Here is a 72089-nt window from a genome sequence, read left to right on the forward strand (position 1 = left end):
TTAATAAGAATGCATAAGCTCCCTCAGGCTGACCCTTTAATATTTGGGCAGGGGTATATCAGCATAGAAAACCAGGGAGTTGTACTGGGTCATCCTCTTCTGCTAACCAGGTTTCCTGTACAGCTATTATCTCAGATATAGAAAGGAGTCTCACCAAATCACTGTCAACAGACTCTTTCCAGCCAGCTACATTCCAAGTTACAATTTGCATAGGTTTCTCTGAGGCAACATGTTCAGGATGGAATGGTTGAGTAGAAGATGAAGATTCAGACAGTCAGTTTGTTTCTGGAATTAGAACAATGTTGTCAGTGCTTCCTATATATACACAGTTATTAGAAAAGTAAACTTTCCTCTAAATTGTAACTGTTGTTTGTCTTTAACATAAGAATCAGTGTTCAACAAACTCTGATCTGGTACTGGAGACTTTGTATCTGAAGGCTCAGCAACTACTGATAGCAGCAATAAACTCAGTCAATCCCTCTCATTTTCTAATTGCTGGGCTTGAGGGCAGATAGGATCAGGTTGGGGCTGATAACAGAAAGCTGCCCCAATTCAGGGCTTCTGTGGATAGAACTGACTTGCAATAATGAATGGCAAGGTGTGGATGGAGCATCCCCTTTGGGGAGTGGGGTCCGGGTTAGGGCCCATGCTGGCGACAGCTGATGGAAATGTTTCTGTAGGTTTTTCGGGCTAATCCTTGGAGGCCAGTTGTAATAGATCATCAGCTACAGACTTATCCTCCAAATAGTTGTGTGAGATTTGCACTATATAGACCAGCCGGATGTTCTCTTCTTTTGTTTAGTATTGCTTTGGACTAGAACATTTTTTTTAATTATTGGGGATTTTGTGCTCTCAGAAGCTGGGCTTAGTAGCATTTTCACAGAAGAGAAACTGGAAGGAAGGAAGAGTTAAGAGGCTCAGTTGCAGCAGTGGCTGACCACAGCATAGATTTAACTGTTTCAAGCTTGCTAAAGATCAATTGTCACTCTCTGGGGAGAGAGTGCCAAATAACTGAATTAAATGTTGGGCAGTGCTGGGCTTCAGGGTTTAGTGACCATGGTCTAGAGAACAGAATTCCTGATGTTTTGCTGGCAATTGTGGCTGGCATCTTCAGAGACAAAGTAGTAGAAATACTACCACAAAGTGCTAGAAAAATAGAAGAAGATGAAATTATGGTCTCATTTGATGTCTCAGAAATCTTTACATCCATGGATCTAGAACTAGTGAAAGAATCCATGGCAGCAGTACTACACAACACACCCAATCTAGTCAAATACACTAAGATTGAAATACCCAGAATCATGGATCTCATCAACCTCTGCCTCACTACCTACTTACAGACAGGCAGAAGACTAGCAGAGCACATCCATGAACACCAACTAGCAGACAGAAGATATGCTGAAAACTCCTTAATCTCACAACACATGGATAGACTCAACCATAGTTTCAACTGGGAAACTGTGAGCATCCTAGATCAAGTTAAATCCAAAACTGCTAGTGAATTCCTGGAAGCTTGGCATTCAGACAAATCAGCCATCAACAGATGTATAGAAATAAACTGTATTTACACACCATTCAAAATAGAAAAAAGCTAAGAGGGAAACAAAAAGACCAGAACACATCCTCTCCAGCAGCCAACACCCGGATAAACAGGATTAACACCAGGCAAACAATCAAGCAGAAAACAATACTCTAATCAAGGAACTACCAAGGAGAGAACAACACCCCCACCAACACTGGCAGGGTAAGCTACTGTATATAAACAGGGAGCAAACTCCACACTCATCAGCACTGATGGTGTTATCCAGCCAGGTAATGAAACGTCTGCAAGCTCAGAGAGCACCAAGGACTCCACAAAGTAGTCTGTTATGCGGACCACAGGCAACTGAGCAGGACTGACTGGGCTCTTGTCTTTATATGCCCAACAGATACTGGCCATGAAAGCCTACACCAGTAAACTGAGTTAAATCTTCCTTATCTTCCAAAACATCATTTGAAACCTGTATCTTTCCTTTAATTAAATCCAAGGCATTTATTTCCCTGCATCTATCCTGTTATGACCTTGATCTTAAAGGAGTTCTCAATTTTACAAATAGTGGATGGTTGTTTGTGCCATCCTCCCTCACTGGCCTCTCAGAATTTAGCAAGGGCTGGATACAGCTGTTGTGAAAAACACATATTGGCAGAATGTAAAACCTCCTTAAAAAGTTCTGCAGTCTGAAGAGTATTGAGGGAAAAATAAATTGCCTGAAAGTTAGCATTATCCTTTTAGAGCTATGCTGGCTAGGAAGCCAGGAAATTTCTGTAAGCTCATTAGAATATAAAGGTAGTCTTCAACTTACAACCATTTGTTTAGTGACCATTTGAAGTTACAGATGGTGCTGAAAAAAGTGACTTACAACTGGTCCTCACACTTATGACTGTTGCAGAGTCCCCACAGTCACATCATCAAAATTTGGGTGCTTGGCAACCAGCATGCATTTATGACAGTTTCAGTGTCATGGGGTCTCATGATTGCCATCTGCAACCTTTCCAGCTGGCTTCTGACAAGAAAATCAATGGGCAACTGTGTGATTCACTTAATGAATACATGGTTTGCTGAACAGCCATGTGATTCACTTAAGCACCATGGCAAAAATGGTAATAAAATTGGGTGCAGTCACATGATACCTTGCTTAAGGACTGCACCACTTAACAAAAAATTTTCTGGTTCCTATTGTGTTCTAAGTTGAGGACTACCTATGCTTTACAATGAAGAAGTTGTGAAAGGGAGTGTAATATTGCCTGCCTATTGTGCCACCTGCCCTCATTTAAAGGAATATCAGCAACTTGAAGGAGGATCCCGTCTCTCTGCAAAATTAGCTTTTCCTCAGTGGCTTCTTTAACTGGGAACTTCTGTATAGTCAGTGGGTTAGCGGTACATTTTGAAACATATGAGTTATTTGGTTTCATAACTGATTTCGAAATATAGTTTTCCGTTAAAGTCTTTAATTCATCTATTTTTTGATTGGCATCTAGGAGCTGATTAGATGTTGGAATGACTGAGCTGTCAGAAGGCAATTTTTAGCAACCAAATCCAGGTCTCCATTTAAATTACTCTAGTATAAACTGCATCCTCCCCTCCATCTCCTAGTAGAGCCTCATCTTCAGAGGAAGGGCAATCATCCACTTCCCAGTCTATTGGGGGGTAAAATTATTAGTGGAGGTTGCAAGGGGAGAGGGAGAAGGAGATAGAGACTTACTTTAAGCTGGAATGAGTCCTTTATCTTTGGTTGCCTAAAAGTCATCACACGGTTTATTAGTTTATTGTGGTATGTGAACCTAGGCAGTTGGTTTACCATGTTGTATGAAACAGCCACCATAATCTATTCCACAAAACATAAATAAAGCAAACTGCAGTTGTATAAGCCCTGCCTATAAGTAAATAGCAAATCTACAGTATGTGTGTTTATTTACTTATTATTAGATTTATTGGCTGTTGGTTTGTGTGTATGATCCTGAGGATCAGCAGCAGAATTTCAGAAGAGTTTTGCCATTGAGAGAGACCAAATAATCATGCCAGCTGCCCAATTCCATTATGACTCTGGATGGCATGCAATACAACAGTTTAAAATAATACAATCCAAACAATCCAAATGTTACTGATTGTGGAGTCTCTCCTGTACTAACCATGGTATGAATCCACAGGAAGAGCCTTGTGTGGTGCAGAGTGGTAGGCGGCAGTATTGCAGCTGAAAACTCTTCCTGCGACTTGAGTTCGGTCCTGGCGGAAGCTGGATTCTCGGGTAGCCGGCTCAGGTCGACTCAGCCTTCCATCCTCCTGAGGTCGGTAAAATGAGCACCCAGCTTGCTGGGGAAGGTGACAACTGGGGAAGGCAATGGCAAACCACCCCGCTATAGTCTGCCAAGAAAACGTCGCGAAAGCAGCATCCCCCCAAAGGGTCAGACATGACTCGGTGCTGGTACAGGGGACCTTTCACTATCACACGAATCTACAAAGCAGCCTAAGAAAAAATGCCAGGAAAGTTAATACATGCTGAGCCAGAATATGATTTCCCTGCTTGTGACTTAAGGTATTGTTGAACTTAGTCATTGTGGTTTATTCAATAAATCCTTATTAAACTAATCATGTTCAATAAAGCCTATGTTCAATAAAAATAACCACAGAGAGAATAATAAGTGTTAATCACCAACAACCAATGTTTGCCAGCAAGGCAACTTAGTTCTATGTCTGAATGAGGATTTCCCAGTTGTGGGTTACTGGTCTGGTCCCTGCTGTTGGGGAGAAAGGCTGGACAAGTTCCACTGAGATATGGTGTAGTGTTTACATATAGCAGAGTGGAGCAAAGACATTGATGTCAGTAGCACTAGGGATACTGTACTTAGTATTTGTGCTGGTCTTTGACAGTAATAAAGACCTGATTTGTACTTAAGTGTCATGGAAGTCCCCTTCCCTGATTTAAAATATGTACTGTATAGGGTTTTGGACTTGACAATCTATTCTACTTTCAGTTCAAGGGAATTAGTCCCATAGAAACAAGAGTTACAGGAAATGTTGTATAATTTATATTTTGCACATATATTTTTATTAGAAGCCACATTAAATTCCTGTGATAGAAGAAAGGAACTCTGTAGCTTTTAGGTCCCTGAGCTACTTTCTTGGGGATCCTGGAGCCTTCTCAGCTTGTGCTGCTGAAGTCTGATACAAATTTCTGTGACTTTGAGACACACAGTGAACGAAAATAGTAGAGCATTACCCTAAAATGGGGTTCACTGTAAACACACATGCACAAAAGACTGCCTTCCAAAAGCCTGAGTTTGCCCACTCTTTTTGCACCGATCCCCTGCTCTCTGAGGCCTTTGAACCCACCAAGAAAAGTTAAATGGGGCCTCTGGCCACCAAATGGTTAACAGTCCTGATCTATTTCATGGCCTCTTATTCAATTAAAATCATCCTCAAAAATTTCAGTCAGTGCTAATGTTGTGATTGAAAATTTACCAGGGACAAAAAAGCACTTAAAATGGTATTTTCGGCAGGAACAAAGTAATGGACTTCATTTTGTCTTCAAGCTGCTCCTAATAACTTCGAGATGTGCAAATACTAATGGTATCTTTCAAGTAGTGGAAGGACCAACCCACATATTTTATTGGTTACAGAGATGTTGGGTTCCAATGATAAAATGCATCCTGGAAAATAATGGAATAGACTTCTGAATAAGTATGACTATTTAGAATTAGTGTGTAAAGTAGGCCTAATTTTCTATTTAATTTGTTTTCACAATTTTGGAATTCTGGAAATGTCGCTTTACTGTATATCAGGTTTGGATAACTTGACCTTTAATACAGTAGCACAGATACAATACATTTTTAAAGACAGTATTTGTGTATGGGCATCAAAAAATAAGATAAAATCACATCTAGTAATAAAGTATTATTCCATATGATGTATAAAGCATTATGCACTCATGGAAGGTAAGAATGCTAATAGGTGGATCCTTCCATCTAGGATCATGTACATTTTCTACAGCAGTTAGACTATATCTCCTTTATGCTAGTCTGAACACTGCTGAATGTATAGATGGATGGAGCTCTTAAACCATCAGTGGGCTTCTAGTTCAAAAGTTGTGATACGTGCTTTAGTGGTTTTTATGATGTTTACATTTATTATGACCCCACAGAACATGGAATTGGCAAAATCCTGTCATGACTGAACTTATTATTTTGTTAGCTTTTTAAATCCTGTAGGTTCAAGAGGCATCCAAAGCAACATAACGGAAGCAGACTTTGTCACAATGTATGGGCCAACAGATGTCAGCCTTGTGAGGTAATCCAGACAGGAAGCATGCCCAAATGAACTAATTCTACTTTACTGTATAAGGTTACATTAACAGAATCTTGCAAGTCTGAAAGTACATTTTTCCCTGTCACATTTACAGCCCAAGAAACTAGGGAGGGTTTCTTCTGAGACATTTGCCATTTCCACATTTGTGGGCTCAGCTGCCTCTTATCTAACTGTTGTCTAGTCTGCAGCTCTTCCCCATCTCCCGAGGTCATTCCCACATACCATTACAACAGCTTAGGATTCTTGGTGGTCTATTTTGGAGTTCTATTTTATATGTTACAACTTGTTCAATATGGTCCAAATGAAAGGCCTCGAACTCAAGCCTGTTAAAGGCAGAAACAACTAACAACGCTCAGCAGTATGATCCATGCCCAATTAACACACACATGTGCACACACTTTTGTCCTAATGTCATCTCTGATTTTGTAGCTCATTGAAAAGCAAGCAAAATATATGAGAAGAGTTCAAAGTTCATGTAAAAAGATTCAAGTACCTGTCTTTTCATGCAAACAGGTTTCATAATGGGCCTATGCTTGTCCAAAGAAACAGCAAGGCAAAGTGTCATGTTCACCATTGCAATGTTTGATTTACATCGTAACGTTTAGCATGCCATGGTGCTGATGCGCGTTCCGGTTGGGAAGGAGCTGCTGGGAGACCTTGTACCAGGCTGTCTATCTGTTTTCCTGAGGATGGAATGTGTTTGGGTTATCGTTTGTGTTCAAGGTCTTTTTACCCGTTGATTAGCAGAACTCGTTAGAGGCACCTGGGATGAGGAACTTGAAAGGTTGCACAGGGGGAGGGCTTACATTCGCACCGAGGGTTTTTAGTTTGTATTTGGCGCGCTTCTGCTCATTCTCAGCTTTCTTTGTACTTGCACACTATTCTTAAATAAACCAGGTTTGATTCAAGCTATTGCTTGTGAGCCTGAGTGTGTTTTAGGATAGGCAAACATTACGTAAAGAGGCTCTTTTGACAGGCTATGCATTTCAACCAATAATTCTGAGCATGATGTATGACATTCTTGTAGGTCAGTATTCAGTTACAGAATATTCCGAAAAATTTACCTCTCTAAATTGTCTACAGATAAGAGCAACCCAATGTAGCACTGAGTTCTCCTCAAAGGTAGCTCACTAATTTGGGGTTTCATGCAGGCTACAAAAGGCCTCAAGACAGACTTGAACTGTATACCTCTCAGCCACTCAGGCTATGCTTGCGCACACAAACCCATGAAGTAAAGCAAGTTCAGTGCACAGGTCCCGAACTAACCCAGCTGACTACGGTCGCCCGACGCAATCAACTCACGTGGCCTTCTGCGCTTGCAGACACGCTAAACTCCTAACTCAGTCGTGCGAAGGGACCTAGTATTGACTTTCCTTTTTATAAAACCGGGAGCCAGAAGCATGTAAGATTCGCCCTTTGGAATCAAGAGCAATACATCAAAAGCAGAGGTAGCGGAAAACATTCATACAGCGCAACGCACCACCCAGGCCAGAGCGAAGCCGCGATCATTTTTACTGGCCAAAGACTACGAAAGACGAGCCCAGCGGCAGCCCTAAGATAGCAGCAACGCCAGGGAAGCGCAGCGGAGAACACCGTTCAGCTCGCTCCCTCTCCCTCTATTGGTCAAACTTGCTCCGCAACTGGAGGCAAGCAAGCTCCACCTCCATGAATGGGCCTACGGGACCCTTGTCCAATCAGCAAGCTCAGCAGTCGGCGCGTACGAGAGTGGCGTACACGGCGACCTATGGCCCTGTTGCAGTCCTGTGCAGGGCGGCCTCCCGACAGGCTTTTTTTTTCCAGTATCGCTGTTGGGTAGAGCGGCAGTTGCAGCAGCGTTGCCGGTGGGCGATAAGTAAGCGGCTTCATTCGCGGCGGTGTCTGAGCGGGTGTGGTTCGCCGGCGGGGATAGACGAGGACAGAGAAGGGAGGGGTGGATGGCGAGGCGGCTGGCGAGAGTTAGTGGAATCCGCTGCTGCTCTCCGTCGTCGCGCAGGGACAGGAGGAACCCTCCGTCCGAGGTTGGTTGCTGAGGGGGCGGTGGAAAGAGGAGGCGCCCGCCCTCGGCGGCTGTGGAGCCCAAGTAATGAGCCGTCGGTTGAGGGGAGAACGCTTCCGGCCTAAGCGCCGGAGGTCCAGACTCACGAGCTGGGGACTGGGGAAGAAGGGGAGCATTGATTGTGAGCAGGTTTCCCGAGGGGTGGTGGGCCTGGTGGCCCGCTCCCCCTCCCTCCCAGAGGGATGAAGAGGGAGGAGGCAGCGCTTCGGGGTGAAAGGATGAGGAGGCGGCGGATCTTCCGGGGGGGGCGAGCAACATTCTATTTTTTCCCTTTTACTTCGTATGTTGGGGTTTCCCCCCATTTCCTGCACGCAGGAACCCTTGCGTCTTGATAAGAAGCTTTTAAGCAGGTGTGTTTTACTTTGTATGTTGGGGTTTTCCCCTATTTTAATCAGGTGGGGCTGTTGATTCGCTTTAACCAGTGAATGCTCTTTAAATTAATGTATTTTTAGCCCGGTTTGGAATTGCTTTTCAAGGGGGGGGTTAATTTTACTTCGTTCTACATAGATTCTCCCATAGACAGAGCTCTTTGGGTTAATAAGGAGGATTATAAATCATTAAAAAAAATAAACTGGCACTGAACTATGTGTGTGTGTATACACACAAACACACACGCAACCCTTCCCCCCTATAATCAGACCGTTAGATTCTTCCTGATAGAAAGGGGTTATTTAGTAAGAGGCAGAAGGACAGAAATGAAGAAATTGTGGTTTTGGTTAGCCCTCGAATTACTGAGAAGTTGCCTTGAAAAAGTGTGTAAGAAAAAAGGTATATAATTGCTAGAATTGTATAAATCTGAGGCCTTCTTGACAACATCTTGTTTTTTTCTCTCAACAGCAGTTAGTATAGATTCCCCCCATTTTTCAGAAACTTTTGCTTCAAATTTGCAGATAAGTCATTTTCTTATAATGTAATGAACATTGTTCCATCAACCTCACCTCTCTTTTTCCATACCTCTTAGGTATGTCCAGTAGCTAATGCTCTCAGAGGTACAAAGCAACTCTTAACTTGTCCTAGGGTGTTTTCTGTCTTGCCATAGCTTTTCAGTGCTGATTATCAATTGTGAAAATTAAAAGTTCTTTGATTCTAGAAAGAGGATGTGTCTCTTAAGGCGGAAATAAAGATGCCACCAGCTTTGTATTCTTGCATCTGCAGAAAGGAAGTGCTTTGAATAAAGCATAAGAGTGAGCTTCTACTGAAAATCTAGAGGCTTTTTTTGTAGCTAGCCCAAGTCTTTTGAAATTATTTAATGTGCTCTGAGTCATCAGTTTGATATTTTAAAAATATGAGTTTCATGTTTACACAAAAGAAAGCATTTAAGATCATTGATGATTGCTTGTTATCAATAAGACATTGCAAATATAGTAAATGTATGTTATGCAAGAAAGAAGTAAACATGTTGGAATGAATATGAAAAAAGCTAAAGAGATTGTAAAAAGAAAATAATTGAGTAAATTAGTCCAAAACTATGGTTTCTACTATTTATAATGATGAGGGAGAAGAAAGCAGTTTTCTCTTACTCTGTAGTACTATAGGAAACTTAAAGTGAAAATAAAGTAAAATACTGTGAAAAGTAGTTGCATAGAGTACTGGTAAAAAGACACTTTACAAAGAGCATGCTGGGACATATTATTTATAACTCTAGGTCCAAATGTGGCCTGTATTCATTAGCTTTTTTTCCTTATCTCTGTCAATATTTTCCACAACTGTTTTCCAATTTTAATTGTAGTTTGTACCATATCTCAATAATAATTGGACATCAGTGGATATTTCTGTATTTGTGAATTTTTTAAAGAAACATTTTCATATTCTCTCTAAATTTTCAAAATAAGGTCTGTTCGGTATAGATTTTGTGCAAAGTTAATACTTTAATCACAGTACAGCATGCTTCTAAGTATCTTCACTGGGGGGGCAGGGGGGAATTGTCCTCAGCATATTTATATAACCCAAATAGAAATACAGCTTATTTGGAAATAGCCAGTGGAAATAAAATACACTAGCTTCTCTAGTAGACTGGCAATAAATTGTTATAACTCATCAAGAACTGTTCTGCGCTGGTTAGCCTTGAACTCTCAGGAATGTTCATATACAAAGGATATATAAATGGGTTCAGTAAGTGGATTTGAAGCAGGCAAAAATGTTCAAGAGAAAAAGACAATTTCTTCTTGCATGATTTTGTTGAGTTTTAAATTACTCTTATAGCCCTGAGTTTTTACCTTTTTTTTGCACATCTTTTCAATACAATTAATCAACTTGGACAGTTGCCATGCAAGATGAATAGGTGTATATATTAAATAGAATTTTAATACCCTTTTCTTTGAATCAAAGTGCTAGCAGATATTGTATGCCACCCACAAAACAATACTGTACACATTGTACATGAAACAGTATTGCACACCATTAATGAAGTTCCTGCAAAAAGTTTCATCAGTTCTTTTTCCCCAAGTAATGCTTATATGTCATTGTAAGCAAGCCTGGAAATGCCTTAGGGATTTGTTTCTGTCCAGGCCACATGCTTCTGTTTAACAAAGTCTTAAAACTATTGTATTCTGAGCTTGCTTGAGAGATTGTTTCTAGGTCTTAGGCCTGTTTATGGCCCAAAATGTGTTGATCATGGGGCTGAAGTGAGGAGCAACGTCTGCTAGATATGTAACTTTTCTAAAGCTTTTGTCTTGTGGCTTCTGCAATTTGCAGATCATTTATCTACATTTTGTCTCCCAAGTAAAATCTACTCTGAAATGAGATCAGAGGTACTGAATTAACTTTCTTCCAGGTAAATATAGATAGGATTACAACTTCAAAATTTAAAAAATGCCTTAATTTTGCAAAAGGAGAGTTATGATTCACTTACCTATTAAATTACCATTTAATTTGCTTTTTTGTAATTTTCTCCTGAGGAAAAAATAGAACCCACAAATATCTATTGGAAAGCTGTCAAGAAATTTAATGATTGCTTGAGAAATTATTCTTGTGAGACTGTACATTGCAGTAAGTACTGACAGGACACTATTTGTTTTTGGGTTTTTTTTAATTTTTAAAAAGTTACATAGTAAATGGCTGAACCCATGATTTGGTTGGGATTTGGAGCTGCCTAAAATGAGTCATAGAAAATTGCTGATCAGTGACTGAATCTTCTTTTGCATATTTATGTCTTAAGTCATTGGGAAAGATGGAGGAAATATATGAAGAGAATCTTGGGTAGGCAGAGATTGAGGAAGATAATGCACTTTATGAGCTTCTGGGAGGAAGGGTGACTAGCCTTTATTTAATAAACCTTCCTTTATTTTCTCCCCTGTATTTGCATACTGTCTCATACTAGCACAGCCTTTCTCAACCTTTTGACCGTGGAGGAACCCTTGAAATATTTTCCAGGCCTCGGGGAACCCCTGCATATTCAGCTCAAAGATAGGCCAGAAGTTACAAAATTATTCTATTTGTTTCATGGGTAGGCCTGTATATATGCATTAATAGTGTTTTAAAACTAAAAATAAAGAATGAAACTTACCTCTTTAATGTGAAGGAGCCAGAATTTGAAATACATTTTTAAATAAATCATGATCTCCCAGGGAACCCCTAGTGAACTCTGGCGGAACCCTAGGGTTTCACGGAACCCTGGTTGAGAAACCCTGTACTGGGATATCTTTAAAAACTGGCACTAGCAGTTTGTTTGTGTATTTTGCTCTTATTCAAGTTAGCTGTGCCAAATTGGCACATGCCCTCTTAATGAGCATTTTCATATTTTTCATTGGAGGGGAAGAATTCCCAAGAGGAAAGCTTCAGCAAATGGTGATCAGATTTGTCGGCTATCGTTAGAAATTTTGTTTGTTTGTTTAGTAACTGGTCTCCCTCTTTTAGACCAAAACAACATACTTAAACGAAAGATCCATCCCTAAATTTAGGACAGCACTAATCCTAGCACATTTTAACACACTTCTAACAGCTATCCTTGAAAGAGAGTCCAGAAAAATCCCTTAAGGAGAAGAGGACATTGAAAATTTGATCTATATATTGATGCATTGCCCATTTTATAAAAATGCATGACATTTTATATCCTTCCATCAATTCTGGTCATTTGGATTTATTGGACAGGTTTTTTTGTAAAACATTGTAACCAATCATATTGACTATTTGATTATTTGTTCTTTATTTGTATCTTCTATTTTGTATGTTTTAATTATCTTTAAATGTAATTCTGGTTACTAACCATAATAAAGGACAGATTGACCATTTCCTTCATCAAGCTCTTGGTGAAGAGTCACTTTTTCTCCTGGTGAGAAGATAGTAGCGCACATGGAAAGTATTACCAATGCCTATGTAAACAATCAAGGTCGAGGGGCCTTCAGAGAGAAGCCACACAAATAACAACATAGGTAGAGAAACACCTATATACTGTATCAGCAGAGGAAATAAACAGATTGCTGAGCACCACAGCTAACAACCTGAGACATCAGCACTTGTCTCAGAGAGAATGGCTCTTATATCTAGAGTTTGTGATGAGATTTCAACAAGGTGGAGATCCTTACTCTAGCTCCTCATGACAGGAGACAAGTATGGCATTTTGTCTTCCAATTACAGTACAACAGAGCATAGGAAATCTATGCCTTGGAGGTATTGTGACCAGAAGGGATTCTTTTGTTCGAATTAATTTTCACTAAGCTAATATGTTGAAATATTTGCATGTACAAAGTAGTTCAGACTATGTATAGTGGTTAAAATGGAGCACCTTGTTTTTCATTACAGTTTAGGATACAATGATTCGGCTTTTTAATTTGGTTGAATATCCCATTTATGATTGGGGAATATTCTATCTGTTCATGTTGGATGAGTTCTTATTACAAAACCTCTACATCATTTTATTTCCTTTTTTTCTTAAATGATTTTAGCTTTTCTGAGATAGTTGAAATTATGTTTCTGAATGATTTATTAGTAGCAAATAATGATCAAATTGTGCTATAGAAACAGTAGTCAGCACAGCCTTTTATTTAGTTGTTTTAAAAAGTATTCCATCCTGAACTGAACTCTGGGAAATGGCTAAACTTGTTCCACTCTTCTGGAAAATCACTTAGCAAGGTACAGTTTAAAGCATACAGCCTACTTTAAAGTGAAGTTCTGGCAAAGATAAACTGATCTTATATATAGACTGTAGTATACTGTACATAAACAAACTATTTGTCATTTTATTTATCCATTTAAACTATAACCACCCAGAGTCCCTCCTTGTGGAGGAGATGGGCGATGATAAATTGGATAAATAAATATAAGGCCTCCCACCTTGCAAAACTAACTTGGATGGTGTACAAGGGTTAAAAATAACAGCATTGAAGTCCTACCTGCAGGTGCCGTGGTGGTTATTATTATTACTATTATTATTTTTGGTCTGGCCATATCAGTAGTAATCTAGTTAATATTTCACTTCAGATTTTCTGATACTGTGGTAAAGTCAAGGGCAACCAATATCTTGTTCTTCAGTTAAGGTTCAATACATAACAAGAGAGGCCCATGTTCATGCTTCTGTAATCTTGTTTGTGATATAAAGACCTAGATTCTGGTGTGGACAATAGGCTCAGAGGGTTCTTCAAAAACTGAGGCTGAAAAATAGAAAGGAATACTGTACACCCATTCTTTGTTTAGCAACCAAGTTCTGTTCCAGTGACAAGATTGTTAAGCAAAATGGTTGCTAAGTGAACACATGACAGAGAGATGCTGCGAAGATCATTGGTTGCTGCCATCTCATTCAGATAAATTTCTCTCATACAGCTGTACCAACTTTACTCACATCTGTTTTTGTCAGGCACATTTGGTTGTAAATGTATACATTGGTCAGGAAATGATTTTTTTTCAATTACCATTTATTACCATCGTATTTGCAAACAGTTGCTAACCAAGGTAGTTGCTAAACTAGTAGTGGTTGTATATCCCCATCCACTCTGAAGTACGGAAGCAGAAATAGAGTATTTTATTTTCAGGGCATAAGTCTAGAGCCATACACTGTGTGCACAATTATCAGGCAACTATTAGTGTGCAGAATTATTATGCAACTAAATGAAAAATGAAAATTCCCCCATCTCGTTTATTTTCATCTGTTAAAGTGAGAATAATAAACAACTCAAAATTTACAAATAAACATTTCTGACATTTCAAACAAAAAATCAGTGACCAATATAGCCACCCTTCTTTGCAGTAACAGTCATAAGCCTTCCATTCGTGGAGTCTGTCAGTTTCTTGATCTGTTGATGATCAACTTTTTGTGCAGCAGCAACCACAGCCTCCCAGACACTGTTCAGAGGAGTGTACTGTTTTCCTTCACTGTAAATCTCCCATTTGAGAAGGGCCCACAAGTTCTCAATAGGGTTTAGGTCAGGTGAGGAAGGGGGCCATGTCATTATTCTTTCATCTTTGAGGCCTTTACTGGCTAGCCACACAGTGGAGTACTTCGATGCATGTGATGGAGCATTGTCCTGCGTAAACATCATGGTCGTCTTGAAAGATGCAGACTTTTTCCTGTACCATTGCTTGAAGAACGTGTCTTCTAAAAACTGGCAGTAGGTTTGGGAGTTGATTTTGAGTCCATCTTCAACCCAAAAAGGTCCAACTAACTCATCTTTAAGAATGCCAGCCCATACCAGTACCCCACCTCCACCTTGCTGGCGTCTGAGTCAAAGTGGAGCTCTGTGCCCGTTACTGATCCAGCCACGGGCCTATCCGTCTGGTTCGTCAAGAGTCACATCAGTCCATAAAACCTTTGAAAAATCTGTCTTCAGTTATTTCTTGGCCCAATCTTGCTGTTTCAACTTACGTGTCTTGTTCAGTGGTGGTTGAGTTTCAGCCTTCCTTGCCTTGGCCATGTCTCTGAGCACAGAACACCTTGTACTTCTGGGTGCTCCAGGTAGGTTGCAGTTCTGGAATATGACAGCACTGGAGGATAATGGGTTCCTGGTAGCTTCACGTTTGATTCTTCTCAAATCTTTGGCAGTAAATTTGCGTCTTTTTTCCTCAACACGTTTCTTGCGACCCTGTTGACTATTTGCAACAAAACATTTGATGGTTCTGTGGTCACGCCCCAATATCTTAGCAATTTCAAGAGTGCTGCATCCTTCTGAAAGACTCTTTACAATTTTTGACTTTTCAGAGTCAGTTAAATCTCTTTTTTGGCCCATTTTGCCTGAGGAAAAGAAGCTGCCTAATAATTATGCATACCTTGATATAGGGTGTTGATCTCCTTAGGCCACACCCTCCCTCATTACACAAATACACATCACCTGATACGCTTATATCCAATAAGCATTCCGGTTTATACAGCTTGGAGGTGGAAAATATACATAAAAATGATAAGGTCAAAATACTCACTTGCCTAATAATTGTGCACACAGCATATGCTATTCCTGAGTCATTATCACTTCCAAACTGCAGATGGAGACATGGGTTTGCTCTGTTTGCGATGGGAACTTCAGTGGATTCGTTGCCTATAGCGGTAAAACATGTCTTATCCCTCTTCTCCAGCGTTTATACCTTGGAGTCAAGGGCTTAATTTTAGCTAATTACAACTTCGTTGTATTGAAATGATTGAATTATATTGCTGACCTGTATTGTCTGAATGTTGGACAATTATAGAATATTTGGAACAATTTGCTCGAAGATTTGCTAGCCAAAATGTCAAATTATTTTTGTATGATTTTTTTTTCCTATAATGTTTGATGTGTCAGATCCCCCCGATCAAAGGTTTTACAAAACCCCTTATTGGAGCATCTGCCATCATTTCCTTGTCGAAGGAATAGACTTCGTGTCGCCAGGTTGGGGGGGGGGTGAAGTTGGAGTGTAAAGTGGTTTATTATGGCTATGGCGGACATCAAGGACACGGGGTTGAGATATACCAGGAACACCACCTGGGGGGGGGGTGACATAGTTTCATGGGAAAGGGGACTAACTAAGGGAATGTAGTTTTTAAAGTTAGGTTTGAGCGGGAACTCTTTATTCGCAGCTTGCCTTCTGTACCGTTCATTACGCTTCATTAAAACAGAGGAATCCCAGCCTCCTGACTGTGATTGTGGGAATGCTCAAATGATCAGGTGCTGACATGATGTATCTATAATGCCATCTGTTGCAAGCACAGAATGTCGGCATTAACACTTAGCAAAATATATTGAGTTCACATAATACGTTGCACTTTTGCAAAGCTCAAAGTTCTGGGTTCTTCAATATTACTGAACCAAAATAGCTTAGGTAAAAATCCAAATTTCATTTACAGTCATTATCTCTTCTGTATATTTTCTATCTCTTTTGCTTTTTATAGAACTTTGGTTCTGAAAAGAAATCTGAACTAGTAAAGCTGTTATTTCAACAAATCAGAGATGAAATGGTACATGAGCTCTAACAGAGCAGTATTGTGCATATGACAATGGTGTTTAGATAGCTTTAGACAATAGCATCTTTTATTGGGATAACATATTGGCTATAGTACTGGAACTGTTGGTCTGTGTTTCATAGAAAGATTTTTGTTTTTTAAAATCACTGTATTGATCAATTATTTCTATCAAAAAGGCAAGGCATGTCTCCCAAAGCTGCTCACTAACAATGATTGATTATTCCTGATAAGAATATACCAATCTTCAATGAAGGGCATATGAATACATATTTCATATAAGAAATCATTTAGTTTTGTTTTAAAATAATGCCTTCCATAGTTAGTTTTTTAGGAAAACAGCCTATTTAAAGGCAAGTAAATGAGACAGTTGCATCAAATATCAAATTGAGTTTATCGTTGCCTTATTAAAAACATTTTGGTGCACTTCCAAGTATTCAGAATTATAGCACACAGCGTTATTGCTGTAGTTTGTAGCTTTGAAGAATTGCAATTTCACATTGTCTGCAATTGGTGACTTGTTTATTTACAATATTTTTATCTTGCTTGTCTGTAAAGGTCTCGAATCAAAAGGCACATTCAATAAATTCTGTAGCGATACAAAAGACAGACGTGGTTTTTGTATAGCCAGTCATGTTCAGTAATAAATCAGTCTGATTAATTTTTGCATGAAGAATTTAGAAAAGGATTGGAGCAGTTGATACCATATTGACCATAATCAACTGTACATTATAAAGTATTGTTAAACATATAGAACTGGTTGTATTATAGGGATCTTCAACATTTTTATGCTGGTCTCACATTTGGAATTTGGAGACTCACACAATGGCTGCCATGGTAGAGGTGTTCTCTTCCACCTTTCCCAGTCTTTTCCAGAGAGCTAGATCTTCATATAATGTATCCAAAGTAGGATAATCTGAGCCTGGCCATTTGTGTCTCAAGTGAGAACTCTGGGTTGATTTGTTCAATGTTACATTAGTTTGCTTTCTTGGCTCTCCACAGTATTCTCAGTCTTCTTGAACACCAGTTTAAAGGCATTAATACTGTTCCTATTCTGCTTCTTCAAAGTCCAGCTTTTGCTTCCACAGAGCGTGACAGGGAATACCATAGCTTGCTTGATTGATCTTTTTGGTATAGACACATCATGGCATTTGAATATTGTTTCCAAGGCCCTCATGGCAGTTTTACCAAGTGCTAGTCGGCGTATTTCTTGACTGCTTGTTCTTTTACTGTTGATTGTTGATCCTAATAGGCAGGAGCTATTTACCTCTTTGATATCTTCATTGTCAATTCTAAGGCTTGTTGTTTATTCGTTTAGTCGCTTCCGACTCTTCGTGACTTCATGGACCAGCCCACGCCAGAGCTTCCTGTCGGTCGTCAACACCCCCAGCTCCCCCAGGGACGAGTCCGTCACCTCTAGAATATCATCCATCCATCTTGCCCTTGGTCGGCCCCTCTTCCTTTTGCCTTCCACTCTCCCCAGCATCAGCATCTTCTCCAGGGTGTCCTGTCTTCTCATTATGTGGCCAAAGTATTTCGGTTTTGCCTTTAATATCATTCCCTCAAGTGAGCAGTCTGGCTTTATTTCCTGGAGGATGGACTGGTTTGATCTTCTTGCAGTCCAAGGCACTCTCAGAATTTTCCTCCAACACCACAGTTCAAAAGCATCGATCTTCCTTCTCTCAGCCTTCCTTATGGTCCAGCTCTCGCAGCCATATGTTACTACGGGGAACACCATTGCTTTAACTATACGGACCTTTGTTGTCAGTGTGATGTCTCTGCTCTTAACTATTTTATCGAGATTTGTCATTGCTCTTCTCCCAAGGATTAAGCGTCTTCTGATTTCCTGACTGCAGTCAGCATCTGCAGTAATCTTTGCACCTAGAAATACAAAGTCTTTCACTGCTTCTACATTTTCTCCCTCTATTTGCCAGTTATCAATCAAGCTGGTTGCCATAATCTTGGTTTTTTTGAGGTTTAGCTGCAAACCAGCTTTTCCACTTTCTTCTTTCACCTTCATCATAAGGTTCCTCAGTTCCTCTTCGCTTTCAGCCATCAACGTGGTATCATCTGCATATCTGAGATTGTTAATGTTTCTTCCAGCGATTTTAACTCCAGCCTTGGATTCCTCAAGCCCAGCTTGTCGCATGATGTGTTCTGCATACAAGTTGAATAGGTAGGGTGAGAGTAGACAGCCCTGCCGTACTCCTTTCCCAATCCTAAACCAGTCAGTTGTTCCGTGGTCTGTTCTTACTGTTGCTACTTGGTCGTTATACAGATTCTTCAGGAGGCAGACAAGATGACTTGGTATCCCCATACCGCTAAGAACTTGCCACAATTTGTTATGGTCCACACAGTCAAAGGCTTTAGAATAGTCAATAAAACAGAAATAGATGTTTTTCTGAAACTCCCTGGCCTTTTCCATTATCCATCGGATATTGGCAATTTGGTCTCTAGTTCCTCTGCCTTTTCTAAACCCAGCTTGTACATCTGGCAATTATCACTCCATGAACTGCTGAAGTCTACCTTGCAGGATCTTGAGCATTACCTTACTGGCATGCGAAATGAGTGCCACTGTTCGATTGTTTGAACATTCTTTAGTGTTTCCCTTTTTTGGTATGGGGATATAAGTTGATTTTTTCCAATCTGATGGCCATTCTTGTGTTTTCCAAATTTGCTGGCATATAGCATGCATTACCTTGACAGCATCATCTTGCAAGATTTTGAACAGTTCCGCTGGGATGCCGTCATCTCCTGCTGCCTTGTTATTAGCAATGCTTCTTAAGGCCCATTCAACCTCACTCTTCAGGATGTCTGGCTCTAGCTCACTGACCACACCGTCAAAGCTATCCCCGTTATTGTTATCCTTCCTATACAGGTCTTCTGTATATTCTTGCCACCTTTTCTTGATCTCTTCTTCTTCTGTTAGGTCCTTGCCATCTTTGTTTTTGATCATACCCAGTTTTGCCTGGAATTTACCTCCAATGTTTCTCATTTTCTGGAAGAGGTCTCTTGTCCTTCCTATTCTGTTGTCTTCTTCCACTTCCGCACATTGCTTGTTTAAAAATAATTCCTTATCTCTTCTGGCTAACCTCTGGAATTTTGCATTTAATTGGGCATATCTCCCCCTATCACTGTTGCCTTTTGCTTTCCTTCTTTCTTGGGCTACTTCTAGTGTCTCAGCAGACAGCCATTTTGCCTTCTTGGTTTTTTCTTTCTTTGGGATGTATTTTGTTGCCGCCTCCTGAACAATGCTGCCAACTTCTGTCCAGAGTTCTTCCGGGACCCTATCTACTAAGTCCAGTCCCTTAAATCTATTCTTCACCTCCACTGCATATTCCTTAGGAATATTAGTGAGCTCATATCTAGCTGATCTGTGGGTCTTCCCTAATCTCTTTAGTCTGATCCTAAATTGTGCAAGAAGAAGTTCGTGATCGGAACTACAGTCAGCTCCAGGCCTTGTTTTTACCGACTGTACAGATGTCCGCCACCTTTGGCTGCAAAGGATGTAATCAATCTGATTTCGGTGTTGTCCATCTGGTGAAGTCCATGTATAAAGCCGTCTCTTAGGTTGTTGGAAGAGAGTGTTTGTTATGCAGAGTGAATTGTCTTGGCAAAATTCTATCAGCCTATGTCCTGCTTCGTTTTGTTCTCCCAGGCCATACTTACCTGTAATTCGAGGTGTCATTTGACTGCCCACCTTAGCATTCCAGTCTCCCGTGATGAAAATAACATCTCTTTTAGTAGGTGCTGCAGATCCTCATAGAACTGCTCTACTTCAGCTTCTTCAGCATTTGTGGTTGGGGCATATATTTGGATCACTGTGATGTTAGATGGCTTGCCCTGAATTCGAATTGAGATCATTCTGTCGTTTTTTGGGTTGTATCCAAGCACTGCTTTAGCCACTTTACTATTAATTATGAAGGCTACTCCATTTCTTCTGTGGTCCTCTTGTCCACAATAGTAGATCTGGTGGTCATTTGATGTGAAGTGGCCCATTCCAGTCCATTTCAGTTCACTGACGCCCAGAATGTCTATCTCTAATCTTGACATCTCACCAATAACCACATCCAATTTGCCCTGGCTCATAGATCTTACATTCCAGGTTCAAATGGTGTGTTGATCCTTAGAACATCAGATTGGCCGTTCACCACCAGCACCGTCAGCCACTAGCCGTCCTTTTGGCTTTGAGCTAGCTGCGTCATCACGTCTGGGGCTAGTTGAACTCATCCTCTGTTCCTCCCCAGTAGCATTTTGACCATCTTCCGACCTGGGGGTCTCATCTTCCGATGGTATACCGACATATCTCTGTTTGTACTGATCCATTTAGTTTTCACGGCAAGAATACTGGGGTGGGTTGCCATTACCTTCCCCAGGGATCGCATTTAGTCTGACCTCTCTGTCATGACCTTCCCGTCTTGGGTGGCCCTTCACGGTTTAGCTCATGGCATCATTGAGGTGCTCAAGCTCCAGCACCACGACAAGGTAACGAACCTTTGCTGAAGAATTCTAAGGCTAGTTCTCTATATTTAATTTTAGTTCCATTTTTTCACTTTACAGCTTCCTGTGGTCACATGATTGCCATTTGCAAACTTCCATGTCAGCTTTCCACAAACAAAGTCAATGGGGAAGCCGGCAGGGAAGGTTGCAAGTTGCTCCTGTAAATTGCTCCCACTTTTTCTCCTGAGGAGCCTGGCTACAGAGTCTGAGATCCCAGGAATCTTGTACTCTGTAGCACACACTCACCCACAGCATGTGCCCACCTAGCACTTCTTCCCACACCCAGTGTCAGCCAGACTCCTGCCCAGCAGCACTTGTGCCACAGCAGCCACCAGCATGGCCTCTCACACCAAGCAGCAGCCACCCCCTGCCCAGCTGCACTCACACTGCGGCAGCCACTTACCCACCCACCAGCCTGCTTGTGAGCCACGCAGGACTTGGAACTGATTGCTGGCTTCCCCATTGACTTTGCTTGTTGGAAGCTGGCAGGAGGTCGTGAGGTGGTCCTTGCTTAGTGACCCGTGATCTTCACATAACAACAGCAGTGGGGATTGCCAGGATGCTGTTGCTAAGCAGTGCAGTCACATGACATAGTACTATGAGTGCATTGCTTAGTGATGGAAATTCCGGTCCCAATTACTGTCGTTAAACAAGGTTTACCTGTATTGGAATGTAGATTGACCTCTTCCAATCTGTGGGGTACTGTATCATTCTCCAGATTTTCTAGCAAAGCTTGGTTAGGATGTTGATGGATTCTTCTTCTGTTGCTTGCCATATTTCAGTAGGTATTCCATCAATTCCTGTAGCCTTCCGACTTGGTAATGACTAGAGTGCTGATCTAACTTTATCTGCTAGTTCTAGAGGTTCTTGTAAGTAGGGAATATCTGCTAAGGTATTTTGGATGTTGACATCACTACTGTACAGTGTTTCAGTATACTCCTTCCATCTTCCTTTGTTCTCCTTTGAATCAGTTACTGTCTGTCCATTGGCATCCTTTATCATACCAATTCAAGGTTGGAACCTCCTTCTGAGTTCAGAAATCTTTTGGAAGACTTTCCTTGTTTTTCCATGTCTATTTACATCCAGTGTCTTTACAGATGTTGTTTTAATACTGCTTCTTGTTTCTTCCAACAGCTCTGTAAAACTCTTTTTTAAGTTCCTTTCTGAGATTTTTGTCTTTCTTGGCTTTGGTTTCGCTACTCTTCTTGGCAATTTCCACAGTTTGTTCTGACATGCAGCATTTCTTCTGTTTAATAATTTTTGGCAGTCTCTTTTCACATTCAACACTTCTTTAAGTTCATTCTATAATTTCTCTGGTACTCTTATCAATGAGGTTAAGGACTTCAAAGCAATTCCTGATGTTCTTCTTCAAATTGGTGGGTATATGTTCAAGATCATATTGTGGAAACTGACTGGCTTTCTTCTTCTTTAGCTTAACTTGAAACTTGCATGAGCAGTTTGTGATCTGTTCCACAGTCAGCATCTGGCCATGTCTTTGATGCTACAATTGAACTCCTCCACCTCCTTTTAGCAATAATATAGTCAATTTGGTTTCTATAAATGCCGTCTAATGATGTCCACGTATCGTTTAGGTTTTTTGAAGACAGCGTTAACTGTGAAGAAATACTGTATACAGGTAGTCCTCAATGATCATTTAACGACAGTTCAGAGATACGATGGGGCTGATAAGTTACTTACAACTTGTCCTTGACGTTACAAACATTGCATCACCCCTGCAGTCACGTGATTATGATTTAGGCTCTTGGCAACCAGGTTGCATTTATGACTGCAGCATCCCGTGGTCATGTGATTGTGATTTGCAACCTTCCCAGGTGGCTTCTGACTGAAAAATCCATTGGAAACAATGATTCACTTTACGACTGCTGCAGAAATGGTCATAAAATTGGGTCCAGTCACATGGTGCCTTGCTTAATGACTGCCTTGCTTGGTGACAGAAATTCTGGTCTTTATTGTGGTTATGCGAGGACTATCTGTATACTCTCAGACAAGCCCATACAAGGATAAGCCAACCCTTGAATTTTTAATCAAAATACCATGAAAAATGTGCCACCCACGGATAAGCTGATCCTCTACATTTTCATGTGTGTGTTTTTTTTCAATATATTCTGAAAGACTTCATTTGTTTTCATATTCATGGTATTTGGTATTACCAAAATAAATTATTAGTGTATATTATACTGTATATTAAAGTATTACTATATATACTTGTGGATAGGCCCATCCTCAGATAAACCAAACCCAATTTTTGGGGTGTATTTGGGAATTGAAAATTCTTGCCTTATCTGTGAATATATTTGGTAATTGGGATGGCAGAACTTCATAAGTCGGTCTCCTGCTTCATTTTGGTTTCCTAAGCCATACAATCCAACTACATTTTCCTCTTTAATATTTCCAGGTTTTGCATTCTAGTCTCCAATCACAAACAGGACATCTTTCTTGCATGTTCTGTTGGTTTCAAATTGAACTTGATCATAAAATTCATCAACCTCTTCTGCATCATGGTTGGAGCATAAACGTGAATGATTGACATATTAAATGCTTGTCCATGAACTATAATTGATATTATTAGGCCATTGATTGCATTGTTCTTGCTACAACTGTAAATCTAACCCTAACGTTCTAATTATTAAAGCAACACAGTTTCTTTGTTTTTCATGTCTTGAGTAATAAACAGTGTGGTTTTCTGACAAAGTGTCCAACCCCAGTCCATTTCAATTCACTGATGCCTGTCAATTTGTAGTGTTTGATTTCATCTTTCACTGTGTAGAGCTTTCCTGTGTTCGTGGTTCTTACCTTCTGTGTTCCTACTGTAATTCTATCTGCAGCTTTGGATTTTCTTTTCCTGTATGGCAACATCAGCAACTAGATGTCCCGAAGGCTTTAATCTAGCCACTTCATAAACATAATTAGTACCTTGAAAGATCTTCAGCTGTTGCTCAGTAGCATGTAGAGTGCCATCCGACCTGAGGGACCCATCATCTGGCACTATGTTGTCAATCATTTATATTTTCTATCCATGTGGTTTTCTTTGTAAAAATACAGGAGTGGCCTTCTCCTGTATTTTTGGTCTTCTTCCATGCAGTATGAATTGATGCCTTTGCCATTGTCACTAAAATGATCATCTGACTCTGGCATCTTCCTGTATCGCTGCTGCCCAATATAGGTGCATGCTTGGTTTAACTGGGCAGCTGGGATGACCTTCACGCCTTGGGTGACCCTGCTGAGAATATATACTCTTGGCATATGCTCCTGACATTCTTCACTCATGCCTCCCTGGAACACCCCCAGCCACTGTGAGGTGGCACAGCAGGACTGTGAGGGGAAGGGGATCACTATATTAACATGACTATATACAAAATAAAAATTATATAGAACAATTGCATACAAAGTATGAGTTTCTGTTTTTAAAACTTACAGAATGGATTGATAGTCATGTTTAATTAACTTTTGTTGATCCTTAGTCATAGCAAACCTGAAATAATAATTTTGCCATTTATAATCTCAAATCTTAATGAGATTATCTAGTGAAAAGGTGCTACCAGGCTCCTGATTTTTGGCTTAGTGACATACGGTATCTTTTTTTTAGGTTTTACTGCAGCTGGATTTGGATTGCAGTAGAAAAACATTGCAACCAATTCTAAAAGAATTATTCATAAATAAAATCAAATTTATTCTATGTCAAAGCTATGTATCCTTTTTACTTGACACAGTCTAGTTTTTGTAGCAATAGATAAACCAATAAAACATTGTTACAGATGTGCTCATTTCTTCTGATGCTTAACAATTAATTTCTGTCTGTTTGCAAAGAGAAAATCTTATAATTTACACAATCCTGCCTTAGGTGATTTGCTTAACAGAATCAACACAAGTATAGATTGAAATGTAGTGCCTGCCAATTCAAGTATAATTATGATATATGTCAACAGTGTTCTGAAGCTCCAAAGTTGTGGAAATTTTATATTGCTGCATCCTTTCTGTTATTTTTTCTTTTATGTTATTGTAGTTTTAAGAAATAAAGCCTCATTTTCCTTGTTTTATTCATGGCCATTTTGGCTTTTAGACTAGGACAATTCTCCCTCCATATTTTCTCTCTTTTTGTTCCTTTATCTGTGAATTTCCCTCACTATTTTTCCATTGGTATTTCAATGCATCCTCAGCATTACTAGATCTTTCCCCATCACAGAGGAGTCTCTCAGATGTAGTTCAGATAAGATTTACCTTCACCTAATCACAAACAAACATTGTTTAAAATTCTTCCTGCTCATACTTTTGTTAAGAGCTTGGATTTCAATAAACGGTCAATTGCTAGCATTCTTAATAGCTCAACCTTTTGACCACTAAATCAGATCAGGAAGTTTGCACTGTCATTGTTTCTAGGATTTCTTCTCCTTTGTTTTGTTGATTCAGAGTTTACCTATGAATGAGAAATGTATAAAACCTCAAGGGTTTAGCAAGGTAAAGAAAGAGATGCTTGAGCTATACTCCTCCCACTTCCAGAATTTAAATAATCATTGCTTTTCACCCTGTTTGCAAATTTCCTGAATGGATCTGGAGTTACCACCAAGATTTGCCAGTTATACTGTATGGATGGGAAGGACGTTTACTGGCTCTAGCAAAATCCCACTCCTTTATTAGGAATGCTAGCTTAATTAAAGTGGTGGTGGTGGTGAGAGATGGGGACCTATTTTTAGACTCAATTAACAGGAGCTGCATTTTGCAAGAGTTCCAGCAACTTTTCTCCTGGAAGTATACAATGCAAAGCTTTTTGGCAATGAAGGGTGAATGTTCAAGTAAGCTTAGTAACAGAAATAACATATTAAGACTCTCCGATGGAGCTCAACTAAGATTAACCTTTACCTGATCACACACATGCATTATTTAAAATTTACATTTTTGTTGAGAACTTTTGTTAAGAACTTAAATCTCACTAAGTTCTGAATCCTTGTGTCTAGTACTCTTAATCTTTCTTAATAGCTCTTCCTCTTGACCAATAATGTTCATCAGGAAGTTTTCACTGTCATTGGTTCTAGGATTTCCTCTTATTATCCTGTTGCTTTAAAGTTTATCTATAAGCAAGAAATGTATAAAACCCTGTATCTCAGTAGTAGGCTATAAGAGACGAGGGTATGGCAAGGTAAAAATGGAGATTCTTATGCTATGCTTCTCCCACTCCTAGAATTAAAGTAGCATTGCCTTTTTACCCTGTCTGCAGATTTCCTTAACACCAACAAAAAGAGTTAATTTTAAACTAAGAAATGTATGATTGGCAATTGCCAAGGAGCTTTTGGTACACAAACATCTTCAGAATATTTATGACCCTGCCAGATTTGAGATTGGACTGTGTCCTATTTGAGAAAGATATTTAGTAACAGGTTCTGATATTTGTTCAAGATAATACCTGACCATTTGGAAGTGGGAATCTATCAGCTAGTTGCAAAAACAAAAGCTACTTCCAAATGTAAAGATGACACTTGGAGTCCTATGGTTGCATTTACAAAAGGGAATGGAAGCATTTAAAGTCCTACAACAAAGGCATGAAGGAGCAACAAGAAAGGCAAATCACTGAGACTGAAAAATAGAAGATAAAGGAAAAGACAAGGGGAAAGAAATCGTGAAGCATTCACCAGTAGGAAAAAAAAAAAGAAACTAAGGAGGAGGACTTAGGGGAGGAGGAGGAAAGAGGATAAACCAATTGGAGTGAAAAGCAAGATAAGCCAAGGGGGAGAGAGCCTGTTTAGAATAAGTGGGTCTTAGATGGAGAAAGAACTGCCACTTGCTGAATAAGCATAGTTTAATCTCAAAGAAAAAGCTCAATTGCTATCCTGGGAAGTGTAGAAATAAAAGGCAACTCTATTGTCTTTCATCCATGGCTGTACGTACGTGAGTACAAACAGTTCCTTACTACACAAAGCTTTTACCTATAAGCAGATTGTTGTAGCTTTGAAATTATTGTTTTTTTAGAAGACTGCAGATTATTATTTTTTATCCAGAGGGTCTCAGGAGTATATCTCCAGTAACCATATGAGTTATATATCTAAAACAACACACAAATGTATTTGCCAATATAGCAAGACGAATTATTCAATTTGGAGTGACTGTCTTGGGTGGCTATATTGCTGTAGAGATAATGGATGGATCAAATGGGCCTAGATGTCTCCTGCCAACATCATCATAATCTGTGTTCCTTCCTGATATATGCTAAACCTAGTCCAATTCTAAGCATTAAGCCACATCCATCTAATGCTAAATGACAGGCAAACTAGCCAGCTGTTGCTTTTTGATTAGTCAGCATTTGGGTGGTATCTCAGGCAACTTTGCAAGGATGGGCCAGTCATTATGTACTAGGTAAAGAATTTTTTTTTTAATGGCTGGTTTTTTGCTTCTTTCCACTTGTTGTATTTTTTAATTTAATTTCAGAATTTTACGCTATACCTTATCCAGATAGTAGGTAATGATTATGAGGGTTGTTATTTTAATTTACATTTGTACACTTCCAGTTTAGGTTTTCCCATTGTATATAGGTATATAATCTTTGTAATATTTAAATAAAATAGAAGGTTTCATTTTGTTTCACTTACATTAGGACGGATTTTGTGCTTTGTAGTAATGAAATTTGATATTTAATCCTGTGAAAACTGAGCACATAAAATACAACTGAGTAACAGCATGGATGAAAACAATAACTTGCTATTAAATTGTCTTCAGATCATAATGGTATCTATCCCAGAATACTATGAAGGCAAGAATGTCCTCCTCACTGGTGCTACTGGCTTCATGGGAAAAGTTCTTCTAGAAAAGCTACTACGATCCTGTCCAAAGATAAAGGCAGTGTATGTTTTGGTGAGACATAAAGCAGGGAAGACATCTCAAGAAAGAGTAGAAGAAATGATCAACTGCAAGGTATGATTTCAGAGGACGTGTTTTGTTTGATAAAAATATTTCTAGGATTTTTTAAGTATGTTTGACTAACAGTGAGAGAATATGTATGTTGGAGTAATGTTTTACTACATGACCAGATAGTAGTCTGATTATCGCTAAAGTAAACCTACAGAAGTAGCAACAAACCTCTGGTTTGGTTTAATTAGAGGCCATTTTGCTCTCTTGCCAAAAAAAATGTTGGCATACTTGAATATGAAACACTACTTTTTAATTTACTGGTATCAGACCACAAATAAATTCTGGTGGAGGAGAGGCAACAAAATAATTCACTGTTCTTGCACAAGAACCTTCATAAAGATCTGAAACAAAAGGACATGTAGGAGGTAGAAAGACAGAGGCAGGTCACAAAAGAAGAGTACCTATAGGTACTCAGGAAAGTGTCAGGAAGATAAAGTTCAGAATGGGCTGATCTTACAGTGTGAAGAACAACAAAAGGCTTATTTAGATGTCTTCAGATAAAGGGAAGAATAGTATGCCAGGTGCTCAGTGATCATAGCAAAAACAACATGACAGAGAAAAGGCAGAACTACTCAACTCGTATTTTGACTTACTGCCTAACAAGAGGTTATGTGTTACTACAGACAAAAGTGAAATGCTAGTTGAAGAAGCATGATTTGAACTCGTGAGCTTAATAGAAATAAAGTATGTGGATTCCTACTGACCTTACATGAGATCCGACTTTCAGTAACATTGTATGGTACTGAAGAAACTTGCTGATGGTCTGGCTTGACTATCTGTCCATTTGAGAAGACTGGTGAAATAGCAAATGACTAGTAGAGAATAGATTTGTCTATATTTGGGGAGGGTGATATCAGTGATCTGGAAGGCAACCAGAGAGTGATCTGTTCACGGCAGTGGACCGATGGTAACGTCCTCCACCATCAGATCATGTTGCAACTGCCCTGTGTGTATGTCAGACCATTGATGACTTGGGACAGTTCCACGGTTGCCATGGAGGCCACAAACTCTTGTGCTGCCCCAGATTCAACGTCATCAGGTGGCAAATTGAAATCCCTGAGCACCAATAGTTTTTGCAACTCTATTGCCAGCCCAGCAACAGAATTCAGTAGTGTAGGCAGGGATACTGCTGTGCGCTAGAGAGGGTGGTACCCTAGCAACCATCCCAACTGTTCCCTAGATCTCACCCTCAATCAGAACAACTCACATATGGTTATCCACATAACAGAGCCTCTGAGAGCCCACAACAACTCATGAATGACCACAGCCACACCTCCCCACCCCCCTTCCCTTGGATCTCAGCTGATGCAAAACCTGAACTCAGGCACAGCTCCAAGAGGGGAAACCCCCCTGTGAGCCCAATCAGTTTGCAGTGAGACACACCAGGCCATTGCCCTCATCCTTGGTAAAATCATGAATGAGAGAAGCTTTATTACTCACTGACCTGGTCTTCAGTAGCCGAAGCCCAGGACCACCAAGGATCCGATAGCTAGGCGTCAAGAGTAGAAGTTGAGGTCCAGATACCAGACCACCTTCAAAAAGCTGGCTCAGTATCCCTGAGTGTAGCCTGCCCCTGAGTTCCCAGGATACTTCCATTTGCCCGTTGCCCTCCCTTATTTCACTCCTTTCTCCCAGGCCAAGTACACATAATCACACAACCACTGCCCCCCCCACCCCCAACCCATTGTCCCTAACAACCTAGCCCACCCCACAGGAAGCTCAACCACCCCCCAGCCACACTTGCCCAAGCACTCTGTGACAACCAGGGGGGCAGGCCCCTTCAGAGAAAGAGCAAACTGCCCACCCCCCCAAAATGGGGAAGATGACACACCCTAGAGATGAAGAAAGCCAAGGAAACAACAGCCCTCTGAGTTCCAAGCAAAGCCCCAGTCAGGCAGATCCAGAGGCTTATTCAGGGAGCCAAAAAGCAAGGCCATCAACAGCCCCAAGTTGTAAGCAGGGCTCCCAAGACAACATAGCACCTCCCAGCCCAGTGTTCCTTGCTCTGCCCAACAACCCATAGCTCCCTCCCATAACCAAGCCCTGGGTGACTAGTGCAGGGCCCAAAGCACAGGTGAAATATGCTCATGTCAGCAAAGTCACTGGGAGTTGGATGGCATATAAATTTAATATATTGTTGTTATTAAATACCTGCCAACAATGAGGCTGCTGCATTCTGGACCAGTTGAAGCTTTTGAATTGTCAAAGGCAGCCTTACATAGGGTAGGTTGCAGTACTCCAGGCAATCCATACAAGTAATGAGAAGGGTTGAGTTACCATTGCAAAGTTTTCATGCACTATGTGGTGCTGTAACTGGTTTACAAGCTAAACCTAGGCAAAGGCATCCCTGGCCATTGCTTCCATCTACCTGTCTAGCAGTAGCCGAGAGTCCAGCAGAATCCAAAGCTATAGACTTGCTCTTTCAAGGACAGTGCCACCCTCTCAAGAGACCCTATTGGAGAAACCTGGATGAACAAACAGCAATTTCAGCTAGCTTGGATTCAACTTAAGCCTGATTTGTCTCCAGATCCTTACAGCCACCAGATGTTGCAGCAAGATATTGACATTGCACACTGCTACCCTGGGTTGTTGTGTAGAGTAGCAGGGTAGCAGTATATAACAAGGTGCCATCAGCATATTGATAACTGCACCTGGAATTAGTGAATGTCATGCAATCTACCCTTCTGAAATGCACATTATCAAAACTCATGTCTGGAATGTGAGATGTGTTGCTTAAACCTAAGTAACATGCCTATCCTAGATTGGTGTTGAGAAGTATAATGTTGATCATCCTCATATTAGATGTATGCACACTCTGTTTTTGTCTTGTTTAATGTTTTGTGCTGTTCCTTTTTGATAGCTTTTTGATAGATTGCGAGATGAGCAACCAGAATTTAAAGAGAAAATTGTTCCAGTTGCTAGTGATCTTACAGAAGTAGAAATGGCCCTTAGTGAAGAAGACAAGGAGAATATTCTGAACTATATTAATATTATATTCCATTGTGCTGCTACTGTAAGATTCAATGAAATCCTACGGTGAGTATGTTTTAATTAAAACTAATATAATTTCTAGTATTTTTGTTGTAAACCCTTAATTTTGTAAACTTTTAAAGAGAAGAAATGTATTACTTTTTAAAGCCTTAGTGTCTTGGTTCAGAGTAAGAACAAATATATTAATTGTATTTACTATACAAGTAATCCTCATTTACTGACCGCAACTGGGACCAGGAACTCTGTCACTAAGAGATATGGTCATAAAGTGAAAAATCATGTAACCACACCTGATTTAACGATGGCAGATCATCAGGTCCGGCTGTGTTTGTTAAGCGAATCACTGTGGGTCGTTAAGTGCAATGTCACATGACCACAACTTGCAACTTCCTGCTGGCTTCCCCATTGAGTTTGCTTGTCTTAAGCTGTCTATGAAGGTTGCAAATGGTGATCATGTGACCACATGATGCTATGACCATTGTAAATGCATGCTGGTTGCCAAGCACCCAAATTGTGATCACATGACTGCAGGCACACTGCAACAGCCACAACTTCGAGGACTGGTCATAGTCTCCTTGCTCAGCTCTGTCGTAACTTTGAACGGTCACTGAACAAATTCTCAGTAAGCAAGGACTACCTGTACTTTTTCTAAGACTTAAAAAATTCTTGCTTAATTGATAGTTGAATGATAGATTAGTGATTTGAGATTTAAGTATATCTCCCCCCCAAAAAAAATTCTCTGGGACTTCCGGTGGGGACACGGTGGAGTGAACAGCTGTGCCCGCGGGCTCAGCGGGCAGAATTGACAACGCAGCAGTTTTTTCGGGCTCAGGCAGATTCTTCCTGAAGCCGAGGAGTGTATTTCCAGAAAAAGGAAGACACCTGGAATCACCCCATCTGTCCTCTGGACAGCTGCTTGCAGCCAGAAGATCTCACACAGCATTTGCACTCGACTGGTAAGAGCAGCCGGGAGGCTGGGAAGTCACCATTTCCAAGCCACGCTGTGGCCATAAAGGGACTCTAAGACTGGCCACCCCATTTCTAAATCACCCTATTTATATTTCTTTTAAGTACGTGTACCCTAAGAGAGGCTTTCCATAGCAAGGAGAAGCGGGTTCCCTTGGTGCTTACGTTATTTTGGGGATTAATTTTTTAAAATTTCTTTTTAAGTTTTGGACTTCGTTTTCCATCCAAACATTGAGGATTGAGAGTAAATAATTGTTTCCCTGTTATTACTTCTGTACTAAATTTGAAGATATTAGCATTTTCCTACAGGTTGAATTGGCTGTTTTGAACTTTCAGTTTTCTGCTTCTACTTTCCCTGGGGAACTGTCTGCATATCTCACTTTCACTTATGTAAACACATTTCAGAATTCTTTCATATCTTCAACTTTCCTTGGTTAAGCTCCTAGGGGGCACCATAATCTACTGCTTAAGACATGGAGGATTTTAAACAGACTTTCTCTGACTTCCAACAAGATTTTAAACAAATTCTTTCTGATTCCTACCAAGTTTTTATGCAAGGCATTCAGGACATTGTGGAAAGTATGAGGTCTAAATTGTGTCATCTGGTTGGGGATGTCATGGATGAAACTGAGGAATTTAACAGCAACAGAAATGTCTCTTCTAAGAGTGAGATTGGGACTTCTTTGAAATGCTGGATGAAGATCAGATAGTCAAGTTGAAGAAATTAACAGGGGAGATCAAGTTGCAAGCCATAAGTCAAATTGATCTTCTGATGGAATGCCATGGAAAAGGGGTTATTATGTATGGAAGGTCTCCTGAAGAGAAGTCAGAGTTTTTGAGGGGGGCAGTTGGGCTGGTCAATTTTTTTTAAGAAAAAAGCTCTGTGCGCATTGTGGGGATATGTAAATGCTCTGGTTTATTTTGAAGTGGGATAAGGGTTAAATAATATTTATCTGGATTATTTTTAAGGCTTGGCTGATTTCATTTAGTGATTTGGATTAAGATTAATAAGGTATAATAAAAAATATTTGGTTTTAGGTTTAATGTGATTAAGATTTTTAAAATTGTTGTATTAAGTATAAAAGGTAAAGGTAAAGGTTTCCCTTGACGTAAAGTCCAGTCGAGTCCGACTCTAGGGGGCGGTGCTCATCTCCGTTTCTAAGCCTTGGAGCCGGCGTTGTCCATAGGACACTTCCGGGTCATGTGGCCAGCATGACGACACAGAACGCCGTTACCTTCCCGCCGAAGCGGTACCTATTGATCTACTCACATTTGCATGTTTTCGAACTGCTAGGTGAGCAGGAGCTGGGATTAACAACGGGAGCTCACCCCGCCGCGCGGTTTCGAACCGCCGACCTTCCGATCGACAGCTCAGCGGTTTAACCCGCAGCGCCACCGCGTCCCATTAAGTATTAAGTATAATGGCAGACAATTTATATGTTTTTTAGTTTGATTTTTGTTATAGTAGACAGGAATGTATAGAATAGTAGTAGGAAGGAAATAAATGTTATTTTTGGAGGTAAAGTTGATTTGTGTGTGTGTGTATGTATATGTATATGACTGATAAATTTGATAAATAAATATTCTTTTAATATAAGGGGAGGGACCAACTGTATTTAGTGATTTTTATAATGTGCCAATGGAATGATTTATAGAAATAATGTGATTTTGGTTTAATATAGCGTAAGGGATTGATTATGGAAAATTGTTGTATATCCTTGCTGTTAAAAGTCGGAAGTCACCTCTTTTTGTAACTTTGAAAAATTTCTCTTGTGTTTCTATATTTTTTAGTTTTTTCTTTTTTCTTTGTAGTTTTTTTTTCTGTAGCTTTTATCTTAGCTTAAACTTAATAAAATTCTTACAAAAAATTCTCTGTTGCTTTATATGCTTTACTTTCATACTAGGCATTTTGGGGGGGCAGTTGTTAATGGCATAACAGAGGACTTTAGCTCTTACGCTTTTTTTTCTTCAACAGGGATGCTGTTCAGCTCAATGTAATTGCAACACAACAGCTTCTCCTCTTGGCCCAGAAAATGAAGAATCTAGATGTGTTTGTCCATGTCTCAACAGCATTTGCATACTGCAATCGAAAACACATTGAGGAAGTTGTTTATCCACCTCCTGTTGATCCTAAGAAATTAATAGATTCCTTAGAGTATGTGCTATTTAATATTTTTCCTATCAAGTTGCTTTTGATAATGTTGGAAGATTATGATGATGATGATTAAGAGTCGAGGTTTAATTTAAGATTTAATTTGAATTAACTGTGACATATTTTACAACGAACGTGCATATTTAGATATAAGGGGTTAGATCTTCTAAGCACTTTTGATCCAGCAGATCATTTCTGCAGCTGCAAAGGCAAAAGATAATGTTTATAGATTTCCCCTTTCAAACCCTGTACCTCTCTGAAAGTCTGCTCCAGTACACTGAAACAGTGTAGAAGCTGCTACTGGAAATTGTAGAGGGAGAGGAAAATTGGCAAGAATCACACCATTCTTTCCTGCTGTCTAGAGATGCTAGAGTGAAACTCTGGATCCAACCAAATCTTGTTTTTCTTGTTTTAGGTTAGAGTTTTTGCCATCAGATTGGTAAATTGCACTATAATTGTTAATACATTCTTTCCTGAGGTGGTATGATTGTTGAGTTGGAATGAACGAGCTGTGTGCTTTTAAATTTGGAAAGTCTTAATGAAATTAAGCTTTTCAGTTGTTCCTTTTTGTCTGGCCTTTCACCTAGCCCCATTTGCTATTCTCTAAGACTGAACTTCAGACATAGCTTCAGTGTTTGTGGCTTTTTTTGTGGCTTATTGAAATCAATGGAAGTAAGTTAATATGACTACATTTTCAGGATAGTTTCAGTGGATTTGAAGAATACCTAAGGCTGCAACTCTGTGTAAGAGTTCATTGGGAACTTTGAGTAGAAGTATTAGAATTGCACTCTTCAATACATATCCAGTCCACTATCAGTGATTAAAAAGAATAGAATAAGGAATTATGTTTTCCTTCCATGAAATTATCATTAACAGCTGTGACCATTTAACTTTTATGGTACTAATTTTAATCATATTAAAATGAAACTAAAAACCAGTGCCTCCAAAATGACAACCCTTAAGCTTAAAACAGCTTGATTAATCCTCTCACAGTAAAATAAGTCCTTTCAAATTAGTTTTTCTAGTGTGGAGGATAAAGAGGTGTGTTTAACTGCACTTAGTTGCAAGTGGACCTGGTGTTAGATTTTTAGCAAAACAAAAAAAAAAGTGCTTTTACCTCTGAAGTGCTTTAACTCTGAAATTAAAAAGCTAGCTTAAGTTGGTAGAAAATGTGTTCCTTGTCAATAATGTCTCAGAACTTGCTCTTGATATACTGGGTGGAAATAAAGAACTGGAGTGCATTTTAAGCTATGATACTATGATATTTTCAAAAGAGATTTCTAGGTATACAGTCAGAATGCATCTTTTTAGATGTAGATATAATTAAAGTAATGAGATAGTGGACTGGTCTGAAATATTATTATAGAGAAATCAAAACAGGAGGATGAATGTTCATATAGTCCAGCACTGACTGTAGCTGGTATATTTCTTCCTTTGTGCAGTTCACATATTGATACAAATAAAAATTAAATTTTCTGTAATAGATTGCTGTAAGAAGTATCCATTTTTTAAAAAAAATATTAAATGATGTGTTCTAAAACAAAATAAGCATGCATTGATTGCGCCAAAACATAAGTTGTTCAGATAGATGCACTAACCCATCGGAGAAGCTGACATTTAAAAATGTTAATAACATTGTTATAAGGTACAATAGTATGCATGTTGGACACTTGAAAGTGGTGATACTATATAAGTTAATATATTTTATTTCTTAGATGGATGGATGACAGTCTAGTAAATGATATTACACCAAAACTAATCGGAGATAGACCCAATACCTACACATATACAAAGGCCTTAGCAGAATACATTGTACAGCAGGAAGGTGCAAAATTAAATATTGCCATTGTAAGGCCATCAATTGTAGGTGCCAGCTGGAAGGAGCCTTTCCCTGTAAGTCAATGTTTATTATTTTTCCTTTATTAGCTATAAATATTTTGTAATTAGTAACTATTGTTGAACCTTGAACTGTCTTTATTATTCTGACCTGGGTAAGAGTTATGTGAAAAGTTGGATATAGAATGGCTGAACTGCCTGTGCTTTCTGCCTTAAAACTCTGGTGTGAAGGAAAATCACGTGACAGTGTAGGCCTTTGCTGATCCAAAAATACAAGTGTATATAGAACACTGCCTTGCAGAATTGGACCGTTGATGCTTTCAGATTAATATTGTCTATGCTGACTGTTGGGACACTTCAGAAATTCACACTTGGGTCTTTTTTCATCTGTACTTGAAGAAGCTGGGGATCAGACTTTGGTATTTCTACATGTAAAGCAAGTATCTGCCTCTAAATTACAGCTCCTCTTTTGTAAATAATTCATGTATCCAGCTGCAAGAGCCTATACTTCTCAGTTATATTCCAGTAACAAAGATTGATTCACATATAATTATTAACAATGTTATATTGTTGAACAGGATATTTCACAAATGCTGGCATTAGATTTTAAGCCACCACTGTACTGCAGTTGTTATTTTGGAGTGCCTTGTTAAAACAGCTCTTGAAAGAATTCCTACTTGCCTAATATATATGTGAAAGTAATTACAGCGCCTTCTGCATTCATAGCATATCAGCATTTGACTCATAAGCAGATAGTAATTCAAATCCTTAAATTTTGGTATTTGCTTATTTTATTATAAAGAGAGCTAAGCAGAATCTCTCTTTGATCTAGACATATTTTTGCTCATAGAGTTGAAATAATTCAAAATTTGACAATTCCTTTAAGATATATAATTCCTGTAATCCATACTTTTAAAATGTCACAAACTATATTAAATTCACAAAGATGAGCATTTTTAGGCCATGGATATGTTGACTTGCAAGGTAAATCAGGATTCTTGATAATCCTGTTATACCATGAACATGTCAGTTCATGAAGCTTGCTTGTTCCTGCTTAGTTCCTTCCATTATAACTAGCTAAACTGGAAATAGTTAAACTGAGTTTTCAAGCTGTGTTAAGGTATGGTTTATATTACCATGAGTTATTGAATAAGACAAATTGACTAGTTTTGTACAACATATTAAGCCAAAAGCAATCTATTTGTGTATTGTTCAAAACAAGTCATGTTAGTTCTTAGGTTGGAAATCATGAAGGAGGGTTGGGAGGAACAGACTAGGATCCCCGTGTGAATGACATGCTAACAGAGACAATTTCTGGTTCAAGTTATTCATGCTAGCTAGAAGAGCCAAGTCAGGGTACAAGCTCATTTATATGATCCTCCAAAATCCCAGTTTACCGTTATGTGTGAACACAGATGAAATCTATGAGGTTTGGGGAGATGGAGGGAGAAAAATATATCCATTGATGGAACAAGTGCAAGTCTCATGTCTAATAAGATCTTTTATCTGTTGGATCAAAAACCGCTCTGTAAACTCACAGCTATGCTAAAGAATCATTATTTTGGTAAGCCATTTGCAAATGGATATGTTGGTACTCATACATATAACTAACATTTGTCATTTCTTATCTACGTATTTCTCCCAAAAAAGCACATTCTTGAGTCATATGGAGTCTTTCAGGTATACATGTAATGATATAAAATTAGATATTCTGACATTTGTTTTGATTTTAAAAATTGGTTTTATAAAAAAACAATTAGTACAAAAATATTTCATTGTTCATTACGATTGTTTCTCAACAGGGATGGATTGATAACTTTAATGGACCTAGTGGCCTTTTTATTGCTGTAAGTAACAGTTAAATGAAGATTTTTCTCTGAAAAACTGAAGTAACTTGAAATGGCTTTCTTAATGTGTACTTTTTTATTTTAAGGCAGGAAAAGGAATTCTTAGAACAATGCGAGCCTCAAATAATGCAGTTGCCGATCTTATTCCCGTAGATGTAGTCATCAATGCAACAATAGCTGCTGCTTGGTATTCAGGAGTTAATAGGTATAACAGGTGACAATGTTTTTATACAGGATAAGCATTGGTTATATAATATTAAATTATAAGCTTACATTTTCAAAACTGTTGATGTGATTTGTGTTTCTTGTTACACCCATTAGGATCCTTAAAATTACATGGATCTAGGCTTTGATAACAAGTGCAATTCTGCACAGATCTTCTGAATCAGTTACCATAACCCACTGTCCTTAGCCTGAAATTTACAACAGATTTCTGAGGTATATAGCTACAGTGCAAGATCAGGGAGTGTACTGTATTTCATTGTTTTGAACATAAGTGGTTTTTCAGACATGCCTGATTTTTTGACAGCACTCTTTCTTTGAAGGTATTTCTGAACCTTTATTTATGTATTTATAAGATGTGTGAGCTGTCCCAGTCTGTTACAGCTCCTGGGCAGCTTACAGAATACAGTAATAAAGACACAGTGAGAAACACAGAATTATATCATCAAAAGAGACAGTCTGGAGGAAAAAACCCCCAGCAACCATCTAAAAGATCTGTAAGTTATATGGTGAATATGGTGAACAGAACTTAAAATGCCAAGAAGCAGCAGGTAATGCCAAATGCTGGTGACTGAAGCTCCTAACTGAAGTTCAGTATTAGGAAGCAATTTTTCAGATCATGCTATGTGTTAGCTTGTTTCAGAGCACCTTTCGGTTGTTTAATTTAGCAAGACATGGTCCTGCCATATCCAGCAACACTATTATCTGTGTGTTGTCCCAGATTTAAGGATGGTATTCCATTCTAGACCCTGACTATCTAAAATCAGATTTGCATGTTTTGGTGACAGCAGTGTTTTGAACAGAACAATCTGATTTCAGAGGAGCCTTGACTTTAGTTCTGGCCAAGAGAAGGAAGAAAGGGCAGACTGTTCTGTTTGTTTTGTGCACCCCAGCCAAGTTCTTTTTTAACCCCCCCTCCCAATTTTCTTTCATTGAAATGAAGGGAAGATATTTAAGTAAGTAATGTCAATCCTGTAAAACTGGCATAAATTTGCAGCAAGTTTGAGAATATGCCAGCAAGCCAGGTGAGAGTGTGGAGCTGCAGCCTCCTGATAAGCCTTGACAGACACATGTCCTTTCTATGGTGTTTTTCTCTTGCTCCTCTCAAGAGATGCTACACTTCCATATTTCTATTCTGCCTTTACTTGAGGATCCTAATTCCATTGGATTATTTTGTAAATATAATGTTAACCAATTGTTTGGCTGCTGCTTTATATTACTGATGCTCTGCTTTTTACTGTTAATTATATTGTTGTTATAATTATTCAGCCAGTTTTCTGCTGTTTACTCCTCTTGTTTTTGACTGTGCCTAAATTGTTTCATACTAAGGGGAATGATACAGAAAAAAAATATTTTATAGAATATATTTTATATTTTTTTTTCAGGCCAAGAAACATTATGGTATACAACTGTACAACGGGTGGCACTAATCCCTTTCATTGGGGTGAAGTTGGTAGGCCTCTTTTTTTCCTCTCATAATTAGCTCATTCTAAAAATAGCTTATATAGAAAGCCATGTACCAAGTTAGTTTGAACTACTTTTAAAAATAGCAATGATTCTCTTTAATTCTGCTGTATTTTCCCTGCTTTCTGGACACAAGTAACATCTGAAGGGGTTTTTTGTTTTTGCTCTTTCTGTGACTAATGACCCAATTCTAAGATCATCTTGAAAAATGTATACAACTGACTCAAAGAGGTGGAGTATTTTGCTACATGTATTTTAAACTATACTCAATTGAACAGAACACTGGAGAACTGAGAAAGTTTAGTGTTTGATCAGTGTTACACCATTGTGTGCTGAATCAAGTAGCTGCACGTTTAGTACGAAATACAAGGTTACACAAGCTTTATTCACCTGTGTATGTACTGCAGTTTCACAGGTGCAGAAAAAGATAGCCTTAAGAAACTATAAAACTAAGCAAATTTGCATATTGTATAGAAGTCACAGAATTTCATTTTTCTGATAGAAATGCACTGATACTGAATTCTAACATTTTTTGGAACAGTGTCCACATATCTGTGGCTTTACTTAGCATTTGAATTATGGTGTATGGCTGTATAGCATTTCTGATTAGGACAGATTACAAAACAAGAATACTATGTAAGGTATAAGAAGTATGCTTTTGAGCCTGCATAGTATTTGCTGATGTCACATTTCAGGCAGCTGAGGAGAAGTCAAGTTTTACTTATAGCTTATATGCTGCCAGTGTAATATGCTGAAATTTGTACTATCATTGACATCTAATCCCATCACCCAATATTTGAGATTTAGCCTAATGTTTTAGTTTCTAAACTTTTCTAACTCCATGAGGTATTGATTTCTAGAATTTCCCAGAAGTCATTTGAAACTTAAGAAACTGTCTATTCTAGGCATTAGTCTATAAGACGATAAGGTATCGTCTTCCATCTACAGTTCTTTGAATAGATTTTGTGGGTGGAGAAAGGAAAGCTTGTATTTTTTCAATTGATTTATTTCTATAGGGAAATAATTGGCTGACTTTACTAATTAAGATTAAGGTAGGAGAAAGTATCAATTCAGATCCTTAGGGCAAGAATCTAACATATATTTTATGTAGTGGGTTTGTTAACTTTAACTTGAATGTGTTATAAAGTATATCTTAATTTTGAAATACTGCTTTAATGCAACATGCCTGGGTCTTGTATGATTATGTAAATTACAGGAAGTTAAGCCTATGAAACTCTGTTCTTATTTATTCACACAGATTTAATAATTAAGTAAGAAAGAGAAAAGGGGGGGAAAGTTAAAAAGTGATGCTTAGGTGTACAAATAAGTCCTGTAAGAAAGATTTGTAATTTGACAGTTTAATTGAATAAAATGCTTTAACTCTGTTAGTAAAATATGTGTAGGAGATATGTGGTTTAATTCATTGGGAATAGTACTATCTGTTGTGATGTCCATGGAAGTCCAGTACATTTACATGGTTATTATCAAAGCTGTTACACAACTTTTCTTTCTTAGAATACCATGTAATATCCACTTTCAAGAGGAATCCTCTCGAACAGGCCTTCAGACGGCCCAATGTAAATCTAACCTCCAATCACCTTTTATATCACTACTGGATTGCTGTAAGCCATAAGGCCCCAGCATTCCTGTATGATATCTACCTCAGGATTACAGGAAGAAACCCAAGGTAATGGTGACTAGCTCTGCTTTGTGTTCCTCTGGCTTTTTACAACCCATGCTTACACAATTAACACTTTTTTTTTCTTTTTTGTAATTATGGTTGAATGGAATGTTAAATCCATAGAAGTGTTCAAATCCAAGTCTGCTGTTTTCTGGCAACAGTGAAAATGGTGTAGTATGGAGTAGTTAACCCATTAAGATGTCTACAGATGATTGGATTTATTCTTTGAACAAGAGCTATTCAGAACATTTTGACCCTTATTTTTCCTACAGAATGTTACCTAAATTTGATATTCAAGAGGAATCCTTTAGAACAAGCAATCAGGCGTCCCAATGTTAAAATCCAGTCCAACCCCTTTATTCATCATTATTGGACTACAGTCGGTCACATACTTCCTGCGTTCTTATTCGATGTTGTTCTCAGGTTGACAGGTCAGAAACCGTGGTAAGAAAGAAAGGGCTAATTTTTTGCTAAAAGTGGTGGAAGCTTGGTAGCAGTTGAGATCAATGGCATGAGCTTTTTCTCTTAGATTTACTAATTGAAGAACCAACAATAACAGTAAAAGACCTGGATATTTTTGGGCCTTAGTGACTGATTGAAATTTGCTTTATTGGAGTGATCAGTCCAAGTCAGGCAGTTACTAAGCTCTTCAAATCATCCTACTCTAGCACTCTTATTGAAAATTATAAGCTAAAATGAATGGGGAAGGGAAGGGGATAGAAGAGACGCTAAAACTATGGTACACCTGATTTTTTTTTAATGGATGATGTAGGTAATTTAGAACATACTTTATATCACCATCATTTGGCTTATAATTCTTTTGGCTTAGGAATTTAAGTCGGCAAAATGTATACTTTTACTGCTCAGAACTGCATATTTTTTCTCTATCTTAACATTTAAAATGGCAACATTTTCAAGCTTTCTTTTGCAGAATTGCTGTTCAAACTGCACAGCCTCCACCCCCAAAAGTCTGAAGGAACAGAAGATATGTTAAGTTGTATTATTTCAGTAGTTTAGTATTTGGAGAGGAGAAGGAAGCTATATATCTATATCTGTAAATATAAATACACATAAACACACCCATACAAAGTCAAAGATTGTGTGTGTGTTTGTGAGAGAGAAAGAGAGAGAAAATGAATATGTATTTGACTTTGGGAACTCTCTTCATTTCTCTTACAGCATTTACATACTGTTCTAAGGGTTAGGAAATCTGTAAAATAGGTTTTAGTAGGTGACATCACCTGGATGACTTTGTTTTGGCTTGGAAGCTAAGCAGGGATTAGACCTGATTACTTCTTCAATAGGAGACCACCAGGAAATGGCAGGAGCTGTAGGAGATCGGAAAAAAAAAACTCCCAAAAGAAGGACCTGACAGACTACTTCCATACTGTTAACACGAAAAATACATGGATGTATCCATGTTAAATTGAAGTCATTTAAATTCTTGACTCTAATCACAGGGGAGGTGGGTTTGGGTTTAAAATAAAAATAATTTGTTTCCCACCAGCGAAGCTTGTGTTTCCTAAACATGCTTGCATACTAACTGGTAACTATATTTGTTAAAACATACCAGCTTAGACTAATAATTTATCCCACAAACCCCACAGACTATGCCTGCTACAAGAAAATTAGATTCCTATTTAATGATGAACGCATGCACTTATAAAATGCTACAGCTCTGGTCTTGTTTACACTGAGATCCTATCGAACAAAGTAGAAGTGGTTCCTTGTAAAACTTAAGTAGGATCCATCTTTCAGAATGTCTTCTAATCTAGAATTAGTTTTTAATGAGCTGAAATGTAATGGTTTTCTATGAGATAAAAGTTTTTATTATTTGAAAACTTGGCACACTTTGGAACTAGGAACCATTAAATCAGAAAACCAGGTCACCATCTCTCCAGGAGATTATGATCATATAGCACCTTTGGTGGCCAAATGTTAGTCGTCATATCTGTATCAAGCTTACTTTAGACATGGGTACATTTATTTTAGGAGGAGCAAGAAAACAGTTTGAAGTAATCTATTTCCTGCTGAAATTGTTCAATAAAACGATCTAATGATCTTACAGGTGAGGTAGAATATGTATGCTCAAGATAGTTTACAACCTCCAGCTGTAATTCAAACTTTAATATCAAAGTATGTTTCAAATAGGCCCATAACAGAAAAAACACTTCCTTTGAGATTGTGTCCTAATGTATAAATTAGAGATCAAGTAGGAGACAATTTCTACTTCTATTATATATGAAAGATGCTGAATTAGTTTATTTTAACTGAATTAGTTTATCTTACTTTATCCGAGTAAAATAAAAGACCAGGTGAACATCATGAATATATATTTTAGTTGCCTATAAAATGTGATCAAAGCAGTCTATGGTACTCCCAGTGTTGCTTAATTATAATTCTCAGTATCCCAGACAGCCAGGTCAGTATGAGGATGTTTGGAATTTTAGCTCAACAACATCTGCTAGAGGTTGTTGCCTGCCTGTCATTGTTAAGAAAGCAAAAAATCCGTATGACCACAATAACTTAGTAATTCCCCAGTCCTGTTTGGGGAAGTTGTCTTTGTGACTTCTGATTAAATTTAGTTCAAGTGCTTGCTTAATTGCTCTCTCTCTCTCTCTCTCTCTCTCTCTCTCACACACACACACACACACACACACACACACACACACACAGACAGCATGTGTAATTTTGTCAAGCATTGGGATACACAATGGTACATTTTCATTTCTTTGCCTGCAAAGAAATCCAGTGGAGCTTTTTATGATGAAAAGTGAGGCTAGATTATTGTTTAGCCTAGCAGTGGTTTATCCTGGCAGCTTTCAGGCTGTTCGTTAGTTTAACTATTTGAGATTATTATTGTCGACAAGTTGTGTATTATATAGATGAGACACTGGTTTTGCATGTCTCAATATGAAAGCTTTGTTTCTTTTTTTTAAATCTGGGCACAGAAATGTAGGGCATAGAAAAATCAAAGGCCAGATCCACAGTTGCATTAAACATGTGATGCAATTTGTCTGCAGTATCAAATAACTTTATATTGTAATGCTATCTAATCGTGGAAAGGAAGGGATTGTAAAAAAGAAATATAACCCACTTAATTCATCTTGTTCAGTGTTGATTGTAAACAAAACAAATATTTATTTATAAGCTACACTTTAACAAAAGGCCTCCAGATAGCAAATAGCATTAGAAAAAGTTATTTTCTTTATATAATTTATGTCCTACCCTTTAGCCAAACATAGTATAGAGCAGTTAATAATAACAGTATGGGAAACAATGTAACACAATTAAAAAATGAAAACAAGTTAAAAATAGAATATAATACAGCAGTAAAAATATGAAAAAAAATCCTCGAAAAAACCACTTCTTTAATGTATTGAGGACAACAGAGGGCTCATGTCTCACCTTTGGCAGGGAGTTTTAAAGGTTGGGAGCAATCACAGAGAATATTTCCTGTTATTCTCCCAACAATTCTGCAGGATCAAAATAAAAGTAATTCCCAATTATTTTAAATCCTAAGCTGCTCAAACAGGAAAAGTATTTTGTTTCAAATAACCTGATCCCAAATCATACAGGGTTTGTAAGTCATAACCAACACTTTGAAATAGCTCCAAGAATAACATGTTATAACTAGTTCCAGTCTGTAGCCTTGGTGCAGTAACCTGTATCAACTGAGATTTCAAAATGTGGCCACACTTGGAACAAATTGCAGATGACCTAACAACCAGGAAACACGCTGAGACAAAGAACTAATGCTTTATTGCTAGTACATAACAGGAATCCTAACAAACTGAAGAAGCGTGGGAAAAACCCAGACATATAAAACCCAAAGGTTAAGGCGGTCCCGATCTGTGTCTCTTTGAATGGCTGCCCAATTCCTCAGTGCTACGCATGCGCTTGACAGTCTGGATGGGAGCCCCCTGCTCGCCATCCTTACTCATGACATCAATAGTCTTAATGGGGTGGAACTAAGGTAGTACATATTACGTGTGTTAAATACGATATGACATTATGACATGTCATTGTGAAAACCTTGCTTTTTTAGTTTGCAAACTTTAATCTTTGTGAAGGAACACCAGCGGATTCTAGAGTTCTTTGTGAGACTAGCAGAACTCAATATATTCAGTCATGCTGGATTTTTTTTCTGATTAAGAAATTTGGTTCTTTAATAAAGGTGTTTCATTTTGGGGATGTAAAATGTTGAATATATTCTATTCTACAGTGACTTTCAGTTTTTGCAGGATTGTGAATAGGTTTGACAGGTCTTGATGTTTTCTGTGTTGACTAATTGTATTATGTAATTCATCAGTTTGACAAAAGTAATACAGTATAACAACTCAGATACTAATAATTCCAAAAGTAATCTGTAACGTGGGGAGCATTCATGCAAATGTATAGTGGTTCATAAGCAGATAAGCTCTGTGAGGAGTATTTCTTGAAGAAAGGCTGTTTGTGAGTGTTTTCAGTTCATGAAAATTGTAATACTTAAGCATACACAATGGTACCTACAAAATGTTCTAAAGGTAGGAAATCATTTTCCTATTAGAATATTTTTTTAGAGAATAGAAATATTAATTTTAAGGGCTTTACATGAGTAAACGATGAACAGAAATGCCCTTTTGGCTTAAGTCACTTGTGGTATTGCCTGGCAATTATGACTTAACAACTTTAATGTGATCATTTATTGACATAAAACGTAAATGCAGATGAATGTGTTTTACCTAAAATTTCACTAGCTTTTGTATAAAAGATATAACTAAATAGGGTACATCTGATGCAGTTTACAAATAAGATGGGAAAAGAAGAAATAAAAAATATGGTTATCTGTTTACATAATTTGTGTGGATTGATTATGTGCCATCAAATTGATGTTGACCTTCAGCAATCACATGCATAGATTTTCTCTGACAATCTGTCCCTAACCTAGTCCTTAAGGTCTTCCACCTGGAGTGATAATATTTAGAAAATAGAAGTTCTTTAATAAATCAACTATACAAGAAACTATATAGAATATCAAAAACTAAAATCACAACAATCCATGAGTAGACAATAAAATGAAACCAAACTAAACTCTAAAAATAAATTGTGACAGTGTTGAGAGAGGGGTCTTGATCAGAGTTAAAAAGTGAAATGCTCTCCAGGAATATGCTGTCATGTATATCTGAGGAGTACAGCCTGAGATCCCAGGGCAGCCTTATTTTGAGAAACAATCCAGAATGCCTCTTAGTGCCCTTTTGATAAACTCAGTTATATTTGTCTAATGAATTTTATATCATTAAGAACTCTTGTTTATAGTAAGTCCTGTTGAACTAGATGTTGTGCTTATAAGTGTTTGAGAAGAAGAGCTCTCAGTTCTTCGTAACTTGGATGAGATGTGCAATTTCTCTTAATACAGCTCAGAAGCTGTTAAGATCCATTGAGAAAAAAAATCTTAAAATTAGAAAACTATGATATACAGTTTCACTATTCTGAATTATCTTTTCAGAGGCTTGTTATTCATATTTGAGATGTATGTCTTCCTTTTAATAAATGCACTTCAAATTTTATTATTATTTTCAGTAGAATTGTGTTTGGCTATCCTCAATATAAACAAGTGACCATAATTGAATAAAAGAAACATGTCTTCCTAAAAGCAACCTTTTTTTTTTTTTTTTGATGCTGACTTTTCTCTTCTTCCTTCACCATTCTATCTTCCTGGTGACCAGTGCCTTCTATTATAAGGTTCAGTCTTGAAATGAGTAAGGATCAAAATAGCTGTCAAATACGGTTCTAGGGTTTGTATTGCCGGTTTTAGCGGCAACAACAACAAAATGCAGCGGAATTCATTCAGAGTTTACTGAATTCAAATTTTAATTAAATTTAATTAAAATACTAGTATTTTAAAGCTATTTTTCAAGTTGATCCTACTAATAGAATGCACTGTATTCAGATGAAATACTGTTGCCTGACTTAGGCAATAAGCATGAATAGAATATTTCTGCATATTAAGTAGTAAACATCTGAACCAGCATGATGCAAAGCATCATTTATAACCAGTATTCAAAAGAAAATAGTTTTACAATGAAGTATTTCTTCCATGTCCTTTTTAATTTCTAAAGGAGTATTTGTGAATTATAGTAGGCGACTAGTTTATAGAGGAATTGGCCTTTGAAGCATGCACCAAAAATGCATTTGCTTTCAAAATATTTTCTTACACAGACAAGGGCTTTGCTTTAATCAAACCAAAATATTGTAGATAAATGTTTCTCACCTTCTGCCCCATCCACCCAAGGAACACACACACACACACACACACACATTAGGGTTGTGCAGAGCTTCATATTCAAAAGGTGAAAGGTGATTTGGAATGTAGTGTGATCCTAGGAGAAGCCACTGGTTTAAAGGAGCTGCAATAAATGCTAAGTGTTCCTATCAGATCTGCACAGCCCTGATTCATACACAGATTCTGTTGTTCATAATACTATCTAAGAATAGGGCCTCAGCCTTTTCACAAAATTTTACTTAACATGCTATGCAGAAATACTCTATTTTTGAAAATTCTGCTTCAATTTTTGATGTAATGGGCAAACCAAAGGATCCTGTGAAGGAACCTTCCTTCTGGGAGTTGAGTCATATTTAAGGTGTGAGTGTGATGTTCTTTAATAACATCTTTCCCTGGGCTGTAGGATGATGAAAACAATAACACGTCTTCACAAAGCTATGCTGTTACTAGAGTACTTTACAAGTAATTCTTGGGACTGGAACACAGACAATGTCAATATGCTTATGAGCCAGCTGAGTCCTGAAGACAAAAAGGCAAGTTAAGTTTGTGTTGCTTTGCTTGCTGACAATATAATGCATAAGACGTTTCACAGAAGGAACAAAACATAAGAAACTAATGAAAAGATAACGCTGTAGCATGATCCCCTTCCATAGTGCCTAGCTTTGTTCTACTTTAGTTTTTCTGAAACAACAATAAAATGCCAGATGTGTACAATAAGCTCATTTTCATAGTAAGTGCAACTAAGTACAGATAGGTCTTTGTATATGCTGCATTGGAATCCCAGCTAAATTTCATTATGGTTAGATAAAGTTGTACTACATAGAGTAGTATACTCTCCATAGATCAAAAAAAGGTTGGATTTAAAAATAAACCCATACATGTTAAAGTGTTAACATTAAGATGACCTGATACAAAAGTGATTTATTTACTTAAGAATGATATTTGGATCGTATAAAAACCTATTTTTTTGTTTGGGGGGGATTGCAATAACTGCATATACCCATCTGGCATTTTATTGTATCAGTACATGCTGATAATGTTTTTTGTAACTGTATTCATTAAGAAGAGTGAGAAACGACTTTGGAGTTATTGGGCTTACATACAAGAACTCCACATAATTACTAAGGCTATGGTCCCTGTTACATAGTTAAATAATTCCATTGAACTCTGAATAAACATTTATAGGAATTAATTGTTAACCTCTCAAATGCGTGATAGAACCAGTATTCACACAAGAGACTTTTTATTGTGTTGTTTTAAAGGGCTGGGTGGAAAATACTATTTGATCTCTCCCTTTTTTTTTTCTTCTGAGCAAAGGTTGTTTGGATGTCCTCCAAAATGAGGACATTTTGGCATTCTCAAAATGAGTCCCAGGTTTGTAGCTGGTTTAGTTTGAAAACAGGAAGCATGTCCAATTTGTTTCAGTTATGAGGAAGCTGTTCTTCTAGGACAGCCTTTCCCAACTTTTTGACTCTGGAGGAACCCTTGAAATATTTCTCAGGCCTCAGGGAACCCCTGCACATTCAGGCTCAAAGATAGGCCCGAAGTTACAAAATTATTCTATTTGTTTCATGGGTAGGCCTGTATATATGCATTAACAGTGTTTTTAAACTAAAAATAAAGAATGAAACTTACCTCTTTAATGTGAAGTTGCCCAAATTTGAAATATTTTTTTAAATAAATCATGATCTCCCAGGGAACCCCTAGTGACCTCTCACAGAACCCTAGGTTTCCATGGAACCCTGGTTGAGGAAACCTGTTCTAGGATGTTTAGCAATCAAAAATTGTATATCATCAAGATACATACAAGTGTTTTGCATCCCATCAATCTTTACTCCAGAAGAAGAAACATATCAAGCAAAACTAATGTGCTACAGATAAGTGTTCCAAATTCAGATGCATTTTACATTTATTTTAGGTAAAGAATGTTTATATTTCAAGGGGCTGTCTGTTGTCCATACATGATGCCAATGAAAATGTCATTAGAGTTGGATCTTGATATCATATATTTATTAGGAGCTGTTTTTAGCTTGGAACAAAACAGCCCAACTCAAAGCATTCTGTCAAAACATTCTGAATTGGCTGTTTTCCAGTGGAATGAAGCTTGAAAAGTTTCAAGTTTTCCAACTATAGGAAACAATAGAATATTGGAATGAACTCCTTGGTCTCTTGTTTATTACAAAGGGCCTCCATAGTAGGTGGCCTGGCAATCTACCATGTTTTCATAATAGCATACTATGCAGCTTTTTTTTCCTTTTTTTTCCATTTGGGATATATATATATATTTATATATTTATATATTTTTATATTTTTATATATATATATATATATATATATATATATATATATATATATATATTTATTTATTAAAAAAAACCCAGAGGATCCTGAGTTGATTTGTAAATGGCTGTTGTTTTGAATAACTCCAAGAGTATTCTAAGATGCATGATGCTGTTTTTTATCTAAGTTTTATCTGAGTTACAGATTGAGTTTCTAAAGCTGAATGAAATATAACAAAAAGTTTTATAACATTCTTTAGCAGTCAGTGTTCTGTTAGTTCATAGGTGTTCCACTACACAATAGTAACAATGAGCTCAAAACTGGTAATTTAAAAAATATTTTTAATTTTGAAATAAGGTGATTTTAAAATCTTGATGGCTTTAGTGTATTCTCTTGAAAATTTGCAAAGTAGGGGAGATTCTTAAGATAGGTTAGTTTCCACTAGAACTTGCCTACTTAAAAGACAGTTGGTATCAACATGCTTCTTATGTAATTTTGTTTGTGATTATTAGAAGGGATCCAAGAGTCTGAATTCATTTCTGAAGTCAATATTATGGATCATTTGTGCAAGTTAAATTAGTCCTTGGGGTGGTGGGTGGGTTGTGTTTTGTTTGTTTGTTTTTACTAAGAAACAAAGTTCCACCCATTATACTCTTGATTTGAGTTGAAAGCTATATTTCATTTGTAATATACCTTGCTTGTTTAATTTTTACATCAGGCATTTAATTTTGATGTTCGGCAGTTACATTGGGCAGAATATATGGAAAATTACTGCATGGGAACAAAGAAGTATGTACTGAATGAAGAAATGTCTGGCCTCCCAGCAGCTCGGAAACACTTAAATAAGTATGTGGATTTGACTTCTTCATTCTGTAAATTAATATATATTTATGTTGACCATTCTGAACATAAAATGTTGATGTAATTTTCCTGTGAGTGTGAAAAATGCATGAAGGCAGGCCACTGTAACTCTTCTATTAGTTAATACTTCAGCACTTATTTGTTGCAAATATTCAGATCCTCAATTGATATTCCTATTATAATCATTTCAAACAATGCTAAACATGATGTGGAAAAATAATTTAGGTGAGTTGCACCAAGACTCCAACATTTGTTGCCTTTCTCTTTTGCCCAAAGACTACAAATGGGAGTCTTGATGACTTCTTAAGTTGTTGGGGAGAAGCTGGAAAGTAAAGATGTAATTTATATCATTCTTTCAAATGTAGGGTATTTTGTAATTCTTAGTGTGTGCCCTCTATGGGAAAAGGTTATATTCTTGCAAGTGTAGAGCACATGAATTGCATGAGTCTTTACATATGATGGGAGAATTCTATGATACGAAAGGAAATCTCTACTGCAAAACAATGTAGTTTACTGATGTGCAGATTTTATAGAACTAGACTGTTGTGATGTCAATAACAAAATCCATTTTTTATACAGTACTGTAAAGAATTTCCTTTCTGATGAAATAGAAATGACACAAAGTATGTTCTGTTTCATCTTAAAGCTGTTATATTCTTATTTGCCAGTTTTGTTATGGTTTCCACATCTGTTTTTTTCTTTGTCTTGTTTTGATTCATCTCTAGGCTAAGGAACATACGGTATGGCTTCAATACAGTACTTGTAATCCTTATCTGGCGAATTTTCATTGCAAGATCCCAAATGGCAAGAAACATCTGGTATTTTGTTGTTAGCCTATGTTACAAGTTCCTGTCTTACTTCAGAGCATCCAGCACTATGAGATACTAGAGATGACATTTCTAGCATTAGGACATCTATGCATTTGGTGGTCTAATGGCACAAAGCCGTATAATATACCTACTCACCTTGTCTTTTGTAAAAACATGAAATATTAGATCTGGATTGTGAAATACAGTTCATGTGATGCTTAATTGTGTATTTCTGTGAAGATTATATGGCTGATCTGGATCAATCATTAGGCAAATATGTAGGTAAAATATCCAAGCAGATTTAATATCTTTGTATGAGGAAAATGTTAGGCCATTGACCAGTGTAACTGCAGTTCTGGAATGCATTCAATTAAAATCTGCCTTAACATAGTAAACTTAATTTTTATTGCAAATAAGTGCATTTAGATAAGGTAAACAAATTATTCTCTTAGGTGGCAATTTATTTGAGACTTTTAATCACAGTCGACTTCTCTGGTGAATCTTTTGAGAGATATGTCCTTGTAAATTATTTAAACTGGGCACTCTGTTAATCTTTCCTTCCAGGGACTCTTAACTGTACAAAAATTACTAAAAGAAATTGAATTTTTTTTCTGGTGGTCTGTTGTTACAAGTGCACCTACAGATCCAGATTAATCCATAGGAAATGGGTTAACTGTCCACCATTGAGAACTACACACAAGCATTAGAATATCTACTTGAACACTGTTTCGCTCAGCTATTTCTTAAGTCCACCACCCAACTAAAAAGGCAGAATTCTTTTAAGAAGAAAACTGCTATTAATACACAGTATTTTATCCCCAAGCTTTCTAAATTGTGACTAAAAAACAGGGTGTAAAAAGAAAACGAAGAAAGAAGTGAATTTGTCCCTTAAGGTGCAGACAAGAGAAACTGTCATTGCAGATCAGGAACTTGAAATTTGAATAGGAAAGAACATTTGTTCTGTGTAGTACCCATATAATTTAGAAGTGAATTACCAAATGTTTCTTTTACAGCTGTGGAGTCAGTATATTTATGCTGAATAAGTTCAATAGTTTCAGTAAAAATAGTTGAAACAAAAATGTAGAGAATGGGAACTGTTGAATAATTCCTATGGGGGCAAGTACCTTTTTCTATATGTTTAAATTGGTTTAGTAGAGAACATGCATTTGCAACTGTCCCCAATAAAATCTAGATTTGAATTATACTATATTTAAAACATGCTTTTTAAATCTCAGTGGCATACAATTCTGTGCTAACTTTGATGCTTTTATTTGCTATAATTACATTTCTAGTGTAGTATGGGATAATCTGATCAACTTCTACTATATCTTTATTATTATGCTTAAGTAAATTGTGAATGAATCATACAAGTATTATGCACAAGACATATGTGTCCTACACTTACTATTCCACATTCAAAGCCTATTATGCCACTGTTGAATTCTTCCATATAATTGTGCTTCTACTTTTAAAAAGAAAGCTTCCTTGTTAAAATTTAAATATTTTTCTCATAGTTAAATATGTTTTTTTAAAACAAAACATAAATGTGCATATAATACAGGGATACAAAATGTTGCATGGTCAAGGACCACACCCTTAAAGAGTGTGTGAGACTGCTGTTGCAATGGTGGAATACAATAAATTGTGAACTTTTATGATGTAACATTTTACCATTTATTTGCAACATCCTTCCTATATCTGTCAGTCACAGTTCTCCCTAAGTTCTTCCTCGCTGGATCTGACCATTTATATATCAGTTGGGCACATTGGAATAGATGTCTGGAACTTAACGTGCAAGGGTGTGTGTGTACGTGCGTGTGGGTACATGTGTAATAAATGTTGATGAGGCAACTGAATGGGTTAGGGTTGGGGTTAGAGTTAGAGGGTTAGGGTTAGGGTTACTTAGGTAGTCATTCTTTTCTGTGTATCTTGTTTTATGGAATAAATTATAGGTTTCCTTAAAACAAATACAGCTGGGAAATGACATAAGTCTCCATAAGATAATTTTTTATGTCACAAATCTTTTAGCATTCCACACATCTAGGTGATTCATTCTTTTTTATATCTAGATATTGTCATGCTGTTCAGGCTAATATAGCAATATCAGTATCAGTTGTTTCAACCCTAAAAAAGACATCTGTAATTTTGGATATTAGCCTGAAATGATTCAAAATTCCAAAGAAATTGTCAGATTGAAGTGAAAGAAAAAGGCATTATGAAGCAGATCCTTTGAATATGCCAGCATTTAGAATTAAGGTGTCATGGTTACTATTCCAATGTTCCTGGAAAACGTAATGGGTTCCCATGCCATGGGGATGACATGAGTTGCTGTATGGGAGGGGGCTGCTCCTGTTCCTTGTACCAGGCTGCGATGCGAGGAGTGAAGAATGAGGAATGCATGTTTGGGTTATCTCGCCCTGTCAAGGACGTTTCCCACAGACCGGCAGGGACCGTTAGGGGCACCTGTGGGCATGGAATTGTACTGACTTTGGGGGGAGGGATGGGGAGTTGCTTGGGGTTTTATTGGGAGACATCTCGCACTTTCACTATTCTCAGCTTTGCTTGTGATCCTGCATACTATTCATTATTAAATCAGATATCCGTGAAAGCCCTGTGTGAGTCTGATGGTGATTTTGAATAGGCAATCATTACATAAAGCTGAGAATCCTATAAAACTGTTAGCTCCTACCAAGAACCACTTCTTGTGAGGGATTATAGCTAACGATGGCTGAATTGCAAATGAGCGCCGAAGGACCTGAGGAGCCCACCAGCTCAGCTCCTGAACCTGCAACCGGGAGTGGAAGGCAAGACAGTTCCTCGGACCTGTCTGCTGCCCTGAACCCTCCAAAAGAGTCGGGTACAGAATCGGACTTGGGGGAGTCAGAGAGCAGTGGGTGTTGAGAGGAGGACCAGCACCCGCAGCCAGCGACATCAGGGACATCCTGGAAGTACCGATTCCCACTGACACCGGAGAAGGAATCCACCACGCTGTCGACGGATGGGACACCAGGAGGGCAGGTGAGAGGGGACTCCCCAATCCCCCAGAGGCTGCGAGTGCTAGAAGCAAAAATGGAATCCCTGGAGTGTTTGTTAAAGAACCTGTCCATGTTGATGGAGAGCCAGGGGAGACGAGGGGAGGATACCTATCAGCAGCCTTCTCCATACCTCTCCCCAGGCTGGCAGCTGATTGGGGATGGAAGCCTACCAGGGGTGGGTCCCCGCCGCACAGAGCCCGGCCTTCCGTATCCCCGCCGCACAGGGCCAGACCTTCCTTCACTTGGAGTGACAGCCTCCAGGTGGCTGCAAGACTGGGTCCAGCCAGGGGAGGAGTGAGAGACTTTTCAGTAAAATTTAATGGAGACCCGACAAAGCTGTCATTCTTTCTGACCAATGCCAAGAGTTATATGAGAGAATTTGGTGTATCCTTCCCCACAAAGGAATCCAAAATTAATGCAATTTCCACCAAGCTCAAGGGTAGAGCAGCAGACTGGTACATCCAACTACATGATGCTGACTCCCCTGCTCCAGATAGCTTCGATGATTTCCTGTGGGCACTGAAGCTGCACTTTGAGGACCCACTGGCTAAGGAGCAGGCCAAGAAGGCGTTAAAGGAGCTCTCCCAAGGCAAGATGTCAGTGGCTGATTATGCGCTAGAATTTAAGGTACTAGCTGGCAAAATCACTGAATGGTCAGAGTCAACCCTGATCGAATACTTTAAGGAGGGCCTTCACAGAGACATTCTGAGGGCGTTAGGTAGAGATGACCCCACCTCACTATACGATCAGATTTGCTTGGCTGGGAAGGCTGAGAATGCCAGATATACCTTTTTACAAACCCATAAACCTGAGAGAGCTCACCTGACTGCCAGAGGCCCCAGGAGTGAGGCTACAGCTGTTAAACGGAGCCCCAAGCCTTGGGACGAAGAGGGAGCGCCACTACACCAGGGGTCAGTGTCTTCATTGTGGGAAGGAAGGGCACTGCACAGTTGAATGCCTATGGGGAAGAGCTGAGTCCAAGCAGGGGAAACCGCCAGCAAGTCACCACCAACCACACGTAAAATGATAGCAAAGGGAGCAATAGAGGCTGAGGATTTGGTGTATTTCTCGGGGGAGTCAGAGGCCAGCCAAGTCACCACCAACCACACGCAAAATGATAGTGAAGGAAGCAATAGAGGCTGAGGATTTGGTGTATTTCTTGGGGGAGTCAGAGGGCGAAATGAACTGGCGGGAAACTCCGGCCGCCTGCTGTGAAGGGCGCCAGCGAGCAGGCGGAGGATGTTGGGCGCAGGGACTTCATGGTGAGTGATGATTGCCCACTTCGATGTTGAAAGTGAAACTAGCATCCCAAACTAAATCTACCGAAGTTTGGGCTTTGGTTGACTCTGGATGTTCCAGGTGTTTGATTCATCCTGATCTAGTCATGGCATTGGACCTTCCAAGCTTCCCTCTAAAACACCCATTAATATTCACCCGGCTGGATGGCTCGGAAGCTGGGGGGGGGGGGGTCCGGCCACTCATTTCACTGGGGCTGTGACAATGCAAGTGGGCAGCCACCTAGAGACTTTAAAGTTTGTGGTAGCCCCAGCAGGAAGCCCTCCAGCAATATTGGGCACGCCCTGGCTGAAACATCAAAATCCTTATATCAATTGGGAGCACAGGACTGTGACTTTCAAAGATGGATTTTACAATGGCCCCACAGAAGTAGTGGCCACACAAGCCAGAGTTTGTAAGGTGGGGGTCGGCCAGGCACTTCCCGTACTGCCGGGGCTGGAGGAGCTGCCTCATCAATATCGTGAGTTTACAGACGTATTTGGGGAGATGGAGGCAGATCAGTTACCCCCTCACCGGAAGACTGACTGTGCCATTGAATTGGTCCCAGACGCACAATTGCCCAAGCCAAAAATTTACCCCATGACCCAAAAGCAGTCGGATGCCCTGAGGGACTTTATTGATAAGAATTTGGCGCATGGCTTCGTTGAGCCTGCCAGCTCCCCGGTGGGGGCACCGGTATTATTCAGGGGGAAAAAAGATGGCACGTTGAGACTTTGCACGGACTACCAAGGGTTAAATGGGGTTTCCATTGTGAACAAATACCCCCTCCCTCTCATGAAGGACATGTTGGCTCACCTCTCCAAAGGAAAAATCTTTTCCAAATTAGATCTGCGAGAGGCGTACTTTCGTATTTGTATAAAGGAGGGGGATGAGTGGAAAACTGCTTTTAATTGCCTGTTGGGATCATTCCAATACAAAGTCCTCCCTTTTGGGCTAGCGGGGGCACCCGGAGTGTTCATGCAATTAATCAACGAAGTACTACATGACCATCTGTTTAAAGAGGTGTTCGGCTACATGGATGATGTCTTGATTTTCACCGAAACAGAGGAAGAGCGTGAACGCCTTCTGAGGCAGGTCCTGAGCAAGCTTAGGGAGGCAGAGCTCTATGCACAATGGTCTAAATGTGAATTCCATAAAACAGCTCGATTACCTCATCTCTGTACAGGGCATTGAGATGGATCCAGCCAAAATACAAGCAATTTTGGCTTGGGAATGACCTCATACTAGAAGGCAATTACCAAGTTTTCTGGGGTTCAGCAATTTCTACAGACAGTTCATTCCGGGGTTCGCGGAGATAGTGCTGCCTCTAACTGACTTATTAAAAACAAAAGGGCAAGGCGAAACCCACAAAGTAAAAGATCCCGGGGCTGTGCTGCACTGGACTGACAGTTGTCAGGCTGCATTCGATAAACTGCTTTTTACTGCTGAGCCTATATTGCAGCACCCAGATCCTGATAGCCCCTTTGTAGTGCAAATGGACACTTCTGACACCTCCATTGGGGCTATTTTGTTACAAAAGGACCCCGAAAATAAATTGCGACCCTGTGCTTATTTGTCCAAGAAATTTTATGAGGCAGAGCGACGCTGGCATGTTTGGGAAAAGGAAGCTTTTGCTGTTAAGGCAGCTCTAGAGACTTGGTGCCGCCTACTGGAGAGGGCCAAATTTTGTTTTGAGGTGTGGACGAATCATAGAAACTTAGAAGCACTCTGCACACCTCGCCAACTTAGCCCTAAGCAAATTCATTGGGCTCAGTTTTTCAGCCATTTTAATTTCCAGTTAAAGTATCTCCCAGGGCAGAAAAACTTTCTAGCTGATGCTCTTTCTCGTCTCCCTCAACATGATGGGCAGCCAGCTGACATTTTTGACACAGTTTTAACAAAACCTCAGCTGGGCTTGGCTTCTGTAACCCGAAGCCCTATGTAATGATTAGAAACAACATTCCTCTGCAGTGTGAGTTCCCTACTGTAGGAATAGATTTTAGAAACCGCAATTTAAATCATTTTTTAGTAAGTTAAAAATATTTGGGTGCCTTTGTCTCTAAACCAAAAATAAACCAATTCCTGAATTTGTTGAATTTATCAGGTAGTTTAAGATAAATGTGAAATTTTAATTGAAAGTACCATAGTTGAAATAGTTAGAACTAAATGTACTAATGTTTTGCTTTAGAGTGTTTATCATGTACCAGTAATTTCTGAAGATGAGAAAAAGATAAAAGTAACACATCATTACCTATTTTCCTGTATTGGAAGGGGAGGACAAAATAGAACAATTGGTAATTGGATCCAGGGAGTGACATAAGGGAGTGCCTGAAATTTCACCAAAACATTGTTTCAGTGGTACAATGCTTTTTAAAAAGTACATTCACATGAATGGAAGGCTTACCTATGAACAAGTTCTCAGCTCATTTTTAGCTATGATTATTACCACTTAACACATTTTTTAAAAGTAATTGTGCATCAGTTAAGACAAATTCTAAACGGTTTGTGTCACAGTAGATCTGCTCTAGCTTAAACTGCAACTGAGATTTCTGTTTCTTGATAAACATCTTTTTGTGGTGGTGTTGCAATTAAAATATGCTGACTCTCCCAATTCTCACATCTGCTTATGTGAAGAACTACAGCAGTTATAAAATTCATCAAAACGTTGATACAACATTCTTTTATCCTTATAGCTTTGCAGAATGCCCTGAGTTGAAAACAGCAGTTTCTAAACTTGAGTTTGAGCTTGCTTAATAGGTGGAGTATGTTTTCTTTAAGGCATTTTTTAATCCCAATTTTTCTGTAGGTTGGATGATAACAGCATTATCTACCCACCTGTTTTGGGTGTATGGAGTAAAACCCATGGAAATAAAATACTGTTACAGATTTCAGTTTTTCCTCATGACTGGAACATTTTTCATTTTGTCCCATCACAACATGGAAGACTTTAACAATCTTTTATTTTATTCCATTGGGATGTACCCAACTTGGAATCTCCCACTGAATGTTTCAAGTGGCTGTTTTGTTCCAAGCTTAAACCAAACTAAGTGTCTCATCGCATACATAGCCCTAATGAACAGCCTTTTATGTTGTAGATAAAGTGGAGGTAAAATCATTTCTTCCAAGAACAGCGGAAGAAGAAATATTTTACTGGTTGTAGCTTATCCTTTAAATGGAAGGGTCTTTCAGCTATCATCCATACTTCTGTAGTCTCTAGGGCTGACTTTGAAAATCTGTGTCACATGGACAGTTTTTGCATAGGATATTGGAAGCGCACAAGGTCAGTGCTGTCTTTCAGCTTCTCGGAGTAATTAAAGCTCAAGAGACTTGGATCTATCCTTTCAGAGATAACTTCTTCCATATAATAAAGCTCAAATCTTTCTTTCTAATCATGCAAACATTTGATCAAATTTGGAATAGATTTGCTTACTGGATCCCTTTCCCAAATCTACCTTTTAAACTACATGTTTAATATAGGAAAGTATAATCTGATTTAATACTGTTATACACACAAATATACGCATGTGTATCGCAGTGTAGAATATTGTAACATACATTGTGTACTTGGCTCTTAGTTGTGTATGTTCAAATACTTTTGTTATACTTAGTTATTTTTTTTTCTCCCCAGTACACAGGCTTAATTACAAGAAAATCTTTGCATTTGGGGAAAATACCTATATAACAAAAAGAGTCCATCTTTCATTTCAACACAGCTATCATAAATATTGGGGATTTCATTTAAAATGATGGCTTTGATTAATCAAAATCACTCGCATACACTTTAAGATTGAGGTATAGATGGAGAAATAGGAAATGCATTCTTACAATGCATTGGATCCAGACTTTTTGTTATCTTTTAACTCATTGAAATGAATGAAATTTAATTTAGTTATGAGGAATTTGATTTGCTCCTTCAAGTCCTGCTCTGCTGTTTCATTGTGGTGGTGGGTGCGTTCCTTGGAGGGATGAGTGAAGAATACCAGCAGTGCATGTTGAGTACATACGCAAAGTCACCCAAGGGATGAAGGTTATCTCTGCCCAGCTAAAGCAAGCAGGCACCTATATTGGGCTGCAGTGATATAGGAAGCTGCTGGAAGTGGATGATCACTTTAGTGACAGTGACAGAAGCATCACCTCATGATGTGTGAAAGAAGGCAGGAGTAAATGCTTTTGAACTTCAGTGTTGGAGAAGACTCCTAAGAATACTATGGATAGCCAGAGAAGAAACAAATGGATCATTGAACAAATCAATCCAGAGTTCTCACTTGAGACACAAATGATCAAGCAATATTTTGTACAGATTATGCAAAAACCTAGCTCCCTTGAGAAGTTTATAATGCTAGGAAAGGTGGAAGGAACGAAAAGGAAAAAAAAGCAAACATCTAGCAAGGTAAATGGACTCAAATTTAGTGGTGATGGGTTGGAAGACCTGAAGGACCAGGTTGGGGGCAAATCATCCTGGAGAAGGTTTATCTGTGTGATTGCTAAGAGTCAACACTGACTTGATAGGACATAATGAAAAAAATGTGATTTTAGCAAATTCAAGCATGACTACATCTTGATCTACAGTACAGTAACCCTATGGGTGGAATTCAGCTAGTGTCCCTCAGCTAGCAGAACAAGCATGGGACCATTTCCAGCAATTGTTTCTCCCTGGTATTCCCTGCAACTCAGTATTTGCTCTTCAGAGTCCCCAACCTTTGAGGCAGATTTTAGGGAGAATATGGGGCTACAGGGAGGAGTGCAACACACTGAAAATTATTCCCTTCCTATGCCACTGGCATAGGACAGAAGCTAAATGGGTTCCACTCAGTGTTCAGATTATCTTACAAGAAATACTACCTGAAAGTACAAGGCTGTGGTTTCCAACCATAGCAGATCTTTGTGACATCTTTCCGTGCAGTTCAGTGTTTAATATTTTATTTGGAAAGAGAAACCTGTGTGGTTATTTTTATTCTTTGTTACTTTCAGTTAAAGCTTTGCACATTTATTTTTAATAGGAATGCGCTATGTTTAACTTAATAAGCCTGCTTCTGTGTGCATTGGTTACGTGTTCCTCTTTTCATGATGACTTGTGTATTCCAGAACAGATGACACAAGCTGACAGTTTGGATGCAGTGGGAAGAGCTGGTTGGGAATTAGAGGAGGAGGAAATAGATTTTTTTTGCGGTGGTGGGGGGAGCAACAGGTATAGTTGACATCATATATTATTATTTGTCATGCTTATTGCAACTTTCACATAATGTCTAATTATAGCTTTGCTTTTAATATTTACCAAACAAAGCATTGGAGTCTACAGTGTGATTTTTAACCAGGCATGGCAGCAGCAGTAATGGGTGGCTGTAAAAATAATGCCACAATAGTTTTACAGGTTGAAAAATGCTAGTCCTCTTCTGTGCTCCTGTTAAAAGTTACTGAATAAGATACCAGAGGAATCAGAATATAGACGACTATGAGTTAGGGAAGCTTGGCATCAAGATTGAAAGTCCAACTTTTTCACGACTCCAGTAACAAACAGAAGGGTGCTTTACCAGGTGATATTGAATCCACAGATAAGTCTTTTCTCAAACTCTAGCTAGCTGAATGTCAAGATTATAGACAGACATTTTGGGCATCAGTGAACTGAAATGGACTGGAATGGGCCACTTCACATCAAATGACCACCAGATCTACTACTGTGGACAAGAGGACCACAGAAGAAATGGAGTAGCCTTCATAATTAATAGTAAAGTGGCTAAAGCAGTGCTTGGATACAATCCAAAAAACGATAGAATGATCTCAATTTGAATTCAGGGCAAGCCATCTAACATCACCGTGATCCAAATATACGCCCCAACCACAAATGCTGAAGAAGCTGAAGTAGAGCAGTTCTATGAGGATCTGCAGCACCTACTGGACAACACGCCTAAAAGAGATGTTATTTTCATCACGGGAGACTGGAATGCTAAGGTGGGCAGTCAAATGACACCTGGAATTACAGGTAAGCATGGCCTGGGAGAACAAAACGAAGCAGGACATAGGCTGATAGAATTTTGCCAAGACAACTCACTCTGCAAAGCAAACACTCTCTTCCAACAACCTAAGAGACGGCTTTATACATGGACTTCACCAGATGGACAACACCGAAATCAGATTGACTACATCCTTTGCAGCCAAAGGTGGGGGACATCTGTACAGTCAGTAAAAACAAGGCCTGGAGCTGACTGTAGTTCTGATCACGAACTTCTTATTGCACAATTTAGGATCAGACTAAAGAGATTAGGGAAGACCCACAGATCAGCTAGATATGAGCTCACTAATATTCCTAAGCAATATGCAGTGGAGGTGAAGAATAGATTTAAGGGACTGGACTTAGTAGATAGGGTCCTGGAAGAACTATGGACAGAAGTCCGCAACATTGTTCAAGAGGCGGCAACAAAATACATCCCAAAGAAAGAAAACCAAGAAGGCAAAATGGCTGTCTGCTGAGACACTAGAAGTAGCCCAAGAAAGAAGGAAAGCAAAAGGCAACAGCGATAGGGGGAGATATGCCCAATTAAATGCAAAATTCCAGAGGTTAGCTAGAAGAGATAAGGAATTATTTTTAAACAAGCAATGCGCGGAAGTGGAAGAAGACAATAGAATAGGAAGGACAAGAGACCTCTTCCGGAAAATTAGAAACATCGGAGGTAAATTCCAGGCCAAAATGGGTATGATCAAAAACAAAGATGGCAAGGACCTAACAGAAGAAGAAGAGATCAAGAAAAGGTGGCAAGAATATGCAGAAGACCTGTATAGGAAGGATAACAATATCAGGGATAGCTTTGACGGTGTGGTCAGTGAGCTAGAGCCAGACATCCTGAAGAGTGAGGTTGAATGGGCCTTAAGAAGTATTGCTAATAACAAGGCAGCAGGAGACGACGGCATCCCAGCTGAACTGTTCAAAATCTTGCAAGATGATGCGGTCAAGGTAATGCATGCTATATGCCAGCAAATTTGGAAAACACAAGAATGGCCATCAGATTGGAAAAAATCAACTTATATCCCTATACCAAAAAAGGGAAACACTAAAGAATGTTCAAACTATCGAACAGTGGCACTCATTTCACATGCCAATAAGGCAATGCTCAAGATCCTGCAAGGTAGACTTCAGCAATTCATGGAGTGAGAATTGCCAGATGTACAAGCTGGGTTTAGAAAAGGCAGAGGAACTAGGGACCAAATTGCCAATATCCGCTGGATAATGGAAAAAGCCAGGGTGTTTCAGAAAAACATCTATTTCTGTTTTATTGACTATTCTAAAGCCTTTGACTGTGTGGACCATGACAAATTGTGGCAAGTTCTTAGTGGTATGGGGATACCAAGTCATCTTGTCTGCCTCCTGAAGAATCTGTATAACGACCAAGTAGCAACAGTAAGAACAGACCATGGAACAACAGACTGGTTTAAGATTGGGAAAGGAGTACGGCAGGGCTGTATACTCTCACCCTACCTATTCAACTTGTACGCAGAACACATCATGCGACATGCTGGGCTTGAGGAATCCAAGGCTGGAGTTAAAATCGCTGGAAGAAACATTAACAATCTCAGATATGCAGATGATACCACGTTGATGGCTGAAAGCGAAGAGGAACTGAGGAGCCTTATGAAAGTGAAAGAAGAAAGTGCAAAAGCTGGCTTGCAGCTAAACCTCAAAAAAACCAAGATTATCGCAACCAGCTTGATTGATAACTGGCAAATAGAGGGAGAAAATGTAGAAGCAGTGAAAGACTTTGTATTTCTAGGTGCGAAGATTACTGCAGATGCTGACTGCAGTCAGGAAATCAGAAGATGCTTAATCCTTGGGAGAAGAACAATGACAAATCTCGATAAAATAGTTAAGAGCAGAGACATCACACTGACAACAAAGGTCTGCATCGTTAAAGCAATGGTAGTAGTAGTAACATATGGCTGCGAGAGCTGGACCATAAGGAAGGCTGAGAGAAGGAAGATAGATGCTTTTGAACTGTGGTGTTGGAGGAAAATTCTGAGAGTGCCTTGGACTGCAAGAAGATCAAACCAGTCCATCCTCCAGAAAATAAAGCCAAACTGCTCACTTGAGGGAATGATATTAAAGGCAAAACTGAAATACTTTGGCCACATCATGAGAAGACAGGACACCCTGGAGAAGATGCTGATGCTAGGGAGAGTGGAAGGTAAAAGGAAGAGGGGCCGACCAAGGGCAAGATGGATGGATGATATTCTAGAGGTGACGGACTCGCCCCTGGGGGAGCTGGGGGTGTTGACGACCGACAGGAAGCTCTAGCGTGGGCTGGTCCATGAAGTCACGAAGAGTCGGAAGCGACTAAACGAATAAACAACAACAAAGCTAGCTGAAGCTTGCTTCTTAAAATTAGGGATATATTGGCTTTTCATTCAAAAAGATACTTTAAATATACTTTGTCGGATTCATTTTCAATCACAGAAGCTTGCTTGTGAGGATACTGGACCTACTTCACATTTCCGTAGTTTCAAATTCATAACTTAGACTCATAACATGTGATGATTAGGGTTGATGCCTGATTGATGGCTTAGAGAAGGAAGAGACGGAACTGACACCATCTAGTGCTGCAAAGTGATCTGTAGTAAGTTCTTTTAAATCCATATATAGGAAGGCCATTTTAAAAATGGACAATATTTTCAAAAGTGGTCGACTATTGCCTTCTTCCTAGGACTAAGAGTGAGTCATTAGTCCAAAGTTACTTGGCTCACTTCATGTCTAAGGCAGGACTGGGAATCAGAGTTTTGGCTTCTGCCCAGTGCCACTACCCCACATTAGGGAACTCTATGTGCTCTGAAGGTAATTATTAAAGGAAGCTGTTTTTTCTGGGAATCAGAATAATATATAGACCAGATTTGGGTAATGTGGACTGCAGAAGCTGTTGCACATGATCTGACATAATGTCTGGCTGTTAATCCAGGCTGTCTTGAGACTGAAAGATGGGGAGCAGAATGGAATGTTTTTCTGTACTGGTAAACAACCCAGTCATGCCAACTCTGCATGGTGTACAGATAGTCCTTGCTTAGCAACCATTCCAAGTTACGACGGCACTGAACAAATGGTACTTATGCCTGGTCCTCGAAGTTACAGCTGCTGCAATGCCCGTGTGGTTGAAATTTGGGCAATTGACAGCGTGCCTCCATTTACAACAGGGTGTGTGTCAAATTCCCCCCACTTGCCTATCTTCCCCATTTCTGCCCTTTGGGCTGCCCTGCACTCTGCCACCCCTGCTGCCCCTAGCTGACCTTCACCATCTTTCTCCTGCTGCCTATGAGATGCGTCCAGCTTGGCCTTTCACGAGGCTTTCTTCCTGAACTCGGGCGGCTTTGTGCGGCCTCAGGAAGAAGGCTTTGTGCAGCCAGCAGCTGCCTTGCAAAGGTCAGGCCAGGTGCGCCTCGTCAGTGGGAAGAAGAAGGTGGCAAAGGTCAGTTGGGGGCAGGGAGCGCAGGGCGGCCTGCATGCCCTCCTGCCCCCACCCCTGGCCCAGTTGCACTCGCACTATGCCGCAGCAGCCACTTACCTGCCTACTGGCCTGCTTATGAGCCTCCTGGGACTCACAACTTCCTGCCGGCTTCCCTGCTGACTGCTTGCTGAAAGCGGGTAGGAAGTCACAAGGAGGTCCTTGCTTAATGACCTGTGGTAATTGCTTAAAGATGGCAATGGGGACTGCCACAATTGCTGTTGCTAAGTGATGCAGTCATGTGACATTGAGCTTTATGGCTGCATCACTTAGCAATGGAAATTCTGGTCCCAATTACCACTGTTAACCGAGGACTACCTGTACAACAAAGCAACTATACACACACAATATTATTACACTACAGTAGCCATCCACTGTCAACAGCATACTTAATCAGCTTGGATTTTAAGGCTTTGCTAAATGCAGGGAGGGTCACAGCCAAACATTCCTCCTGGGAAGAGTACTGTATAACTTGCCTTATACCTACCAAGGGGGCAGGAAGTTCAAAGATCCTCCCTTGATGTTTGGACCAGACTAGTGGAGTCACATTTGGCAAGTAGGTTTTTAAAGACGTGGCTGGCTGCGGCCTTGAAACCAAGCACAGTGTACTGTTTTGTTGCTTACTGTACTGTTACAGGAGTTGTTGAACTGGGTCATGTTTCCCAGGGGTGAGCAAATTTGAGGGGAATTGCAATCCCAGGGTATGGCTGCTGCCAGAACTTGCCCCTGCTCTGCCTGGGGAGAATGGAAACATGGTTTGGCAGGGACCCAGTCCTGGGCATCTGCGGTGTTTGTGGCCAGAGCTGGTTTACTATCAGGGTGAGGGAGGGCGCACCTGTAGCACAACGGGACAGAGATCTAGTGCCGGCTCTTGGAGTTTGCCCCCACTGACATGTGCTGATAGCAGGGTCAGGGTCTTCTGTGTTTGCTGCTGTGGACAGTAAATGTTGATTCAAGATACAAATGGCTGGTTTGGGTGGGCCTGGATTTCAGGGATTGCGCCGGGTAAGCTCATTCTCCCACTGTTAAAAGCAAAAGGAAAACTGAGCTTTGAAGAGTTGGAAATAATAGAGAAATGGGAGATGGTGGACTGAGTGGTCTCTACTTTCCCTCTGGCTGATGGGACACACAACAGCAGATGAGAACAGTTTCAGCATTGCCTAACTTGCAAGTTCCAAAGCTTTGAGCGATCTGCCAAAATTTGCCACTAAATTGTCGTTTGTAACGTGGGAAACTTTCCCATATGTTGAGTACATTGAACTAGTGATGGCCCTGGAGTAAGCCAAACTTTATATCCTGGAGTGGTTTGCCGTACCTTAGGCTTCCATTTATCCAAGGCATAGTTTATGGGTCCAAATTCTGATCCCTTGCAAAATGTGTTTCACTAAGCACATCACAAAGATAAAGATGGCCTAAAATGCTGTGATCAGGAGGAGAGGGGTAACGATGGCAGATGGACAGGTCAGCCTTCCAAGTGGTCCCTGCAATCAGGCCTGCGTCAATCCTTGGTCTTGGTCTTGTGTGGCGAAGAGCTCTGTAACGTCGTCATTCACTATGTCTTATTGCTGAGTCCCTCATCCTGGATGGTTATAGAATCATGGTTTTTGAGCAGCATGAACTAGTTACCTTAGCCTCGTGGTCAACTGACTTTATAGAAAAGGTCAGTGTTTTAAAGAAATACGTTCAAACAATCAGTTCACTGTATGCAGAAAGAAACATCATCATTCCTTACCCCTTTACTCTTTGTACTAAATCTCCTCAGCAGAGCTGCCTGAATATAGACAGTCCGGGAGATGACCTTGATGGAAATACAGTAGGCAAGAACCACTGCATAAGCAAAGAGCTGAAACATTCCTTAAGTGTAGTATTTGGAAGAGATACAGTAGCCTACCTCAATAAAGTACAGCTCTAATCAAGTGGACTTCCTGATCTGGTTTACCTTGCAGGGCTGACGTTGAAACAGTTGCTACCCACTAAGAAAACCACTGTTGCAAATCTCATCACCTTCTCAAAAGAAACCAAAATCCTACACTGGGTTCTGTGGAAGCTTGCATGCTTCAGCCTAAAAGTGTACCAAAAATTTGAAAGGTTTCAACCATAAAATTTTGTGAAATATCCTGTTTTGTGCATTCTGAGGATGCTTCCAAAATGCATGAAATGGCCCGTTTTGCACTAGAAAGGAGGCAAAATTCTGCACTTGGAATGTGAAATAAAATATGTACACCCCTACTTAAGTTCCTTAGTGTTTCTGTAACCATTATGGTGAAAAGTGCATACAAAAGTTACAGGTGTTTGTGGTTTTATCCCATGCAAGGCCTATCGAAAATCAGAATACTGTTTTCTGAATCTTGTTCCAGCTCTGTGCGTCAAGTTGAAATAAACCACGTGCACGTCAGCCAATCCCAGACCGGTCTGCCAAATCAGAGTGGGTGCTCTTGTCACATTTTATATCATTTACATTGAAATAATCAACAATCTTAAAAGGATCTTAAAAGCTAATGAATTGTCCTAACTGCCAGGAAACACGCTGAGACAAGGAACTGGTCTCTAATGTTTTATTGCTAGTACATAACAGGAATCCTAACAAACTGAAGAAGCGTGGGAAAAACCCAGACATATAAACCCCAAAGGCTAAGGCGGTCCCGATCTGTCTCTTTTTGAATGGCTGACCAATTCCTCAGTACTACGCATGCGCTTAACAGTCTGAATGGGAGCCCCCTGCTCGCCATCCTCACTCATGACATGAATGTATAATTTAAATCTAGCCTGAAACATAAATAGGAGTACGATCTTTACCACTGGAATGTTTTGCTTTCTGCTGAAACAGAATTAACACCCAGAGGATGAGTGGGATGAAATATGTTAGTACATAATCAAATGTGGCAAAATCCTGCCACAAATTAAATGCTTTGTTTCAGTGAGGTCTAAAATTTATTTTATTTGCATACATTTGTATACCGCTCAGCATCATTCCAGGCAGTTTATAATAATCACAGCATAAAACCCCGCCATCCACTACCCTGCTTAACAAATATTGCATTGTGTGATTGGCTGTATCACACAAAGCTTTGATTAGCTTTTTAAAATAGTAAATGTGTTACTCAGAACATTCTCTCTTCCTAAATGCCTGGACCTATATAAAGTCTTTTGCGTATTCTTAATTTCTTACCCAGATTTCTTTCTAGCAAGAATCCTCCCAAAAATCCTGTCTGAATCTTTTTATATAACATTTTTACACAGCCTGCATAATGTGGAAGCTGTGGAAAAAGTTGAAGTAGAGAAAGAGGAAGAAAAGCCTTCCAAACTTTGGAGTACCTGAGGAACTCGAAGTATCATAAGCTCTGGGCCTAAAGGACAACATTCATATTTTGAGCATTTCTTGCAGATGTTTCCTCTTCTGTGTACCCACCACAAACCACATGTTCCTCATAAGAAACAACTAAGTGGAGATAGGTTGATCAGAATACCCATTTTGAGGTTTTGTACAGAGATTAGTTAAAAGTATAATTAAAGGTGCACATCAGCTGGGTTGCTTCCATTCACAATCTGAGTCGTAGCATGGTCACTCAGAAGGTTTAAGAAGATTTTCTTCTCTGTTCATTTGTAGTAGATGGACCACACCCATTTCCTAACTGCAACAACAAAAACATTTGTGGTGTATAGGCTCTGTGTGTATGTGGGTGTGAGAGAGAGATTGAGAGAGAGATTTACAAGATGTATTTATAGATTATGTTCTCCCATGTTCTCAAAGCTAACTGCTGGCATTGTGTCAAAAGTACCAGACACTCAATAAACTTGAGACTTATTTGTTAAAGGCAGAAAGCACAAACCAGTTTAATTAAAAGTACGAGCTTGTATGGAAGTTCAGCTTCTTTCTGCCTTCTTATTTCTGGCACAGTGAAGGAGACAGTATGAACCAAACAGCAATGGACTTCAGTTGATTGGAATTCAGTGCTGTCTGATAAGTCTGCTCATAAACAAGAAAGCAGCCTTTTTCACTGCTTCCCCAGGGCCAGTCCTGCTAGTAAACAGGGAGGCAGCTGCTTCAGTCAGCTAATTTTGAATGTCATGAAAGGGCAGCATTATTAAAAAATACCTTAGTCATGTTTTCTGTTCCTGTAAAGAGTTGGAAAAGGTGCTTAGTGGGATTTTATTTTATTTTTGCTTTGGCATTAAAACAGTTGGAAGAGGAGTGGCCTTTCTTGCTGTGTTCTAGCTGCAAGATGTTTGGGGCTGATGCTAATGTGAGCAACAATCTCTTCTTTGTGCAGTCAGTTTAAGAGCTGCTGGTAGTTGCTCAATTCTTTATAGGGAGAATTCAACTGAGCCTCAAGTTGGTAAATTTATAATGGCTGCTAGATAAAGACTCAGAAATAATGTTTTAGCTGAAGAAATGGCTGCTAATGGCTTTTTATCATCAAGTGATTACTGATGGAAAGAGCTTGGAGCCTTCTGATTTTCCTATATATATGCTAGATAGCAGGGAAGTTACCTAACTGTAAATGTGCATATTATGTATATTAAAGCAAATATCCATAAATTACTACCCCACCCCACCCCAAATCTGGTGGTCAGGGAAACCAATGAAAACAACCCACAGTTTAGCAGCTATCCTAACCTTGTTTTGTAGCCAATATTCATGCTTTGCTGTAGAACAAAACTGGTGCAGGAACGAGTATGTACTGTATGTAAGGAATGTTTCAATATCAACAACCAAAATCAGTCACTTTCCAGAAATGGTTGTTGGATTATTCTCTCTGTAACTTCTGGCTATATTGAATTTGTTTATGCTCAACCATGTGCAATTTCCTCCTGGTGTATAAAAGTAAGGTTTCCTTTGAGCCAAGCTGAAGTCTTGGTGATTTCATGGACATCTCCATGTAGTTTTCTTGGCAACAGTTCAACAGATGACAGCACCTGGCTGGTCTTTCCTGGGCACAGAGGTTAAGCAGGACCAAACCCGGTTGGTACTTGAATAGGAGATCATCAGGGAATACCAGGGCTGCAAGCTAGACTGAGAAGCTGAAGAACTTCCAAGAAGAAAGAAACGGTAAATAATTTCTGTATTGTTTGCAAAGGAGAAATGTGACTTCAGGAATCTTATTCTGTTGAGAAAATCCAAATGACTTCTTAATTCTTCTCCAGTGATGTTTTCTCTGCTTAAAAGGTGCCTCTTCCTTCCTTGCTGCTCTTTACAGGAGAAGAATGTAGTAAGAACTAGATTAAAACAAGCCAACACTTAGCTAGTTCAACATTCTTTGGCCAAAGTGGAGCAAAAAAGATGAATAAAATAATACCCTTCCATTTGTACCAATAGAATTTTGACTGTGTTTTTAGTGTGCTCAGAAAATAGCTGCCATGGGGAACATAACCAATAATAAAGGACAGATTTACCAAAATAATACTACCTCCTCCAATTTCACTCCCTCACAATCTGCAGTACACTTCCTACTATTCCTGCTTCTTTCGTCTTGGGATGGAGGGGGGGGGGCAAATGTACTCATTTCAAAACAAATCTTGAACTGCCATCATTTTATTTTCTAAGAAAGCTTGTTGTGCCCACTTGGAATCCAGGTACATTCTTGAAAATAAAAACTGAGTTGGAGGCTGGTAATTTACTTTTTAGCATACCAGTTTTCAGATTTGGTGTTTTTAAAAAAAATGGAAAACAGGCAGATGGTCAAGAGTCCAGTAGGCACAAAGACAGTGGTCACTGGCACACTGGGACACACACTGGGACACTCAGCCTCACTGAGGACCCCAGTTCTAGTGTAAGTATGGATACTGGTCAATACATGGATTTTACATAGGTGAAACAGACTTAGCTAGTTCTACAGTGGGACTTCAATTGCTACATAACTGCACCTGCAACAGGAGGTAGACTTATGATGGCTCCTAGCTAGGAGGCAGCACTAGCTAACTTTGGCTGATCTCAGAAAGTTGAAATGGGTCAAGCCTGGTTAGTCCTTGGAGGGGAAACCATCAGCAGATCTCAGGACTTCTATCCCTGCAATGTAATGATATTTTGGGGAAAGGGAGGCAATAAGTCCTAAATTCATATGACAGTAAATCCTGAAAAATTTTCACTTGGTTCATTGCAAGGTTTGATTTTTGTCAAGCAGACTGTCCTAGGCCAGATGATCCATGAAAATCTTCCTTTAGGGCTTGAAGTTCTTAAATCAGATCCACTAGATATGATTGTTTGTCATAAGTTCTCACTTTCTTGCATGATTTTACTTTTGCCTATCCCAATTTTCAGCAAAATTGATATTCAAAGACACTTCCTCTGCTAACTTCAATATTGAAACCATTCAAACAATGATGCTTAATAACCAAGCAAGTGGTATCAGCAAAGTTGTTTGACCAAAGCAATCTGTAAATCCTTGCAAATACATTCACAGAAGTTCAGCAGCTTGTCTTGTAAAAGACTTTGGTAGTCTATAGATACATAGATCTTAAGCAAATAACTCCAGTTCTTTACATATTTTGGTCTTTGTGCCCCCTCTTTATGGCAACATTATCTGTTATTTATTGAAAACATTACTAATTATTCATTTAAAAAATAATCTCTAAGTGGATGTACAAAACCATTTAAAATGGCAACACATTAAAACCATAAGGACAGAACAATTAAGAAATACAGGAGTGGAGATTCAACCAACAGTTTTATGAACAGATTGTAGATATTTATTTAAGCACTTTATCCTAGTAACTCCCCAGAAATCCTAGCAAGGGAAATAGGTGTGAGTTATATGATTGCTGAACATTGACACATCCAATAACACCCAAAACACAAACACTACAGAACACTTTTATTCAAAACTCTGCTTAACAGTAAAACTTAACAGTAAGCTTTTATTTTCTATGCAAGGTATTTCCAAATACAGACGAAAAACATATACTGTAGATGACCTGCATTGACCTGCTTCTACATCCATGGCTAGTGTTCTAAGTGTGCACATTACCATACATCTGTGTGAAGTCACATGATATTGACTGAATGTTGATTTCTTTTCTAGCAATTGCCAGCTTGAAATTCTCCTTTTCCAGAGCAGCTGCACACTGTCAGCTTTTTCACCAACCTCCACACTATTACTCTTAAGATCTCTTTCACAGGCCAGGCATTGCCAGCTCAGAGTCGTTTGTATGCTTCCTGACAGTCTGAAACACACCCCAAGACCTCAACTTTGGAGAAAGAGTTTATGGCAGATTTTGGCATAGACAACTGATGCAACAATTTCTGTCACTGCT

At 39.1% G+C, this 72089-nt stretch overlaps 1 protein-coding gene across 5 annotated transcripts; it reads left to right on the forward strand.

The window, feature by feature from the left end:
* The first annotated feature begins 7656 nt into the window (after positions 1–7656).
* On the forward strand, positions 7657–52712 carry FAR1 (fatty acyl-CoA reductase 1). Of its 5 annotated transcripts, none has more exons than XM_063289505.1 (12): positions 7657–7694; positions 27484–27678; positions 30536–30711; positions 33608–33787; positions 35500–35677; positions 37423–37467; positions 37554–37681; positions 39075–39142; positions 40669–40840; positions 47503–47632; positions 50098–50225; positions 50966–52712. In XM_063289505.1, exons 2-12 carry the CDS (start codon positions 27490–27492, stop codon positions 51126–51128), a joined length of 1557 nt encoding a protein of 518 aa, XP_063145575.1. In that variant the 5' UTR covers positions 7657–7694; positions 27484–27489; the 3' UTR covers positions 51129–52712. The 5 variants fall into 5 exon arrangements, with proteins under 5 accessions (XP_063145575.1, XP_063145572.1, XP_063145574.1 ...); XM_063289502.1 differs by lacking the exons at positions 7657–7694; positions 40669–40840 and adding exons at positions 7771–7860; positions 41107–41278; XM_063289504.1 differs by lacking the exons at positions 7657–7694; positions 40669–40840 and adding exons at positions 7772–7860; positions 41107–41278 and having other exon boundaries at positions 37554–37672.
* Positions 52713–72089: the final 19377 nt, after the last annotated feature.

The sequence above is a fragment of the Candoia aspera genome, chromosome 1 (genome assembly GCF_035149785.1).
Source record: "Candoia aspera isolate rCanAsp1 chromosome 1, rCanAsp1.hap2, whole genome shotgun sequence".
Classification (NCBI taxonomy): domain Eukaryota; kingdom Metazoa; phylum Chordata; class Lepidosauria; order Squamata; family Boidae; genus Candoia; species Candoia aspera.

Coding starts and splice junctions, on each gene's coding strand:
- FAR1 (XM_063289502.1), top strand. CDS start 7,777: ATGGCGAGGCGGCTGGCGAGAGTTAGTGGAATCCGCTGCTGCTCTCCG. Junction 33,788..35,499: donor AAATTAATAGATTCCTTAGA/GTATGTGCTATT, acceptor TTTATTTCTTAG/ATGGATGGATGACAGTCTAG. Junction 37,468..37,553: donor CTAGTGGCCTTTTTATTGCT/GTAAGTAACAGT, acceptor TTTTATTTTAAG/GCAGGAAAAGGAATTCTTAG.